The following is a 72089-nucleotide window of genomic DNA, read 5'->3' as shown; positions in this document are numbered from 1 at the left end:
GCTTAGACAGCTCATGGCAAGAGCCTTGGGTGATTGCTGATGCCGTAAATAAGAGTGCCAATTGTTAAATCAACAATGGGAGTCACTGGGTACAGGCTCCCCACGTAGGATGATCTCTGTCCTTAATGTGTTTTACTATGAAACTTAAAAACAACACTCCTAGTCAAACAATACCCTATACCTTGTGTGGTTGTGTGAGGGCAGCCTGTTGAAATCCTTGCTTAGTGTATACTAAGTTGATCTTCTGTATATGAAGGTGATTGAAAATGAAACTCGATGAAGGGCGGGATGGGAGAGGGAGTGGGAGAGGGGAGGGCTGCGGGATGGAAGGAGGTTGGGGGGAGAGTCACAACAATACAAAAGTTGCACTTTATAAATTCACATTTATTAAATTAAAAAAAGATTCAATACAAGTCAAAGATAATTCATCTACTTATTAATAAAATTTCCAGAAAAATTGTTTAAGTATGGAGATTACCGAAAGGAATGAAACTAACTCCAAAAACAAAAAAAATTAGAGAACTTTAGTAGATTTAATGCACTCAATCAATTGATATGTAGTTTAAAGTCTTCCCTCAAAGAACACATCAGGACCAGAAGATTTTCCTGGCAAGCTAGCCTAGCTTTTAAAGAAATATTTCCCATGGGGCTGGTGCTATGGCACAGCGGGTTAAAGCCTTGACCTGAAGTGCAGGCATCCCATATGGGCACCAGTTCTAGTCCTGGCTGCTCTTCTTCCAATCCAGCTATCTGCTGTGGCCTGGGAAAGCAGCAGAAGACGGCTCAAGTCCTTGGGCCCCTGCACCCACATGGGAGATCTGGAAGAAGCTCCTAGGTCCTGGCTTCAGATCAGCGCAGCTCCAGCTGTTGTGGCCATCTGGGGAGTGAATCAGCAGATGGAAGACCTTTCTCTCTATCTCTACCTCTCTCTGTAACTCTGTCTTTAAAATAAATAAAATAAATAAATTTTATGCAAATTTTCTGAGATAAAAATAAATATTGTGAGCAATCCACAAGTTATGTATTGAGGCTCGTGTAACCATGATCCCAAAAGCTGAGACGGATAAAAAGGAAATTTAGAAGCTACTCCCACTCTAAATATAAAAACAAAAAAATCAAACAAAATCTTAGCAAATTGAGAATATTTCTTCATCATCCTACAATCTTTGGTTGGCTGATCCGTAAACTACAAGTCAGCAATACCTAGAAATATACTCGAAATCAGTACTACTTAGCCCAGTGGGCTGATTAGATTTGTGTGTAGGACTCTAGCAAATCAGAGACAACAACAATGGAGTTGTTGAATTAAATATTTAAAGAACTGGAGAAGTACTCATAACATATTGATACCCGTTCTATCAGTTGAGCTCCTTGAAGCTAACTCTGTCACTGGCAGTTTAATAATGATGAACTCTCTCCTTGCCTTTCTGATGGGAAATCACATCTATATTAACCTCAGGATACTTCCCAATTAACTCAAAGAGACGTTAAGCCTTCAAACAGTGCAGGCCACTGTCTTTCTGTACAACACCATTATTGTATGCAATAATATTGTGATTGTCCACCTCTGATATTTGCCTCTCAAACTTCCTTTGTAAAGGCTGAACACAGGAGTCATCATTACAGAAGTTCCTAGTGTGTCAGTTTCCCAGCACCCCTATCCCTGCCTCTCAGCAGTTTGAATCATTTAAAGGTTTAAAGTTACTTAATTTTATTTAAAGGTATTCTTGTTATCCACACCCTGGAACAGCACAGTTTTTCTGCCTTTCGAACAACCACTAGAGCACAACAGTTCTGAAGATTATGATTCTTTGGAAATTGCACTACAGAGCAAAAAGACCCATACAAACTCCTGAGGTCCTGTAGAACATCTTAGACACTGATTAAGAGTAACAAGATTTGGGGCAGGCACCGTGGCTCACTTGGTCAATCCTCCGCCTGCGGTGTTGGCATCCCATATGAACACCAGGTTTCAGTCCCGGTTGCCCCTCTTCCAGGCCAGCTCTCTGCTGTGGCCCAGGACAGTGGAGGATGGCCCAAGTGCTTGGACCCCTGCACCCACAGGGGAGACAAGGAGGAAGCACGTGGCTCCTGGCTTCAGATCGGCGTATCTCCGGCCATAGCAGCCATTTGGGGGGTGAACCAATGGAAGGAAGACCTTTCTGTATGTCTCTCTCTCTCTCACTGTCTATGTAAAAAACAAAAAAGAGTAACAAGATGAAGGCAGCATTTGGAATAAATCTATATCTAGCAGTTAAGATGCCTGAATCCCACACCAGAGTATCTTGGTTCAATTCCTGGGTCTAGGTCCTGCTGATACATTCCCTGGGAGGCAGCTTTGATGGCTCAAGTAATTGGGTTCCTGCCACCCATGTGGAAGACTTGAATTGCATTCCTATCTGCTGGCTTTGGCCCCAGATGAGATCTACCTGTCCTGGGTGGGCATTTGGGGAATCAACCGGCAGATGAAGGCTCTTTGTGTGTCTACCTCTTTCTCTTTGATAATATGCTTTTTAAATAAAAAAATGTTTTAAATAAGGTAACATTCGCATTATTGTTGAGCCAAATATTCTATTAATTTTATAATTGTAAGGATCATTTCAATAAAACAAAATGCCTTGAGTACTGAACTGGCATTTCTCAGGCAGAAAAGTGAAAGCTAAGTCCCTTCTCAGCCTGCTCTGTGTACTAAAAACTCACCCACTTGTTCCCTTCCCAGTTTTGGCTGAAATCAGTAAATGCAGAGCAGTAGAAAAAGCTCCAAAAGGGAAGAAAATGAGATTGGGATGTGGTTTTCCCGGGCCCCTCCCTAGGGGCTCACAATGGGTTATGTATGTTCCTATTGGGGGTCTTCTCTACACAGTAACTGCTGCTACCTCCCCCCCCCTTTAGGTGTAGGAAGGTTACCATTTGTGTAGTTTTCAGGTTCTGCCTTGAGTACACCATCCCTATAAGTTACTTATATGCAGACCATAGTTTTGGGAATATTCTTGATACTAAACTCCACAAATTAAACAACTGAAGATATCCTCTGTTACCCATGGCATTCTGGTGCTCTTTATATGTCTGAAGGATTATTAACCCAAGGCCACACAAACCTAGCCTTGAACAAGGATTATTCATAAAGTTCACAGAAAATGTGTATTATGGAAAAACTAAATATGGATTTCAAAAATGTATGATACCATGATAAAATTATCTGTTAATCCATAAACTTTTAAAGTACTCTCATATTACCTAAAGCAAAAAGATTTGTAATATCTTTCTCTAAAATGAATTAAGCCACCAGGGAAGAATGTATTGAGCCTTTTGTTTCATTAAGACAGTTGTTTTCCAGTGATTTGAGGACCATATGCAAACCCAGAATCCTGATGCACCATCAATGCAGCTCTCCCACCTGGCTTTCTAGTATTGGTTCTTTTGACATAAGTCCAATACGCTGACTTTCTGAAATGCAGCATTGCTATTCCCTTTAAAGACTCTTCTCAAAGACTGTGCACATTTTCTCACCCACATAAACAAAGTATGTAATTGAAAAGTGTAAAAAAGGTCAGTTAAGAGGCCAGTGCTGTGGAATAGTGGGTAAAGCTGCCGCCTGCAGTGCTGGCATCCCATATGAGCACGGGTTTGAATACCGGCTGCTCCACTTCCAATCCAGCTCTCTGCTAGGGCCTGGGAAAGCAGTAGAAGATGGCCCAAGTCCTTGACCCCTGTACCCTTGTGGGAGACTCGGGAAAAGCTCCTGGCTCCTGGCTTCAGATCACTGCAGCTCCAGCCATTGCAGCCATCTGGGGAGTGAACCAGTGGATGGAAGACTTCTCTCTCTCTTTCTCTCTCTCTGCCTCCCCCTCTCTCTGTGAGTAACTCTGACTTTCAAGTAAAATAAAAAATAAATCTTTAAAAAATATTAGTTAATAATTCCTGTCTTATTAAACTTGTACTTAACACTGGGATGTGAGAAAATATATTTCTAAAATGAATATAAAGATTATCATTTCACTTTACATTGCTATGTGCTGCCATTATTATTAGTGCAAATTATTGCATCTTGTTTTATTAAACAAGAAGCTATTAAAATGAACAGATTTTCTCTAAGATAAATGAACATAATTACTCTTTCATCAGTTTTATATTGTTGCTTTCATTTTGTGGTGAATATTGTGGCTTTTCTTGCCAACATTTATCTGAAACCTCTTTGGATTGGGAGTCATGTGATTTGACCTTTCAATTCCAGGGCTAATCAAGGTACTTCCATTCCTTTTGCCACAGTTATTGTTTCAAACAAGACACTTACAGGGCTTGACATTATCATGATCAAAGACATTGATTGGTTCAGATATGGCAAAATCTTGAACAAAATCCTCAACAGCCTCAAATGTGAACACAGAAGCATACAACTGGCACCAAATATCAACACCATGAAAAACCAGAATAAGAATAAAGCCCACACAGCATTATGAAGTTAATTGAAGTATAGAACCAATATTCCATTTAAATAATTCTGGGGGCTGGTGCTGTGGCGCAGCAGGTTAAAACCCTGGCCTGAAGCATCGTCATCCCATATGGGCACCGGTTCTAGTCCCAGCTGCTTCTCTTCTGATCCAGCTCTCTGCTGTGGCCTGGGATAGCAGAAGATGGCCCAAATCCTTGGGCCCCTGCACTCATGTGGGAGACCCAGATGAAGCTCCTGGCTCCTGGCTTTGGATCGGCACAGGTCCGGCCGTTGTGGCCATCTGGGGAGTGAACCAGTAGATGGAAGACCTCTCTCTCTGTCTCTACCTCTCTCTGTAAATCTTTCTAATAAATAAAATAAATATTTAAAAATAAATAAATAGATAAATAAATAATTCTGTAAGCCACACTACCAACTTGTCATGATTCAATAATGTGTTGATCTTGAGCTGGATTTTTTGTGTTTACTTTGGATCTCACTGATTGACTTTCTGACAATTAGATGTCACTGCCACGTTTGTCACTGTGGTCATTTGGCATCCACCATCTCTTCTGTCTTGTGGCTACACCATTGCTTGGATATATAACCTCATAGACCTTCATTCTTTATTCTGGATTTATCTTTTATGCAAATTGAAGAAACACAGTCAAACTTGAAAATTGTAGTTGACTTTATATCAAACGTCTATGATTATGGAAGAAAATCTATGAGTTACTCTATAATTCATCCATGAAATGGTATGCGAGTCCAATAATGGTTAGTTTTATCAACAGATGCAGCTCCTTTCTCCTCACTCTCTCATTCTCTCTATCTCCCTCTCAATATGTGTATGTGTACAGAGTGTATATGTGTGTGTGTGTGTGTATCCTGTGTATATATACATATATTATGTGTGTACTTGTGTGTGGGGAGCACTGAAGGAGGCTGAACTGCTGGAAATTTAACTCCCAGGGAAATGGGAAATGATTGCACCTATTGATCTCTGCAAATGTACAAGGATCTATGTGTTCTTGGAAAGCTTTCTTCCTGCCAGAATGAGGAATGGTGAATAAATATAACTGATTATCCCTTAAAGAGCGGGCATTATTCTTTCTTGGCACTTATTTGTTATGCACTGGGCTCATTAAGGAGGCTGACTCTAAAACATTTGGAATTGGAAAAATCACAAATTCACAGCAAAATGCTGAATTTTGATGCAGTGATACTTCTTTAGGCATGAAGTATTACATCAGAACACTATTTCAATGCATTAACAACACAGGAAAAAAAAAAAAACAAGAACAAAAGAAGTTCACAGGAGAGCATTGCGACTCATGACTCCCCCAAAGCCTGACATCCTAAGTACAAAATAGGAAAAACTTGAATGTGAACATCACCAATTTCAAAGATGGCCCTAGAAAAGAAATTTTATGAGTGGAAATGTCAAGGCCCATCAGTATCCGTCTTGTTCCTTAACCCAACTACCTGCTACACTGACAGAGTATGATTTTCCTAATCAATGTTGCAAGTAACTTCCTTCTACAACTTCTCCTCCAACATACTTTCTCTGTGATACTTGACAACCCTAAACTGTATTATGTTGGTAATATCCTTTCAGGTGAACTTGTCCTAATGGATAGATCCTTTCGGAGTAGAAAAAATGCTGCTTGTGCTTCTCGCAGCACTACTAGGGACTTCCATGGAATCTGGTTATCCTCTCCTGTGCTCACTGGAGGATTAAACTACCCTGACCCCATATGGTTATTGTGCTCATAGGAATATTTACAGCTAACAGAATGTGAGACAGTGAAAAACATATATGCAGTTCTCCAAATTTAACTGAGACAGTGAATAACAATGTGCAATTCTCCAGTTTTAGTTTGTTGTTGTGGCCCATGAGGTCATATAACCAAGTGATGGTGTAGCCACAAGACAATGGGAGGGCCATGCTTCCAGACCTCTGTGTAAAGCCTCATTACCCTGTGCACCATGAATGGAAAGTAAATTACTGTAGTGTTAGAATTTGGAGTTTTAGAAGGGGAGAGGGAGTGGGAAAGGGGAGGGTTGCGGGTGGGAGGGAAGTTATTGGGGGGAAGCCATTGTAATCCATAAGCTATACTTTGGAAATTTATATTCATTAAATAAAAGTTTAAAAAAAGAATTTGGAGTTTTATTGACTCAGATAAGAACAGAGAATCCCCAATACTACATACATATAAAACATGAGAAATTATTAAATTTGCTTTGCTTTATTAACTTTTAATTAAATCAGTCCTAGTCTCTTAGTATCTGCCATTTTGTACTCTTCCCTTAAAGGACAATGTAAATCAGACCAGTGTTTTTGTTTTTGTATTTCCCTCAGTTCAGGTTAACTATTTAACTGTCCCAGGTGGGAGAGTTCTTTGAAAAGCTCTATCGGAGTTTATAAAAATAAAATAATATTCGGGCTGGTGCTGTGGTGTAGTAAGCTAAGCTTCCACCTGTGGTGCCAGAATCCAATATGTGTGCCAGTTGGCATCCTGGCTGCTCCTCTTCTAATCTCTCTGCTTATGGCCTGGGAAAGCAGTGGAAAATAGCCCAGGTGCTTGGGCCCCTGCACCCATGTGGGAAACCCAGAAGAAGCTCCTGGTTCCTGGCTTCAGATTAGCCCAGCTCGGGCCACTGGAGCCGTTTGGGGAGTGAACTAGCAGATGAAAGATCTTTCTATCTCTCCATCTCTCTATCAGTAACTCTACTTCCTAAATAAATAAATAATAAAATTACATCTCACAGGCCTTGAGACATAAATCTGCTGTTTTCTGTATTGTATCCATTCATTCTGTGGGATAGCAGAGCCTTGATTTTTTTTTTATCCAATTTTTAATACTCTGGAACCACAGATAGATTAGAATTTCTAGGTCAGGTAAAACCTTGAATTTCTATAAAACAGGATCATAAAAATCTTAATATACATGGCATAACTGACAAAACTAAAAGAAAGCAGTGTTACTAGTCTAATACTATATCAAAAAATTTAACAAAGCCTGAAGAACAGGCTGTGGGTTTCTCTTTGCCATGTGGGTTAAGAGTAGCATATGAAATTTGAGAGCAGTGGGAGTCACGGCAGAAAAAATTCTGAATGTTTTTTCTCTTCTTTGATCATGTATTGGTTGAAAGGAGAGCAGCTCAAACTGTAACAAAAGGAGGCATAAGGCATCCAGAAAAATTTAAGGAAATGTAATGCAAGCAACAGTTTGTTCCAAGTCATTGTTAGTTGGGGATCTAAAGGAAGGGTAAAGAGACTCAGCATGAATGTAGAAGATAAAGTTCTCCCAAAATATTATTGTACATTGTCGCTCCCCGTCTTCGTGGAGGAACGACACTAAACCCTGCCTAGGCTTCATATCCGAGTCACGGCACCATTATGTCGCTCCCCATCTCCGTGGAGGAACGACACAGGACCCTGCGCTGTTCCTTTGTCTGCTCGGCCCTCCCCGGGTTTGCTGCTGGTTCTTCCCGGGTTGGCTACCGTCCCTTCCACCTCCGTGGAAGGGCGGTTCCCCCTGCCACTTTCCCCACTTCCGCGGGGGAGCGGCACACCGCCGGCCGGCTCTCTCGGGGGCTGCTCAGATGTTCCTTCAGATAGACGTTCCTGGTGCATGTTGTCTCTCTCCTCCTTTATAGTCCTCTTCCACCAATCCCAACTCTGGTACCCACACGCCAAGTACGTTGCTCTCCTCCAATCAGGAGCAGGTCCTACAGTTTATTGGTTGAACTGGAGGCAGCTGTGTAGAAGCTGTTTTCTCCTCTCCCAGCGCCATATTGTGGGAGAGCAGATGCATAGAATAAGTCTTAATTCCAGTAACTTAGTCTAGTCCGAGTTGCTCCCCACAGTACATGACAAGGATAATTGCTTATTTAGACACAGGGGTATTCATGGAAAGTAGGAGGACTGAAATAAATCACTATAGAAATGGCACCCTAGGATGCCACTCAAGTCCTGAAATCTTCATGAGGGTACATCAAAAAGTTGGTGAAAAGAGAATTAAATAAGTTTATTTCACATTAAAAAAATGCATTTTTTATAAGCATTTTCCATGAACTTTTTAAAGACTTCTAGTACCGACCTGAACGATGGCCTCATTTCTTCCTCTTTCAGCCACACTCTTCTGGATTTCGGTTTCTCTCATGTTCATGATGATCAGTTGGAGATAAGGCCCTTTTCCATTCAAGCTCTTAGACTAAAAACATCTCCTTTTAGGGCCTCTGCTGTGTGCCTCTAGCCCAGGAACCTCTAAGTCTCCCTTTAACTTCCCCTTTCTCTTGTCCTTCATGGACAAGATGAATAATTATTTAATCATGAAAGTTGTGCTATGCAAAGTAAGCACTTTAGTTTCATATCATACGCATGAATTTGCTTATTAGTCAACACAGTGAATTAACATGTTAATACCTGCAATACAGTTACATGTATGAATGTGAAAAACAAAAACATAAAAGGTGATTGCCAGGTTGTTAAGAACAAAGACCACATTATATTTATCTGTAGCTGACAGAAGCTCCTAATATATATAATATGCACCTAGCACATCCTTGATATACATGTCCTAATTATAGTCACAGATTGAATGAATGGAAGAAGGGGTGTAGAATTAGTGGCAACATAACAAGTATTGTGTTACAATGGAAATGATACTGCATCTACAAGGCTGAACCGAAATTTCCAATAATCATTCAAGAAATCTTAGAAAAGTTAGTTACCATCTCTGTACTCCCAAGTCATCCTTGATGAAATAATACACTAAGATTATGTACTTTTTGCCACTTCTTTAGTATTAAAATTCTGTGATGGAATAATTACTCACTAAGTTTAATTGCATAATATTTCAAAACATTCTTCCTCTTTGTTTACATCAGTCACCTTAAATATCTTTAAGCAACAGTAGATGTCTTCTTCCAAAACTCTTACACAGGCTGAACAGAAACCTGACCGAGGAAGAGCAAGGAACATTTCTAGCTTTGATCTTTAGTCTCGAGGCATAAAAGAGCCTAAGGATAAGAAGCAAAGAAAGGCAATGTCAGACTGGGCAGCCTTAAGAAAATGGATACTCTGCGGGGAAAAGCCTGGAGTAAACTATTCTGCAGAGAGCTTCTGAACCAGAAGTTGGGGCTTTGATGTGAAGGACGTTGTAGGGAAGAGGAAGATGATTCACCAAATGACAGAGACAAAAATCTGGTGATAAAGTGAGTAGATGTGTCTGGATGACGGGAGAGTGTGTAACTGGAGTAAGACATTCTGAAATGTCATGAGTAGAATGTATTAAAATTTTCATTTTCATATGGAATGGAAGAATTCATTTCATGTTGTGATGTCAGTGTTGGAAGTGATCAGGAGCAGAAGTTAACAACTTTAGGTTGGTGTTCAGAAATTGGAATCTTTTTATAAAAATATTATTTGTTTGAAAGGCAGAGACACAGATAAAGACAGACAATTTCCATCCACTGGCCTACTCCCTAAATGCCCATAATATCCAAGACTAGTTCAAGTTGAAGCCAGGCACCATGAACTCAATCTGGATCTCCCACATGGGTGGCAGGGACTCCATGTACTTGAATCCTCACCCGTTGCCTCCAAGGGTACATATTAGTAGGAAGCTAGAATCAGATAGAGAACCAAGATTCATACCCAGGCACTCTGATTGGGTAGATACAGATATCCACATCAAAATCTTAACCACTGTGCCAAACACATATACCTAAATTTGGGTCTTGACTTTGTCACTGCCATCTGATTTTCTAGAGAATACCCCAGCCCTCATTTTCTTCATCTGTAGCAACTAAGATGCTTCATGGGGAAGTTATGAAGATTAAACGAGGTAGAGCTTACAGAGTTTTTAGCTCAGTGCTTGACCCAAGTAAGTACTCAATCAGTAAGTATTACCACACATGGGAAAGAAATTAAGATATCCCTATTGTTTCAGAGTTTTCTGTCCCTAGATGAGTATGGCTAAGCCAGGTGAAGTTAGAAAGAAACATCAAAACAAGCCCAGGAAATCTATGTGTTTGTTAGCACGGCTGGTAAGGAGCTAAAGCCTTGTGAGGACCAGGGAATACGAAAGACAATAAATTCTCAGGGGTAGAATTTGCTTCCAACTAGTAATTAAAGGCAGTTTAAAAGTAAATGAAATCATCAGATTTGTAACTAGGAACTTTAAAAAAGAAATCTCTCTTTTGTGTTTGGTCATTACTCTGTCAAATATTAAAACATGGTTCAATTCAATCTAGTTTTCAATATCACAGACAAAATCATCAATAGTCTTGGTTTGTTTTTATAGGTTAAACATTTAGAACATTTTATCATATCTCCCAAATCTATTTCTCTTTTTTAGCTTTTGCAGAAAACAGAGTGCAAAAGGCTGCTTTTAAAAGTTCCTCCCTAGGCAATGGAAAACCAAAACTTAAATCTAATAGATAATTTTAATTATCCCCAAAACACTTAGGAATATGCATTGAAAAATGTTTCATTAGGTTATATTCTAATTAAGGCAGTGATTTACATGTTAATAACCAGGTGGGTCCCAGAAATTGTAATATCCTTCTGGGGTATTGTAAATGTTTCAAACTTACATATATTTAAAATTCCAACCTTACCCATACAACTTCAAATCCTTTTAAGATATGATGAGAGACAAGACAAGGCAAATATGTAAGTCTTAACATCTAAATAAACCATCTTTTATACCCTAAAGGAAACTCAACACGGATATGATACCAGGTTTATAGATATTCCTTAATGTGTACTTAGGAGGAAAATTATACCTTCTCAAGATTAATATACGGCCGGCGCCACAGCTCACTAGGCTAATCCTCCGCCTTCCGGCGCCGGCACACCGGGTTCTAGTCCCAGTCGGGGCGCCAGATTCTGTCCAGGTTGCCCCTCTTCCAGGCCAGCTCTCTGCTATGGCCAGGGAGTGCAGTGGAGGATGGCCCAGGTGCTTGGGCCCTGCACCCCATGGGAGACCAGGAGAAGTACCTGGCTCCTGCCATCGGATCAGCATGGTGCGCCGGCCGCAGCGCGCCGGCCGCGGCGGCCATTGGAGGGTGAACCAACGGCAAAGGAAGACCTTTCTCTCTGTCTCTCTCTCACTGTCCACTCTGCCTGTCAAAAAACAAAAAAGATTAATATACGAGCACCTTGAGTGATCTGGTTTCTAAACCACATTTTTATCTCATTTACTAATTGTCCTTTGTTGCCTTATGACTACAAATGCATGTTTCCTAACTGTACATCTCATCAAGTTCCAGATTCAAGAGGGAACAATGAGTCATTCAATATAAGAGTTAAAAAAAGAGGTTCATTTTCATAACATTTGAAACATAGAGAAAAATATTCAGTGTTATTTTCAAGTTTCTAAAGCCCAATTTCACTGGAGAAAATGAGCTGAAATAAAAACCTCCTCATTTTCTTAAATCTGCCTTTCCTTTGGCTTTATCAAATACTACCTTTATGAAAAGTGCAACTAAATTGAAAATAGATATTCCTGTTTATGGTTCAGGTTGATGCAGAAATCTGTTTTCCTAAAAATAGTTTCATGATTACTTTCAAATATTAACCTCAACAAACAGCCTAAATGACAGAATGCAAATCCATTTATTTTGCTTTCAGAATTAATTATTTGCTTCTTGAGTGAAGCAAACAAAAAGTTCAGCCAAGTTGAATTTATTTTGATTAATTACTACATGTAGATAAATTATGTTTCTCAAATTTCCAGCCTTAAGTTCCACCAGTAGAATCAACATATTTACAATGTTATAACAACAACAACAACAACAACAAAAAAAAACCATTAACTTTGGAAGTGGGAAAACAAAAAAGATGAAAATCAGTATAATAAACCTCAAATTTCACAAAATCATAAAAATCTTTATCAATAAATCTTTCACTTAGACAACATTTATTAGAGACCATTATAGGTACAGTATAGCCAATGTACAAAATTATGCTAGGGGCTGGTGTTTTAGAGTAGCGAGCAAAGTCATCACCCGTGATACTGGCATCCCATATGGGCACCAGTTTGAGTCCTGGTTGCTCCATTTTCAACTCAGTTACCTGCTAATGGCCTGGGAAAACCAGCAGAGGATGGCCCAAGTGTTTGGACTCCTGCTACCTACCTGAAGTTCCTGGCTCCTGGCTGTTGTGGCCACCTTGGGAATGAACCAGCGATTGAAAGATCAATCTCTCTCTTTCTCTTTCTCTCTGTAACTCTGACTTTCAAAATAAATAAATGAATTTTGAGAAAATTATGCTGAAAAGTCTGTTGTAGGAATATCATGCAGAAAGCAAGTACAGAAATGGAAAAATAATAGAAGTTGATAGAAAATGAACCAATTCTAAAAATTTTTAATTATATTCAGATGAACAAGGCAAAACTCGACTTTACATTATTTTTTCAGAATTCTCTTCTCTTCTTCTTATTTTATATGGTTGAGTTAATATAAAAATAGAATTCTGCAAAAGAAGAAATACCATCCTTTGGAAAGTATTACTTTTAACAGACTTTTCATAAGGATAAAGAAACTTTTATTATGCTATACTTACAAGACACAAATTTCAAAGAAAAATACCTCTTTTCATATATCCCTCCTTTTCTTCCTCTCTACACAGTGGTCATTCCCCCTCTCCCACTCTCTCTCCTGCTTACTTTTGCTCTCCTACCCTCCCCCATTTTTCTCATTGTACTTTGTGCTTGATTTCAAAATCAATTTATTTATTTATTTAATTTGGCAGGTAGAGTTATATACAGTGAGAGAGAGAGACGGAGAGGAAGGTCTTCCTTCCATTGGTTCACTCCCCTAATGGCCGCAACGGCTGGCGCTGCACCAATCCGAAGCCAGGAGCCAGGTGCCTTCTCTTGGTCTCCCATGAGGGTACAGGGGCCCAAGCACTTGGGCCATCCTCCACTGCCCTCCTGGGCCACAGCAGAGAGCTGGACTGGAAGAGGAGCAACCGGGACTAGAACCCAGTGCCCATATGAGATGCTGGCACCACAGGCAGAGGATTAACCAAGTGAGCCACGGCGCCAGCCCATATTTAGAGTTTTCTAATAAATGGAATAAATATTTGCCATAACCAACTATTTTTTCAAAAGTTTTTAGTGATTAACAACTCTTTATTAAGAGTGATATAAGTTATGTTCATTTTGAAAATAGAAGTTTTCTTAGTAGTTACTTCAGGCAATAATAGGAGCTTCCTTCTTCAATTGCTTTAAATCTGTAAAGACTTTTGTTCATTCACAAATCCAAATTATACTTCTTTGATTAGCATGTCTGACTTAAATATTCTAAATTCACTTGTATAACTAAATTGTCCTTAAGGACTCCTCAACCATAATATGCTTGGTATCCCATCAAATTATCAGCATTTTATTACTAAATAGATGTTTGAGAAACTCAGCAGCTTCTGAAACTAAGTCTTACTAAGCGTTGCTTATACTAGTGAAGGTGTATTGAAACTTAGCACAATTTCTTTCTCAAACAAAACATAATAGTAAACATAATATGACTAAGTTCTACACCACAAATTTACAGAATTTGTCAGGGAAAATCATGTATAAAATGATAGGAAATAAATCTAGGATTTTTGCCACTGAACCTCTTAAAATAACTTTGAAGTTAAGTCAATATGACTTTTAAATTTATATGGCAGTAACCTTAATTTTTCTTCCTTCTCATTCAAAAATTCAAGGGGTTAAAACAGTATTTTGTTTATTTGAAAGGCAGAGAAAAAGAGATAAATATAGACAAAGAACTCTTCACTCTCCAAAAGACTACAACAGCCAGGACTGGGCTAGGCTGAAAGCAGGAGACAGAAACTCCATCCTCCTCTTCCACATGAGTAGTAGGGGCCCAGGTACTTGGGCCATCTTCCATCACCTTCCCAGGTGCATTAGCAAGAAGCTGGGTCAGTAGCAGAGCAACCAGGATCAAAACCAGCACTCTGATTTGGGATTCTGGCATCCTAAGTGGCATTTCAATGCACTGAGCCACAAGGCTGGCCTTCCAATGGTTTTCAGATAACAACTTACCATTATTATATTAAAAGTGGCAATGTTATCATGCATCCATTGCTTTCTGAAAGCTATCCTTTTTAACTATATTCATATTAAATAAATATTTCATATTAGGATTAAGGGAATTCATATTACTGTCTCTATTATTCACCTGACATAAATAATTGCTAGAGGTTCTAAATTAGATATGTTAAAGCTCATATAAAAAATTAAACCCCCAAAACAAGAACTCTACTTCTGGCAATAGTATCATGAAGATGCCAGGTGATTCCCTAAAACAGAAAACAAGCATAAAGTTTAATGAATGTATTCAAAATGATTATATCAAGAATTGAAAATAACAAAAGCAATAGGCAACTTGGGAATATTTATTCATGAAAAGCTTCTACTAAAATTTAAAGTGAATTCATAGCTTTTCCACACTGAATTGTTCCCATGCTCTCCACATCAAGGATTGAACCCTAGAGCTTCTTTGGCCAGAAGCAATAGTTTGGTTCAAGGACCACAGCACAGAAATGATAAATTGAAGAACAGGAGTTCAGAAGTGAGTAAAAGAAAGCCTGAGATAAAACTCCTAAACTATGTATCTATATAGTTACTCAAAAAACCCAGTGAAAAATGAAGCCTTGGAAAAACTTGAAAATTTCCTGTATTTTTCAACTCATTCCTCAATCCACAGTTCAGTAGGCAGAGGGTAAAGGATTTACTGGATTTTCTTGTCAGAGCATAGCTTTATGTCTAAATCATTGGGTGATTGTTCAACTATACAGGTATGTAGTAGACCCAAGGGATCAAAGTTAAAAGGAAAAAAATGGAGACAGAGATATAAGTGAATATGCATCACAGAAGAGACAGATTTCATATTTTGTGACCAGAATATTTAATTATCTACTAAAACAAACAATACAGCAACACTGAGAAAAGCAAAACAGTTAATTCTACAGTGAACTATCTAGTATTTGACTTTCACCAAAAATTACTAGATTTTTAAAGAATCCAGTAAATGTGACTTGCAATCAGAGAAAGGAGTCCTCAGATGTCCATCTGAAAAATCACAAAGTGATATTGTTTATAAACATAGATGAAAAAAATCCTTAACAAAACATTACTAAACAATATCCAACAATATAAAGCAAGCATGATGCACAATGATCAAGAGGAAGGGTTTATCTCAGGATTTAAAGTTTGTTTCAAATTTGTAAGTTTATCAGTATAATTATATTAAAAAGTACTCACATATGAATGATTTTCTTCCTTGACATAAACTTCAGCTCATTTAATTTTTGACCATCTGTGTAATTTACATATGTTTCTTTTATAGGTATGGAACTAGAGATTAAGAGGGATTCAATAACTGATCAAATGTCACCTATCATATAAAGGGGAATAAGGACTTCAGGTCTACTTGATCCTAAATTGTTCTTTCCACTGTGAGCTCTATCCCCCCCCCCCCCACCCACTCCCTGAGAAACCCAGCAAGGAAAAAAATCTTATGGACAGATGATAGAAACTTGAGATTTCCTTTACTAAATTGCTTGTATTCCCTCCAATAATACCATTCCCAACAGCTTTTATCTTCTGAGAATATTTAATCCAAAACACAATGGTCCATGCTGCTGCACCCTTAATAACTACTTTATTTCTTTTGTATGGCACCAACTTCTCACACTCCAGCCTCAGTAATAGCTTTGAAACCTATGAATATGAAATATTACATACACAAAATCTCCCTTATTCCATGTAGTTGAGAAAACCCTGTCACCCTATCTGAAGACCAAGGAAAAATGTCACTGCAAAGGGCTTGATCTCTACTTGGGAAGATGCTTTCTTTCTTCTACAAATAAAAACAGTGAGTTATCTCCAGTGAGTTAGTACACATAATTAAATCCTGTAACATGAAAAAATAAAATGTCCTTCTATATATAAATATCAATATGAGCGTTTGCATTGTATTCATAGGATCTTTCAAAGGATCTAAATAAAAATACCATGGAGCAAAAACATGACCCACATGCATCCAAGTAGCTGTTATATAAATTTCTACTACTTATATATGCATACATATATTAGACTCCTGAGTTCTAAATATAGACTAACAGTGCTACGGCTTGCTTCATTTTTAACTTCTATTGCTGAATTTTCATGGTCCTGAGTTGCATGCAGACACTCTAGAAATTTCCTTCCCTCCTAGACAATAACCTATACTTATATCTAAGAAAAAAAGAGAGGATGCCTGTGTATAGATTTAACAGTGAGAAAGATAATCACATCGGAATAAGATGTAAAAGGAAAATGGTACAAGCAAAAAGTTCTCCAGGATGAGAACTGCAAAATGTGGTTGAAAATATAGCTAGAAGATTAAGAATTATCTGGATTGCTTGTTAAAATAATGAGTTCTCTATCTTCACCCACGGGTGGATTCTAAGAGGGACCTACATTTTATTTTATTTTATTTTATTTTTTTTTTTTTGACAGGCAGAGTGGACAGTGAGAGAGAGAGACAGAGAGAAAGGTCTTCCTTTTGCCGTTGGTTCACCCTCCAATGGCCGCCGCTGCAGCCGGCGCACCGCGCTGATCCTGGCAGGAGCCAGGAGCCAGGTGCTTTTCCTGGTCTCCCATGGGGTGCAGGGCCCAAGCACCTGGGCCATCCTCCACTGCACTCCCTGGCCATAGCAGAGAGCTGGCCTGGAAGAGGGGCGACCGGGACAGAATCCGGCGCCCCAACCGGGACTAGAACCCGGTGTGCCGGCGCCGCAAGGTGGAGGATTAGCCTATTGAGCCACGGCGCCGGCTCGGGACCTACATTTTAAACAAGTCTTTCTGATTATTTGGATACATCCAGTATAAGAATTTTGTTCTATATCGTATCTTAGAGAAAGTTTCAGGGGTCTATAAAGGTTAGATATTTTCCTAGATGATATTAGAGGAATTATAATTGTTAGCAACCAAGAAGTGACTTGCTAAAATAGATGACCCTGTGAAGGGTACTTACTGGGAGATAAGAACTTCTAGGAATAAATTTTGGACAGTTTAGTACTACGTGGGCTATAAATTGACAAAGGAACCACAACCACTACATCTCCAACCAAGGCCTCTAGGGAAAATCTACCCTTACTGCCATAGATTTCCCTCAAATTATAAAAGTATAGCCTGCAGTCTTCTTACTTTAAGAAACCTCTTCCAAATCCAATATACTCACATATATTTGTTTAAAAGCCCTTTTCTTGGGTTTGGTGTCATGGCATAGCAAGTAAAGCTACTGCTTGCATCATTGGCCTTCCATATGGGTGCTGGTTCATGTCTCCCAGGTGCTCCACTTCTCATCCAGTTCCCTGCTAATGGCCTGGGAAAAGCAGTGGAAGATGGCCCACGTGTTTGGGCCCCTGCACCCATGCAGGAGACTTCGATGAAGCTTCTGGTCCTTGGTTGCTGCCATCTGGGGACTGAACCACTAGATGGAAGATCTACTGTCTCCATCTCACTAACTCTGACTTTCAAAATAAATAAAGAAACATTTAAAAAAAAAAACTCAAGAATTACTTCTTATAATAAATCTTCTCTAATCAAAATGTAATGGTTGATTCTTATATCATTTAGGATGTCCTGAGGTTATAGAAATCCAAAGTCAATTAACTCAGACAATACAAGTAATTAACCAAAATAATGGGCAATGTATAAAAAGATATTCATCTAAAACCCTTGATTATGAGCTTTCTATGTCAAAACAGAGAAGGGGAGACAATTATTAGGTTAAATTTGATTATTTTCTTTGTGTTTATAATAAGTTCACAAAGATAGAGAATGTAATATTTACACCAGCCTCTATCATTTTTTCTTTCAGTCATAATAATCTCTGTGGCACTACTATTACTTCTCATCAATGATTCCCTCACTCATTTTTTTCTAGCTTATGTTAGCACATGGTTTGAGATAACAAGAAAGTTCTCTGTAAACCACATAGCCTGAAACCTGTCATGAATGAAGAAAGCAAGATAGTACATGGGGTCAGATCAGCTCATCTCAAGAGTGCAATGGTTTCCCCTTCAGTTAATGGGCATATTGAGTCTAGCAATTATCAGCTCCTCAGAAGTCATATCATATCATCTCAGAAAGCCTCCATCTGGTCCAAACCATGCTGTCATATTTCATGTAAGCCATTCCTTTCTATTTTGCAAGTATTCCAATAAAGGTGTCAGACCCAGTTAGGGAAATCAAGTACAAGCCTATATCATGAATGCAAACATAAAATCAAATCAATGTTAGGTCTTCAATACATTAAACTCCTGTCAAGTCTAATTACTGCTCCCTCAAACATCTTTTCATTGGAGAAAATATTTGTGTTGCTGTAAAGGCAGCAGGGATCCTGCTGTAGACATTCACATTCCCAAGGACAGAGAGTTAAGGATTTTGTCAGTGTTATATGAAACGACACCACCTTCTTTGTAAGCAAGTTGTGGTTTTGTGTTATGTGTAAGAGGGAAAGTAGATCTGTGTGTATATGTGTGTACATGTATGTGTGTATGTGCATTCTGAAGCTCTTAAACTTCTGGTCAGTTTGGGTAACTCACCTTGGTATGAATGATGTGTATTTTGTTTAAATGAATTTATTAATTAAGTATAGGTTCTGTTACAGGTGATGTACAGATGCTGAAAGCTTATAGATCACAAAAGCCAACTGATAAATATTTAGGAATTTTTTAAGTAGAAGATCCAACATGGCTGAATAGAGAAAAGCCGTGCTGATTTTGACCATGTGAAGACAATAGAAGAAAAGTGGAGGAAGTACATTCCCAGGGGAATTTGAAGTGGAAATTATGGAGAAAGAAGATAGATGGCAAGGGTAAGCATGGACAGTACAAACACGCAGCAGAGAGCGGGGACACTATTGGCAACATCTGTAGCTAGGAACTAGGAGGGATGCCATATTGGAGTGAACGGAAAGAAGTCTGCAGAAGCCCATGTCATTGGCGATATTACCTGAGGGAGAACTTTACAGACCACAATGACTTTGAGTCCAGCCTGAAGCACTGGCAGGGGACAGGGTGCTCACCTAACACTCTGAAGGGAGAGAACATTTCTTTCTCCGCATTCCCCCACTAGGGCACATTTTGACTAACTGGGAGAAAGTGCCATCTTAATAACCTGTGCAGAGGCTGTGTCGGCACACAGGCATGCTCAACTGGGGGTTTTATTGGGGGGGTAGATCCATAGTTTGCATTGAATTTAAGGGTTGGCAGGGGACAGGGATCTCGATTAGGATTCTGACTCTCTCCACCCCTTGCGCTCTATCACAGACACCAAGACTCAAACTGACAAAATGGAGCACCAACAGGCAGATGGCTATGGGAATGCCTCTGCTCTCTCCATACACAGGACAAAGAGAGGGTCCCCTGAACCCTGTAACTGGAGGATCCTTGTATGCTGTAACTGTGAGAATTCTGTGCATGATAGGGCATAGGGTGTAGCTGGGTCTCTGGGCAATCATTGTGTCTGGCTTCAGAGGCTCAGAGTTCCCCGAGTGAATGTGGTTGGACATGGCAGTGAGATCCATGCTCACACTGAGGATTACACAGACCTTTTGTGAGGTTCATGCACCCGCATGGGTGTATAACCACTGTGAGCTTACCCCAGTCACTGAGCACAATGGCAGAGAGGAATTAAGGCAGTATTCACACCAGCTGATGTGATCATACCATTACCTCTGCTCACAACAGAGGAGATCTACCATGTCCAACTTGGATATCACCCTGGACTCTTGACCCACCCTTGAGAACTGACAGAAGCTCCCTAGTCCCACCCAGCACCCACCTCTAGATATCCACTGAAGGAGCAGACGCTCCACTGATCCACAAAGGCATACTTCAAAGATAAAAGCTATCAGAGGAGAAAACAATATAACTCTCCAAAAGTAACAGAAAACATGTCAATATTAGAATATGAAGATAAAGAGATTAATGGAATGCCTGAAAAGGAATCCAAAAGCATGATCATAAGATTACTCAAAGGCTAAGAAGTAAATACATGAGATAAAGAAATCTACACACAATGTTCATGGAAAATTTTGCTGGGAGATAGAGATATTGAAGAGAAGTCAAATGGAAATATTAGAAATGAAGAATTTGGGGCCGGTGCTGTGGCGCAGCAGGTTGATGCCTTAGTCTGCAATTCCGGCATCCTATATCCTATATGGGCGCTGGTTTGAGACCCGGCTGCTCCACTTCCAATCCAGCTCTCTGCCATGGCCTGGGAAAGCAGTAGAACATGGCCCAAGTCCTTGAGCCCCTGCACCCACATGGGAGACCTGGCAAAAGCTCCTGGCTCCTGGCTTCAGATCTGTGCAGTTCTAGCCGTTGCAGTCAATTGGGGAGTGAACCATCAGATGGAAGACCTCTCTCTCTCTCTCTCTCTCTCTGTGTGTGTGTGTGCTTGTGTGTGTGTGTAACTCTGACTTTCAAATAAATAAATAATTTTTTTAACTTTTAATTAATGAATATAAATTTCCAAAGTACAGAATATAGATTATAATGGCTTCCCCCCCCATAACGTCCCTCCAACCCGCAACCCTCCCCTTATCCACTCCCTCTCCCCTTCCATTCACATCAAGATTCATTTTCAATTCTCTTTATATACAGAAGATCAGTTTAGCATACATTAAGTAAAGATTTCAACAGTTTGCTCCCACACAGAAACATAAAGTGAAAAATACTGTTTGAGTACTAGTTATAGCATTAAATCTCAATGTACAGCACACTAAGGACAAAGATCCTACATGAGGAGTAAGTGCACGGTGACTCCTGTTGTTGACTTAACAAATTGACACTCTAGTTTATGGCCTCAGTAATCACCCTAGGCTCTTGTCATGAGCTGCCAAGGCTATGGAAGCCCCCTGAGTTCACTGACTCTGATCATATTTAGACAAGGCCATGGTCAAAATGGAAGTTCTCTCCTCCCTTCAGAGAAAGGTACCTCCTTCTTTGATGACCCATTCTTTCCACTGGGATCTCACCCGTGGAGATCTTTCATTTAGGTTTTTTTTTTTCCCCCAGAGTGTCTTGGCTTTCCATGCCTGAAATACTCTCATGGGCATTGCAGCCGGATCCGCATGCCTTAAGGGCTGATTATGAGGCCAGAGTGCTTGTTCTCCTTGATAGGTGACAACTAACTGAGAACCAAAAAGGAAACCTGTTAAAGTGAAATGAACACTAGGAGAAACGGTGACTTGATCAGCCCTCACCCTGACTGTTGATGAGCAACTTAATATGTTATCCCTCTTAGTATTTTTGTTTGTTTGTTCTAATTAATACTTTTGGTTGAATACTGTAATCAATACACAATTCTTCTTAAGTGCTGAAACTTAACTGAAAAGTGATCGCTGTAAAATATAAGAGTGGGAATAAGAGAGGGAAGAGATGTGCAATTCGGGACACGCTCAAGCTGACTTGCCTCAAACGGTGGAGTTAGAAACATACCAGGGGATTCCAATTCAATCCCATCGAGGTGGCATGTACCAATGCCATCTCACTAGTCCCAGTGATCAATTTCTGTTCACAATTGATGGTAATGATAGGACTAAGAACCAAAGGGATCACAAAACAAGAATAGTGTCTGCAAATACTAGCTGATAGAATAAAAAAGGGAGAGAAAGGTCCAACATGGGAAGTGAGATACACAGCAGACCCATAGAATGGAAGATGTCCTAAACAGCACTCTGGCCTCATAAATAAATAAATCTTAAAAAAAGAATTAAATAAATTCAATATGCAAAATAGAAAATTCAGTGGAATGCCCTCACAACAGATCTGGTGAGGCATAAGAAAGACTATCCAAAATAGAAGATAAATCCTGGGAAATATCTCAGTAAGACCAAAAAAAAAAAAAAAAAAAAAAAGACGAAGAAGAAAAAATTAAGAAAACTGAAAATAGTGCTCAAGAGATATGGGATACTATCAGCTGAAAAATATACATGTGTTAGGAGCTTTGGACAATGTGGAAAGAGAGAATGGATTATTTGTAGATTCAGTGAAATAAGAGCAGAAAAAAATACCCTAATTTGGAGAAATACAAGGACATGTAAGCACAGGAAGCACATAGAACTTCTAATAAAAATGAACAGAAAAGATATTAACCATGACATATTACAGTCAAACTTTCAATAGTAAAACATAAAGAAAATTCTAGAATGTGCACAAAAGAAATGTCAGATTATCTTCAGAGGATTCCAATTAGCTGATTTCACATCACAAATCCTAGAGACTACAAGAGAATGGACATAGTCCAAGTCCTAAAAGAAAAAAAAAAAACTGTCAACCTAGAACACTATATCTTGCAAACCTCTGATTTATAAATGAAGGTGAAATAAAAACCTTCTGAAATAAACAGAAATTGAAAGAATATGTCACCACTCTTTTAGCCTTACAAATGACACTTAAGGATATGCTCCACACAGAAGCGTAGAAAGATAACCATCACTATGAATGAATGTGAAGGCAGAAAACATCCTTTAGGAATATTTATGGGAAAATGACAGGACCAAGTCATTATTTATCAATAATAATCTTGGATGTAAATGTCCTAAATTAAAAAAAAAAAACAGACTGGTAGAACGGATTTAAAAAACAAGACATACCTATTTACTGCCTACAAGACACGCACCTCACCAACAAAGATATACACAGACTGAAAATGAAAGGATGGAAGAAGATATTGCATGCTAACAGAAACCAAAAATGAGCAAGTGTACCCATCCTAATATCAGGAAAATAAACTTTAATACAAAAGCTGTTAATTGTTGGCCGGCGCCATGGCTCACTAGGCTATTCCTCCACCTTGTGGCGCCGGCACAGCGGGTTCTAGTACCGGTCGGGGCGCCAGATTCTGTCCCGGTTGCCCCTCTTCCAGGCCAGCTCTCTGCTATGGCCAGGGAGTGCAGTGGAGGATGGCCCAAGTGCTTGGGCCCTGCACCCACATGGGAGACCAGGATAAGTACCTGGCTCCTGCCATCGGATCAGTGCGGTGTGCTGGCCGCAGCGCGCCGGCTGCGGTGGCCATTGAAGGGTGGACCAATGGCAAAAGGAAGACCTTCTCTCTGTCTCTCTCTCTCACTGTCCACTCTGCCTGTCAAAAAAAAAAAGTTGTTAATTGTTAAAAGAGTCAAAGAAAGGCATTATGTAATGATTAAGGGATAAATTCAATAGGAAGATGTGACTATAATAAGTGTGTATGCACTCAATTCCAGGGTGCATGGCTATTGAAAACAAATGCTAACAGATCTAAATGTACACATAGACTCCAAAACAGTAATAATGGGGCTTCAGCATCCTACTTATATCAATAGACAAATCAGCTGGAAAGAAAATCAACACAATAGAACTAATCAACATTATGTACCAAGGGAGCTAGTTGATATCAACAGAAAATTTACTCCCACAGCAACAGAATATACATTCTTTTCATCAGTGAAGGAACTTTCTCTAGGACAGACCATATGCTAGGCAATAAAGGAAGTATAAGCAAATTCAAAAACTTGGAATCGCATCACATATGTTTTCTGATGACAATGGAAGGAAGCTGGAAATTAATTTAATAAACTCTAGAAAATATGCAAACTCATGCAGACTGAACAACATGCTCCTGAATGAACAGTGTGTGACAGAAGAAATCAAAAGAGAAATCAAAAATTCCTAGAAACAAATGAAGATGACAGCATAACATATCAAAAAAAAGCAGTGTTAAGAAGAAGGTGTATAGCAATTAGTGCCTATATTAAGTTAATAAAAACTGCACATCAGTAAGATCATTCATCCAGACCAGGAGAGATTTATCCCTAGTTCAGGGATGAGTCAACAAAGGCAAATCCAGAAACATGATATATCACATTGAGAAATTAAAGAATAAAAACCATATGATTATCTCAATGGATGCAGAAAAAGCATTTGATAATATACAACATCCTTTCATGATTAAAAAAAAACTTTAAGCAAACTGTGTGAAGACTTTAAGCAAACTGTGTGAAGACTCAACATACCTCAACAAAATCAAGGCAATATAGGACAAATCTAAAGCCAGCATCATATTGAATAGGGTGAGGAAGTCAAATTATCCCTGTGCGAAGATGACATGATCATATATGTATGGGAACCAAAAGATTCTACTAAGAGACTATTGAAATTCATAAGAGAGCTTAGTAAAGTTGCAAGATATAAAATCAACACACAAAAATCAATAACCTTTGTATACTCAAAACTTGCCATTGCTTAGAAAGAATCTGAAAGATCAATGCCATTCATTACAGCTACAAAAAGTTTAGATACCTTGTGATAAATTTAACCATGATGTGAAAAATATGTACAACGAAATTTAGAAAACACTGAAGAAATAAATAGAAGAAACAAAAAAATGAAAGAATCTTTCATGTTCATGGTTTGGAAGAATTAATATCATCAAAATGTCCTTACTACCCAAAGCAATTTATAGATGTAATGCAATTCCAATCAAAATACCAATGACATTCTTCTCAGAATTAGAAAAAATGATGCTAAAATTCATATGGAAACTCAAGAGACCCAGAATAGCTAAAGCAATCTTAAACAATGAAAACAAAGTCAGAAATATCACAATACCAGACTTAAAGACATATGACAGGGCAGTTATAATCAAAGCAGCATAGTACTGGCACAAAAATAGATATGTAGACCAATGGAACAAAATAGAACCCCTAGATATTAATCCATACATCTACATCAATTTTTCACAAAGAAGCTAAAATCACTCCCTGCAGAAAGGACAGTCTTTTCAATAAATGGTACTGGAAAAAATGTATCTCTGTATGCAATATAAAACAAGACACCGATCTCATACCTCATATAAAAATCAATTCAAAATGGACCAACAATCTAAATCTATGACCTGATACCAACAAATTACTAGAGGAGAATATTGGGAAAACTCCGTAAGAAACTGCCACAGCAAAGACTTCTTGTTAAGAACTCCAGAAACACAGGCAATCAAAGCTACAATTGACAATAGGATTACATCAAATTGAGAAGCTTCTGCACCACAAAGGAAACACAGCAAAGTGAAGAGGCAACTGACAGAATGGGAGAAAATATTTGCAAACTATGCAACCGGTAAAGGATTAATATCCCAAATCTGTAAAGAGCTCAAGAAACTCAACAGCAACAAAACAAACAATCCAGTTAAAAAATGGGCAAAGGACATAAATGGGCATTTTTCAAAGGATGAAATACAAAAGGCCAATGGACACATGAAAAATGCTCGGGATCACTAGCCATCAGGCAAATGCAAATAAAAAACACAAAGAGGTTTTACCTCACCTTGACTAGAGTGGCTATCATCTAAAAATCAAAAACAAATAAGTAAATAAATAAATATTGGTGAGGATTGAGTTCCTGGCCCCTGACTTCAGCTTGACCCATCCTAGGCTAACGTGGGCATCTGGGGAGAAAACCAGTAGATGAAAGATATTCTCTCTCTCCCTCTCTTTCCCCACCCTGTCCCTCTCTCTCTGCCCCTCTCTCTCCCTCTTCCCCTCCACCTCTCCCTCTCCCCCTCCATGCCATTTTTCCTTACAAATAAATACAATTGAATAAATAAAATTTTTTACATAGTGTCAACTAATGGTCCATATAATAATGTAGTAGAAATGAACAAGTGGTCAGGTTAATCTTCTCCTATACTATCAATTCAAAAATACATACTGGTGGAAACTTTGCCATATTCAACATGTCTTCCATAGATTCCACTTAAATTATCTATATTCTAGTTAGTAATAATGAGAATAAGCAAAGAGCAGTACACATGGGAATTTAAAAAACAGGTCTGCAGAGTAGGCATGCAGCCTAATGATTAAGCTACCTGTATCCCACATCAGAATGCCTGAGTCAATTCCTGGCTTTGGTTATTGAACCCACATTCACATCAGTGCAGACCTTGGAAGGCAGCAGATGATAGTTTAAGTGGTTGAATCTACGCCATCCACATGGGAAATTTGGATTGAGTTCCCAGCTCCTGGTTCCAGCTCCAGCCCAGCCCCAATCCCATTACCGGCATTGGAAGTATGTATTGAAACACTCTATCTGCCTGCCTTGCGAAATAAATAAATAAACAAAAAAAAAAAAAACACCTCTGCTGATGATGTATATACTTTTCTACCACGTGGCATGGTCTAGAACTGTCACATAGCCACGTGATGAATACTTAACAGCTAATCTGACTTAACTGTATTAATTGTACTTAGCTCCTCTAAACTTTCATATTTGTAAGGCTTACTTAGCTTAATATTAACTTTTAAGGAATAATTTGCAATACTTTATGCAATAAACAGGCATTTTTTTAGACTTTGTCACTCTATTTGTCTCTACTTCGATTCTTAATCCAGACACTCCTAGTCTCACTTTCTCACAGTCTCATGAGACTTTTAGAAAAGATATTTTAGTACCTAATTTTAGACAACTAGTTGTATTTAAAACTTGGTTAATATTGTTTTTAGTAATCCATAATACTATTTGCCACTCCACTAAATTTGAATTTTAAATGATTACAAATAAGGTTTCAATTGCTCGATAGTTATATCATTCAATGAACCATGACCCAGATATGTATCCTCTCACATGTGATTCACTGACATTTTACAACAAAGATGGCAACCATAGCTCAATTCTCCCCCAGATTATATTATCCAAGAAACTGTGCAACAGTCCTTTGACCTCCATACTGACCTATTAGATGGCATTAAATAATGTCCCATGAGTTAATTGAATGAGCTCAAGAGAAGAATAGAATGGCTTCTTATTAACAGCAGGCAGGGCATCCAGATGATGCCATACCTAGGAAATGGATATCTACAGCTACACAGAGAATGCTGTGCTTTTTGTTTGTTTGTTTGTTTTTTGTTTTGTTTTGTTTTTTGACAGGCAGAGTGGATAGTGAGAGAGAGAGACAGAGAGAAAGGTTTTCCTTTTGCCGTTGGTTCACCCTCCAATGGCCACCACGGCTGGCACACTGCGGCAGGCGCACCGAGCTGATCCGAAGCCAGGAGCCAGGTGCTTCTCCTGGTCTCCCATGCGGGTGCAGGGCCCAAGCACTTGGGCCTTCCTCCACTGCCTTCCCGGGCCACAGCAGAGAGCTGGCCTGGAAGAGGGGCAACCGGGACAGAATCCGGCTCCCCGTCCAGGACTAGAACCCTGTGTGCCGGCACCGCTAGGTGGAGGATTAGCCTAGTGAGCCACGGCACCGGCCGAGAATGCTGTTTTAAAAAAAATTGTAGTCATTGGCCGGTGCCGTGGCTCACTAGGCTAATCCTCTGCCTTGTGGCGCCGGCACCCCCGGTTCTAGTCCCGGTTGGGGCACCGGATTCTGTCCCGGTTGCTCCTCTTCCAGTCCAGCTCTCTGCTGTGGCCTGGGAAAGCAGTGGAGGATGGCACAAATGCTTGGGCCCTGCACCCCATAGGAGACCAGGAGAAGCACCTGGCTCCTGGCTTCGGATCAGCGCGGTGTGCCAGCCACAGCGTGCTGGCTGCGGTGACCATTGGAGGGTGAACCAATGGAAAAGGAAGACCTTTCTCTCTGTCTCTCTCTCTCTCTCACTGTCCATTCTGCCTGTCAAAAAAAAATTGTAGTCATATATATATATTTGAGGGGCACCCGTTTGCCTGTAAAGTATTAATATATGTATCACATATTAGCCAGATACACTAAAATGAAAACCAGACTGATAGTAAACTGTTTGGTAAAATACTCTGACCTGACCATGATTTGAATCTACTATATATCTCTGCAAGAAACATAGCAATAGTAACGTTGCATTTCTCTCAAAGAGCATCATGTCTCAGACCTTTCACAAATTCACAAATATTAACTTCCTTCAAGCCTAGTTACACAAAACAGATTAATTTAAAATGTTTCTCTACAAAATGTCTGATGTCAGACTGACATAGTTTTATGAGATCCATTAGTAAATTTCACCATTAACCATGTCACTCACTATTTCTAAAGATTAGTTCCACCTTCAGGTGGCTGCTCTGATTGTCAAAACCAGAGTGTTGAAACAAAAATCGCATAATCTAACCATCTAAAAGGAAGATGAAGATAAAGGCTATAGGTCAAGGAGTAATTATCAGGGAGTCAGAGTTGTAATCTAGTGCTCTTTCCAATTTGAGCCCTTATTTGACAAGTCATACACTTGTATGCAATTATCACAGAGTATGTATCAGTTTACTATAAAGTGTGCATTACTCTGTACACTAAGGTAATTCAAGCCAGAAGGATGGTTTGGCAGAAAAGAATCAATATTTGAATAATTATCAAAAAACTGGGACCTGCATTGTGGTACAGTGGGCTAAGCCACTGCTTGTGATACCAGTATGCCATAACCAAGCACCAGTTCAAATTCCAGCTACCCCGCTTGCAATCCAGGTCCATGCTAATGTGCCTAGGAAAACAGTGGAAGATGGCCCGGGTACACTGTAACCCACATGAGAGACCCAGATGGAGTTCTTGGCTCCTGGTTTAAGCCTGGATTAGCTGTTCTGGACATTTGGGGAGTAAACTAGCATACAGAAGATCTCTTTCTGTGTGTTTCCTTCTCTCTACCACTCTGTCTTTCAAATAAATACATAAATGTTCTACATAAGCCATAAGGGCAGCTGTTTTAGCCTGTAAATACTTTTGTAATCATATTTTTAAATCTCCAAAATGAGAAAATAGAATACTGTCCTTATTCTCATTTTCTTTTCCTTTTAGGGGAACAAGAGAAAAAAGGTACACAAAAGGCTTATTTTTCTGAGCCCTAGTTTCCCTTTTGAATTCAACAGGATTAAAGTGGCATTGTTTACCAAAAGTTTCCCTGAGGCTCAACACTGGCATTGCTTCCAAATCTAGCCTTGTAGAGCTGCAAGAATTAGCACAAACAACATCCATATTCATTAACTGTCCGGAGAATGAGAACATGGAGGACTTTAAGGCAATCTCACCACAGAAGCCAGAAAATGGAAAGAAAGGGAGAAAAATGAGTGTGGGATCCAAAAGGTTCTCTTTAATGTGTATCAAGCAGTTTTGTATAATGCAAGTAACTACAGGAATTTGCTATTTAGCAATGATAGGTCATATATAAACTCTATTTCTGCTGATCCCCTATTGGGTTGGCAGCATGTGCCTGGTCCCAGTCAGCTGCCAACATGTGAGGGATGCTAACAAATTTCCCTGTAATGAGCTCACTGGACTGGAGCACTAGTTAAAGGAGAAGGTCAAAGGTTTGTGTTTGTTTAGTTCCCTCTCACATGTCCATGTCTTCCTCAAATGTTAAGAATATTCTCTTGCTTGCTATGGTTTCATGCTAAATTAGCCAACCTGTCAAACACATCAAGGTAAAAAGGTCATAGCAACCACAGAAATACAAAATAGAGTAACATACAGAAAACTCTATCATTTACATCCATTAACACAAGGCCCCATTGTTCAGTCTTTAAGGAAGTGAGGATGGGCCTTATGTGGGGATATTATGCTCTGAAAAAGTGAACATCATATTAAAAATAAAATATTCCCCAAAGGCATAACTCTGATGTTCCGCCTACAAGCACATCATGCCCTTAAGCACATCATTATTCTTCAGCAGTAAATAATGTGAGATGAGCTCGTGGTAACAAAGTGGTAACATTTTCCACAAGTGGTAACATTTTGTTGAACTAAAAGATAGCTCAGCCAGATGAAAAAGGAAGAAACAGAATGGTAAAAATCCGAATGAATACAACACGTCTGGCTAAAATCAGTTGAGTCTTCATGGAACACTCTTTTATTCCCATGCTAAATTATTAAAATCCTATCTCAGAACTTCCACTAACAATCCTCCCCCCCACATCTGCTAATATAAAAAAAAAAAAAACCTTCTACAAAAGATCAGCACAGAATATCTTTCCCACAATACTATTTCTTTCTGTTCTCATATTATGTATGGTTGCTTGTATAACAGTCTCAACAGACACAGAAGAAAACTCAAGTAAAACTCAAAAATGTATTCACATGGATGTGGGAGGTGTTAATGAATTCAACAAGTGATATTAATAACCCAGACATTAGTAGCAGTGACATTGTCACTAGCACCCTAAGGCATGAAATAGCGAGGGTGACAAAGGATGCTGCTGTACCACTGAGAGATACAGCAATGGAGAAGGGGCTATGTCACAAGACCAGTCATCCCCAGAAAAACACAGCCTGGAACAGAAGGAAGAAATTAAAGTCCTACTCCTCTCTCCTCCCACCTTTCAATCACCTACTGGTGACCCTCCCCTTTGGCTTAAACCCTACTAGAAATAAAAAGGCAAAGTGATACAGAGCCTATGACCAACATCCAATTGCGTAAGGCAGACTTAGGCAGGGAGTGGAGAGGTTTGAGAAAGAGAAATTGAATTATCATCTGGTATACCACTACTCAAGCCAGTGACTAGGTTTTCTTATCTTACTACGTTCAGTATATAGTAGAATAAAGTACACAGGAGCATATAGTGCATAATATTTTTCAACAGCTATTTATTAAGCAAATAAACAATTGAGCTTCACAGGATAAAGATTTTGATTTCAATACCAGTTTTCTTCTGCTGTACTCACTGTGACCTGTGGTAATTTGTTCAACCTCTGAACTATTTCTATTTCTTTCTGAAAAGGGGAGCCATTTATGAGATCTTGGGTTTTTGTTTGATATCATCCTACAGCTAAGCCTAAAATGATCCACTTTACCTTCAAGGAAACATTGCAAATTTTTAATGTTGAAGTATCCAATAGCTGTTACATGCAAAGTAAGGCTATCTTCATCTGGTTCTCAACATTCTGTAGTGATACCTGAGATAGAATAGCATTGACTCATTGCCCACTGAACACTATTCTCTAGACAGCAGATAACATCGTTTATAAAATGCCAATGGAATTGTTGACTTATAATCATGTAAAAGAAATATACATGCAGTAGAATGCAGACTTGAAATCTAGAATGTCAACTTTTCCTGGGCTAGCTATATGCTATACTTTCCTCTCACACACTGCTGGGCATTTCCCAGTCCGCTGAGTGACTGAAAGGGTAAACAACAAATACTCTTCAGTGTTCTGTGCTGCTGTGCCCTGGTGTTCCAGAGGTCAGGTGTACTAAATGTATTTTCTCAGCTCACTGTGATATAAACCCACTGTGATTCAAGGAGCATCTGCATAACAGAGAATCAGCCATCATTTCTCTCATCCAAATACATTAAGCTCCATTGTATTGTAAGGTTACTCTATAACTACATGATCTATGAGGTGCACTAAAACACCTTCCCATCTATTTCCTCCTTGTATACAGTGTCATGATTCCTATCATGGACCAACTGGATTTTTTTTTGCAAGTTTGTAAACTGGTTCACCACACACACACACATATGTATTTTAATTGTTACTTTTTTAAGAGCAGAAAAAGACCTTCTACCAGATAGTTCATTCCCCAAATGTCTGCAATGCCCAGAGCTGGGCGAAGGTCAAAGCTGAGAGTCCGGAACTCAATCCAGGTCTCCCACGTGGTAGTAAGAACCCAATCACGTGAGCCACCACTGCTGCCTCACCGCTTGCATTAGCAGCGAGCTGGAGTTGAGCGGTAAAGGTGCGACTTAAAATCAGGTAATCTGATATAGGATGCAGGCACCTTAACTGGCATGCTAATCTCTAGGCCAAATACCTGCCCCACAAACATTCTGTATGTGACAGGATAGGATAGGACAGTACTGAACAGGACAGGACAGAGTAGGGGAGGTCATCATTACTTACATGTGTGCTCGGTTGTGTACATGTGTGTTCTACCATGCCAAATATATTTCTTACTCTACTTTATGGTAAAAGAAAGAAAGACCCTATACTACACGGTTATTCTTTTTAAAAGTATATATAACACCAACGATTGCTCCTGCCATCCTTAAGTCTCAATACATTCTATCTTTATCTCTTTTCTTTCTTAGTATATCCACATTGATACACAGCTCTTCTGATTAATTGCTTTGAAAAGAAGCTTTTCCTTACAATGAAAACAAATCTTCTTTTTTTTAAAGAATTATTTTATTTATTTGAAAAACAGAGTTACAGAGAAAGGTAGAGCCAGAGAGAGAGAGGTCTTCCATTCCACTGGTTCATTCCCCAAATGACCGCAATGGCCAGAGCTGAGCTGATCCAAAGCCAGGAGTCAGGAGTCTCCTCTGGGTCTTCCACATGGGTGCTGGGGGCCCAAGGACTTGGGCCATCTTCTACTGCTTTCCCAGGCCAAAGCAGAGAGCTGGATCAGAAGAGGAGCAGCAGAGACTTGAACCGGCATCCATATGGGGTGCTGGTGCTGCAGGCTGGGGCTTTAATCTGTTGCAACACAGTGCCAGCCCCACAAATCATCTTCTAACAAATAAAATGTCTCCATACTGTACTACTGTCATTATTGTATTGACATAGATGCCCCTTAATGTACGTGGAAGGAGATTTTTTAAGTCTTCAGTTTTGTTGCCTCAATTTTTTAAAACAGGGGCCTGCCTTGTGGCACTTACGAAGTTGTTATCCCATATGAGAGCAATGCTTGGAGATCAAGTTGCTCCACTTCCTACTTCATGCTAATGTTCCTGGTAGGGCAGAGAAGGATAGTCCAAGCACCTGGACTCCTGTGAGAGACCCAAACTGAGTTCCAGATTCTGGGCTTCGAACTAGATGAGCCCTGGCTGTTTTGATCATTTGGGGAGTAAACCAACATACAGAAGATCGCTTTCAAAAAAAAAAATCTCTTTGTCTCTCCCTCTCATTCTGTAACACTTCCCTTCAAATAAATAGATAAATTTTTTTTAAAAAATGACTATGACAAGCTTTATTTCCTACTTCATTTCTATAATTTTCTCTCTACTCCCTCAAGGACACTAGCAGAAGAAAAGATGAACAAGGAAAGAAATGACCTCTCATAGACTAGAGCAGAGCTCTTTTTCATAAAGAGGAAGCTCACATTCCTGCCCAAAGTTCATTTTTTCTACTCAAAAAGTATCATGATCCCAAGATCATGGTTTGTAGATGCTAATCCTATACAGATCTGGATGTAGCAATACTTATTCTTAGTAGACATAAAAGTGGTAGAAGTTATATTTGTGTTTCTGGGGGCCCAAGACAAATAGAAAAGTTACTGAGTTATCTAAAATGAAGTATTACAGTGCCTCAGATATAAATAACTAATAGAAATTGTTCAGTCCATGTCTAGACTAGAGGACGATATACTCTTAAATAGTATCAACCATTGATAGACAGTACACTTGAATCTGATTACATTTCTGTACTGATATCTGGGAGCAGGTTAATTCTAAGCCATTGCCTTTAGTTTAAGGCATATGCATAGATCGGATAATTATCTTGTGAAAGCCACCTGCCTATCATAATTGTTACATTTCTTTAAGCCAATGATGCCTGGGGTTCATAAGCATGAGAGCAATGGGAACACGCATCTCCCATCTCCAGCTGCAAGGTATATAACTGACTCATGGGCCCCGCAGGTGTATAACTGACTTATGGCCCTTCTGATATCAGTTAAAATGTCATGGAGTCCCTACACCCGACAGATTTTTCCCAGTCAGGCACTAACCATAGCGGAGACACCAAGGCTTGTCTGCTCCTGGGAGATAGACGATTTCTATGATGAGCAACTTAGGCTTCAGGATTCCCCAGCAGCCTTGATGGAATTTCTTTAGATTAATGGTTCCACACAACTTCCCTTTATCTGCTGTGTTCATCTCCTTAAAGAGACCTGCACTGTTTCCTTCCCCCAGCTCCTTTCCTGTTGTTCTAAAACCTCACCCCTAATCCATCTCTTGTGTTTTAGCCTCTGCTTCTGGAGGAGCCAGGTTAACCAGCAGAACAGAACTAATTTGTGTGCAGCGCTGTATGTGCAGGAACATGCGTGCTTCCCATGGTCGGATGATTCGTATGTTTCACCTCTTTTGAAATGGATCTGTGGGCCGGCGCCGCAGCTCACTAGGCTAATCCTCCGCCTAGCGGCGCCGGCACACCGGGTTCTAGTCCCGGTCGGGGCGCCGGATTCTGTCCCGGTTGCCCCTCTTCCAGGCCAGCTCTCTGCTGTGGCCAGGGAGGGCAGTGGAGGATGGCCCAAGTGCTTGGGCCCTGCACCCCATGGGAGACCAGGATAAGTACCCGGCTCCTGCCTTCGAATCAGCGCACCAGCCGTGGCGGCCATTGGAGGGTGAACCAATGGCAAAAGGAAGACCTTTCTCTCTGTCTCTCTCTCTCACTGTCCACTCTGTCAAAAAATAAAAAAAAAAATTTTTAAAAAAAATGGATCTGTGAACAAAAATCTTAAAAGAAAAAAAAAGATTCCTTCTTCAGGTCCTGCTCAAATCATTGCTAATCCTAAACCTCAAAGTCATAGAAGATGAATAAAGAATAGTGTGGGATGTACTTCAGTGCTCCCTAGATGTCATGTTGATATTCCAGTTACTTATTCTTATTGACCACATGAAAATATGTGAAATCATATTATTTGTGCTCTTGATATCTGTTCCTGTTCTATTAACATATGATTCCCAAGCCCTTTCATGAGATGCCTTAGCCAATTCATTTATATCTTATATTCCTCTTCTTTTCCAAATCAATTGCTTACAACACATGTCACCTGCTATTTCTGGTATTTATACTCAATATTCTGAATTTATCAAAAGTGTCATTTAGAAAACATTTGCTTTTACTTAAAAAAATGAAAATTATTTTTCAAAACTCATTTGTTCTTTGAAGACAACTGAAAAGGGATTCTTTAGTTTTCTTCTGGAAAAATCAATAATATTTGAAGACAATTTTTTTAAAGTAAAGAAAGCACAAAAGTCTCCAATACTTTAAGCTGTAAAACTGGAGGTGTACTTTTTTTTTGTTTGTTTTTAGTAATACTAGAATCCTACAGGAGTGGAATACACAAAATAGAGAATTATATTCAATTATATGGAATCTTTTATTTTATGCCTAATTCTAACAATCACCAATGATGAGGCAGAGCTGGTTTCAAATTATTACTCTTTCGGCCGGTGCCGCAGCTCACTTGGCCTGCGGCGCCGGCACACCGGGTTCTAGTCCAGGTTGGGCACCGGGTTCTGTCCAAGTTGCCCCTCTTCCAGTCCAGCTCTCTGCTGTGGCCCAGGAGTGCAGTGGAGGATGGCCCTAGTGCTTGGGCCCTGCACCCGCGTGGGAGACCAGGAGAAGCACCTAGCTTCTGGTTTTGGATCAGCACGCAGGCCTCTACGTGCCAGCCTTAATGACCATTTGGGGGGTGAACCAATGGAAAAGGAAGACCTTTCTCTCCATCTCTCTCTCTCTGTCTAACTCTGCCTGTCAAAAAAAAAATATTACTCTTTCTTCATTTCTTACTCCTGCAATGATGTTTGATGATTTATATTTTAAGGCATATACCTAAGCATATAGTCTTTTAACTTTCCTTTTGAGCCAAACAGGTAACATATTCATCTTTTCCCATCTGCTCTACTTAAACACAGTCTGTTCCCTTGTGATTTCTTGTAAACCAAATCAATATTTGGCTCATTAAGATTCTATGATCAAAGTCCTAAGACTCCACGTTGATTTCTTTTATCTATAAACACACCCTCATCATCTTGATTCTCTAGTTGCTAAAAGACCTTTACTACAACTCACCATTATACTTTCCAACAGCCTGGTTGGAGGCTCCCCATCTCCCAGATTTGATCACACTGCTGCCAATTGCATTAACCTGACAGATTCATTCCTTCTTTAAAACAAGTTCTGTCTCATTTGCAAGGGAGAGTGCATTTTAGAGGTTTAGTTTACAACTGTGCTCCTAGACTGGAGATGAAGGTCTAAACTCCAGACAAATGTTCAAAAAGCTATTTCAGTCCCTTAGATCGAGTGAGTATTTAGACACAGCTTCCTGCAGTTGGTCTTCCTCTGAAAGCAGTCTCTGCAAACCCTTAAATCTAAGATACACAATTTTCAAGAAAAAAAAATGATAATGGAACTAATCTTTCAGCTCAAAAAAGTAGCTTAAGCCATAAGAATTAAATTCTCATCTTGGTAGCTGTATAAGCGTCCTTATTTCTCTCAGCCATTCCCATATTGGAATTTGGAGGGGAGCAAACAATTTTTATAGAGCCATAGGAATTAGTTTATCTCTTTAAAGTCATACACAACACAGTAATGAGTTATCACCAGAGAAGGCCCAAAGGATGAAAGTAACAGTAGGCAAAGATGTGCTATGCTTCTTCCAGGCAATGGTGAACTCAGACCTGATGGCAAAGGCAAATCCAGCTTTCACCACTGCTCAAGGTAAAGGACTCCAGCAAGCAGAAGCAGCCCGTGACCAAGCTCCAGAAAGTCTAGTGACTTCGGTTTATTTTCATATTATCAAGGAACACAAATGTTAGCAAGTTTAATCTGCTTGTTATGGAGTATAGCTAAAAGATTAAAAGGAATAAACATATAATGGATAACACCATTTTACACACTATAGTTGCTCACATAATTTTAGTCCCTTTATTTTTCCCCTCCCTTCTTTCTACCTTCTCCAAAATAACTTGGAGATATACACAACTATTCATTATGTAGGGCAGAATACTTTCAATAAAGAAGAGTTGTGATATAAAAAAAAAACTTTTGAGTTTCTGCTATTGAAGTGAAATTTTTTTTTAAATTATAAATTCTTCTTGATCTTAAACATCAAGTTATGAACCATTAATTGCTTTGTTATTCTTTTTGTGCTACTCTGTATGAGGGACAAACAATACAGGTGAAACCATCCTGATTATAGTGCTTTCTGAGAATAAAAGTATTTGAGTGGGCATCAGTCCAAAGAACATCAAGGCAAAACACAAAAACAAGGGAAGTCGCAGAAGAGAGCAAGACAGGAGCTAAAAGGATGTGGAGAAACTGAGAAGCCTAATGTGAAATTCTGACTCAAGTGAACAAGAACAGAGGTGTGCGTGCTTTGAACCAACTGTTTATTAACAGATAGGAAGGAATAACTGTTTAACAGAAAGCTGTATAAATTGATGTCAACAATGAGAAGAATTTATATTTGACACTCAATTTTAGCTTTAGCAAACAAATTTGAGGAGAGAGAAGACTGTATTAGTCTCTCTTTGGTAACAGGCATAAATCACTGGCTCAGTAACTGGTGGTTGAGTGAGTGTACACACCTTGATAAAACATGGTAAAAGAAGTAATTGATCTGAGATTACAGCTTTCCCCAAGTAAGTTAATGGTTGCTAATGTGGGATAAGTAAGGATTTTGAAACAATATAAGTCTAAATTTGAAATGAATCTACTTTTTTATATTTCTAACCTTGGAAAATCTTTTCAAAAACATCTCTAAAATATGAATGGAAAAATAACAGTATCATCACAGGATCAATTAAGTAATATATATAAAGCCTTGATGTCTTACACATATTAATTAACCAAACATTGGACATTTTTACATGCTATAAGTTTTATATATTTTAGCAACCTGAAAGCCTAAATCAGAAAATAAAAATACACAAAATCTAGTAAGAAAGTAGGTTGGGTTACCAAGGAAATTATCTGGAAATAAGCTAAAATAAGACAAATTGAAACATGTTTTTCAGTGGTAATGAAGAGTAAGGGGCAGGATTTGAACAGAATGAGTTTCCCTGTAATTTGACCCAACTCACTTTACATTATGTAGATGCCAACTGAAATGCATTAATTAAATCATCCCAAACAGAGAGGCTGTGGGTTGACTTCCCTGTCTTCAAACTGGTCTTCAGGGACTTGTCTAACCAAATCAACCAAGTCAAAATCTACTTTTGCCTTTTCTCCTCTGGACGCACAGTGATATGGGGTCAACAGTACAGTCAGCAACAGACTGATGGAGGCCTTGGGGAAGTCACATGTCTGTGTTCAGAATCCCCAGCTAATTCTGAAGGTCAAACAGGCCTTGCTGCAGTGAGATATTTATTCCTGAGAACATGCTGCCTGTTCTGAAACTTTCTTGAAGATCTGGAAGGACCATCTCCCTAAAGGACATTTTTGCTGGGGAGACCTCATGGTCTCCTGTGTAGTCTATCAAGAAAAACAAAACAAAACAAAACAACTCCTCTGAAAACAAGCTTAATTTACCTTATTACTGAAAGAAAATTGCTGCAGCAAAATTTCTGTAGGAGACATGCTTTCAGACACCTTACAGTATATAAAACTGAAAAACTGTTAACGATTTTCTGAAGATAGGAAGAGGAATTTTAATAAGGAATTGCACATTTTAAAATGCAAAATTCTCTTCTCCTTTGAGATGTGTCCTTTGACAAAACTGTGCTTCCAGGCCATCGCTGTGGTGCAGTGGGTTAACGCCCTGACCTGAGGCGCTGGCATCCCATTTGGGCATCGGTTTGAGACCCGGCTGCTCCATTTCCTGCCCAGCTCTCTGCTATGGCCCAACTCCGTGGGCCCCTGCACCCATGTGGGAGACCGGGAAGAGGCTCCTGGCTCCTGGCTTCGGATAAGCACAGCTCTGGCCATTGCGGCCATCTGGGGAGTGAGCCATCGGATGGAAGACCTCCCTCTCTGCCTCTCCCTCCCTGCCTCTCCTCTCTCTGTGTAACTCTGACTTTCAAATAAATAAATAAATCTTTAAAAAAAACTGTGCTTCAAAAATAACACTTTCCATTAGGTTTCTATAAACATTATTATTACTATATGTGTGTGTGTGTTCAAAAAGAAATGAGCCACATATGTTGTTTTTAGTTATATTTTATTTCACTTTGGCTCCTCTATAATAAAAACTCAAGTCTGTTTGCATACAGGTGGATTAATTCTTCAGAGTTCATACAACAAATATTAAGCACTTACTCTGTGCAGGAAGCACCTCTAACTCTCTAGAAAACAGCATGATGTTGGAGTGGAGAATGAGTACTTAAAAGACCTGTGACCTTAGATTTGAACTCAGCTTCTGCAGTTACAGTCTTTTAATATTTGATGATTTTACTTGAGCTCCCTAAGCCTCATTCTTCTCATATGTGTAACAACTAAGGGTGCTTTACTGAAAGACTCTCATTGAGAGTCTAATAAAATAATATACAGAGCCTAGACATTCCCCAATATACAACTTGTTCTCAATAAATGTGGGTCCTCCCTAAGCCCTAGCTGTCAAGTGCTGGAAAGCTTCATGGTAAATGTGTTATTATCTCAGGGGCAGGGATAGCTCCCACATGTACAACTCAAATGTGTGCCCCAACATTAATCTTTCTAAAGGCATCCCTGAACTATACAGCCTCGTCAGTTATGCCAAGAAGCACTCAAAGAGACCCAGTATTTGCTGAGCTGTATTATACCTCATTTGGGATACATCCTAAAGGCATGTAAAGAATGTGGGCACTAGCAAGTCTAAATACATTCTTCAATTTATTATCAGTTTGTCTTTAGCATTATCTTAAATGTAAAGCACTTCATAAACAAACAGTTCATTCACATACCCCTTGGTGAATGATTTTTGATTATGATTTTCTTGCATTTAAGCAAAACACTTTATCAAACACTGGAGTCTATCCTTTCAATAAGTGGGATGAGTTTCATCAAATTCTTCTAAGACTATCCTTTCCATTTAAAGGGTGAAACATCTGCTTGGAGGAAAGCTTTTAATGACCTTCTTAACCCCTCTCATTTCCACTATGATTAATAACACTGTAATTTGCTTCCTTCTGGGCCCAGTATCCATAGTTAGCTCTGTGCTCTCACTCCTGTCGTGACTGCCTTCCCCAATGTGAACATTTTTTAACACCTTACTCTTGTTTCTTAGAACCCTTCCTCCTTGTGAAAGAAGCATCCATTTTGCATTCAGAAATTTCAAGAGAACTGTGCTATTTTTAACACCAGTCTGCACATTCATTTGATTATATAATAGTAAGTAAATACTCAGGAAATATTGTTGGCTGGTATTTTACTAGCTTAAGGATGAATATTAATGTAACACATGTTCCCTTATACATCTGTGTAAATACAGCTCTTATTCCTCCAGATCATCTTGAACATGAATTAAATGGGGAAAAACACTACATCTGTGTTTCCATATCTAGAAAATACTACACAAATAAGTCATGGATATTCTATTTTTCTGTCCTATTTTCACCCATCCAGCCTGAATTTTCACTCCTGGTTTTACCCTTTTCTAATGATGGAAATGCCTTCGACAACTCTTTTAGTAATTTTCTCAAATCTAACTACTGTCCTTATCTCTGGGAAAATCAGCTTAGACTTTTTGGATTTCGCTGAGATGTGTGAAATGACAGCATCTTCCACAGCACTGACGACAAGCATCCCATTTCAGAAGGATGTTCTTCTTCAGAAGGGCAGTGATAACAGCTACCATGGGCATTAAAACAATGCAGACATGGATTGCTAGCGCGCAGCAAAGCAGCTAGGTGTGAAATACAGACCCAAGTCAGACTCCCACGATGAATCCCAGACCGCACTTTACAGCTGCATAACCCTGAGGAACTACTTGTAATCTCCAGGCTTCTTTCTCCTCTGTCATTTATAGATATCAACACAATCTACCTCACAAGGATTGTTGGAAAAATAAAACATCTTATTTCGTTGATGTTTCAATTTGAAACACATGAACTTAAAATATTAAATAATTACTGATACAGAAAAGTACTTGGCTTAACTTTGCCTGGGTTATAACAGAAATCAGAACTCCCAAGGAACAAAACCCACAGTGAAAATCCCCTGAGAAATGGGTACATAAAAACCAAAAGACACAAGTGCTTTCCTAACATGTCTTATTAATGAAAAACATTCCCTCTCTATTTCAAGAAAAGCACTTACATCCCTGAAGATTCAAGAAAAAGAAATAAGCAGAAACAAAATAGCACCACTCTCCAGGACTGATCCCTAAGAGGGCTTCTGCTGCTGCAACCATCAAGCTGCAATCAAAAGGTTAAATGAGCAGTATTGTTGGAAGGAATGAGAACCCACTAAAGGGAACTCCCGCTATGGGCCCTTGAAAATTCATCTCTCGGAAAATGAAGTAAAAAAAAAAAAGTGCCAAGGCTTTTTAATTGATGAATAATTTATGGAGGATCAGCAGGAACATGTATCCAGGCAGCTGATTAAATGCAAAGTATTTTGATAACAGAGAGCTACTATGGCAGGCCTCAGAGGGGAAGGAAGGCAGCTCCTGCCATCAATGCCAGTCCATGTATTGATGGATCTTGTCCTCTCTCTTCCTAGCTGCCTATTTTTCCCACTCCACTCCCTGTGATCACTGGCAGAAAAAGTTACCTAGTCTGTGAGTTTCTTTCTCCTGTCAAAATGATAGAGGTTAAATGTGGATAATAAAGGCAATTAAAATAGATCTGTCACAAGGATGCTATCCCAGGGTGCCATCCTGACTTCCTTCTCCAGCGTGAACTGCTGCCGAAGGATGGTAATTGAAATTTGTCAGTGTTGACAGCTGATGACTAATATGGAGATTTTCATTACCAATCCCCCCTGGAATAGGAAAGAGATGAATGCATATTAAACTCCAGATGGAGGCAAACACGGGACAGGGAAACGCAGACATTACCAAAGTTAGCAGTGTAATGACTATTTGGGAGAACTTAAAGACCTCTGAAATTAACTTTTATGAAACCAGAAATCACACGCTCTTTATTCATACCCCATCTGTGTAACTTCCTCATTTTCAACATTGCCATTACCCTCATGGCCCACATGTGTTAATATCACATGAAAGCCCAACCAGCTATCCTTTGGCAGAGTAAGTCTGAAAAAAACAAATTCCACTGCATCTTCAGGTTTGAAAATGTTGCCACTTTTCAGTAAATACATTCAGGAGTCATTTCTGCCATTTCATCTGCTTTATTTTATATTCTGCTGGCAGTTTGCTTATTTATCAGAATCATTACAATTTGATTAATTATAATATCCAATTATAATTCTACCTAAAGAATCAAAGAAGTTACCTTTAGTTCATATTTTTGCTGAATGCATGCACTGGTCAAGAATGCATTCTTACATAAATGGACTGCTGGTGTGTGGGAGCTCCAAAGGTGTGGCCCAAGGTCCCACTTAAATATTACCACATAGAAAACTACTACAAACTCAGTGGTTCTATGACTACTCATTCGAACACAAATATCTATGGGTCAGGAGTTTTGGTGGGGCTTAGCTGGATAAATCTTCATTCTCACACGACATGATAAAGTTCCCTCAAGAGTATTCACCAAAAAGAAGGATTGGTTTTGAGAATCCAACATGGACTCACTCACACTTCTGTGGTATTACCTATATTTTTTATTTCCTATATTCTTGATGTTCTGATATCTGGGGCTTTGCTAACCCAGGAACACTGCCCCTCCTAAGGTGAGCTAATTCCTAGAGATACAAAATCACCCTTCTGTGAGTACCTTTCATGTGCAAACCAACCAATCCAAAGTCAATGCTCTTTGGGGCAACACTGTGGTACAACAAGTCAAGCTGCCATCTGCAGCACCAGCATCCCCATGTGGTTGCTGGTTCAAGTCTCCGCTGCTCCACATTGGATCCAGCTCCCTGCTAACGTGCCTGGGAAAGAGTGGAAGATGACCCAAGTCCCTGGGCTCCTGCAACCCATGTGGGAGACACAGAAGAAGCTCTTGGCTCCTGGTTTCAGCCTGGTCCAGCCCCAGTCATTGTGGCCATTTAGGGAGTAAAACAGCAGGTGAGGATTTCTCCCTCTCTGCCTCTCCTTCTCTCTCTGTAACTCTGACTTTCGAATAAATACATAAATCTTTAAAAACGAAAGTCAACATTCTCAACACTCCCCTTTACCCAACTCTTATACTGTAGGCCAGTATTCTGTTCCGATCACCTATGGCCATGTTCCAGAAAATGTATCAACTCTTACACCTCATAGCCTGATGAAATCATTTCAATTAGCCAATCCTAACCATGTTTGCCCTACTTTACCCATTTCTTCCCATAGAAATCAAAATACAGACCATCGTTTATGAATTATCCCCTCTCCTCTGCCTCTTGACCAACTCCAGTGCTTCCATGTATGTCTCTGCACAGCATGGCGATGCACCCTCCTCTCAGTAACTCTTAGTAATAAACTATCCTTGCAATGACTGGGGCCTTGGAAGGGACAGCTGGCAGACTTTGTCTGGCTGGGACTATCATATAGGGTACCCACACAATTTAAGATGGTCACACTTATTACATGACAACTCAAGGGTCCCAGAAAGTGAGTTCTAAGAGACCTGGTCAGAAGCTGCAAGGTGTCTTATGACCTTGCATTAGAATGTTCAGAATGTCATTTTCTCTGAACTAATAAGTCTCAAGGGAGCCTGGATCCAAGGAAGGTGAATTAGAATCCATCAGCCAATGAGTAGTAAAGAATTTTCAACCATTTTTAATTTATCAGAAGCAAATTAATTTTCATCAGCCCTTTACAGAATCCAAATCAATGATCAACACCAGTGGTAGTTCTGAAGGAATTGTAAAGAAAATTATTTCCTAATTTTGTCATCTCTAGGGAGTTAGGATTTCTGCATGGCACCAGGGCCAGTCATGTCTGATTAGTATATTCTGCGGTGCAGGAAACAAAGAAAATAAAATAAAACTAAACAAGCACTGATCTTCGTTTTAGGGGGTATGTTCTATCACATGCTGAAGGGGACAGTCACACATACATGACACTGTGATAATTATATAGATTAGGAGATAGAAACAGTCTCGAGATATATGCAAATACCCCTAACAAGGCATTCGTTTGGGGTGTGTATTCCATCTATTTCTAAACCACATGTTTTCTAAACGTATATTTGCATTGGGTTATAATGCATATAATTTGCTCTTACTGACCAAAATTACTGTGAATGTGAAAATGATGAAGCTTAAACGTGAGTAACTCAGCTGATCAATCATTAGCATACTAATTGCCTTCTTTTAACCAGGAAGGCTTTCCCTGGAGAACAGCTGGCTAAGAGCTAAGTCTCAAGCCAAGACAATTTTAGTGTTTAGGGGTTAATTCAAGCTCTCATGGAAATGTTGTCACTGCCAAAGTACAGAAGGAGAAGGTAAAACAAGGTATGTTTCATTCCCTTTAGCCTCAACTGTGACAAAAGAAATTTAGATATGCAATGAAACATTTTTTAAAAATATGTTGCCTACTTATTTTCCATCAACGTGTGGCAAAACATGAATGTATCCTGAATCCTGTTACATAAAGAGTAATATACAAGCAACTTTCTTACATTTCACTATAAAAGAGCAATCATCCTGGTAGACTACATTCAAGAGGCTATTACTTTCCTATCACTAGACAATTATACTACTTTACATAATCAGTATTCAGGGATGGTATTTTGCTAATAGGCAAAATCGTACAATGACAATTTAAATGGTTAGAAACATGCACGAGATAATTTGGAGTCACAGCTCTGCCAACAGCTAAACAAGTACGAGGGAATGTTGGCTCTCAAAACGTCAAGAGTGCTGTTGGGGAAATAGCTTGTCCTGTTCCATCAAGGAAACTTGATTCACATCAAGTCAGGAGCTCACTCAAGTCAGCTAATACCATTTCAGGCTGTTACTGGGGAGAATGTGTCTTCACTAGATAACTTCATTGCTCACTAAGAGTGGGAGCATAGAACATCAGATAGATTTCAGACATTAAGGGTGCAAGATTAGACTACAAAAATGCAACTGGCACTGGGGGCCAACATTGTGGAGTAATGGGTAAAGCTGCCAACTGCAATGCTGGCCTCCCATATGAATGCCAGTTTGTGTCCTGGTTACCCAAAGTCCAATCCAATTCCCTGCTAATGGCCTGGGAAAGGTAGTGGAAGATAGCTCAAGCATTAGGACCCCTGACACCCATGTTTGAGATCTGGAAGAAGCTCCTGGCTCCTGGCTTTGGCTTGGCCAGCCCTGATTATGGCATCCATCTAGGGAGTGGACTGACATATATAAGATCTCTCTCTCCCTCCCTCTCACTCTCTCCTCCTCCTTCTCTCCCTCTCCCTATAACTCTGACTTTCAAATAAATAAATCTTTTTTTAAAAAAATCTAAATAAATAAGACTGGCACTGAGGCTAGATTCTGCTGTTCATTAGCTGTGAGCTTGGGTAATATATGTTTGGAACTCAGTTCCTGGACATGCAGATGCAGAGTCTGACAGGTCAGAGAGCAACTCAGAGCCATTTGTTCAGTTAGGCCCCGTTTACTCACAGAAACAGTGAGAATACACAGCATATAGGCACTCTCCCATATGGCAGTGAGGCCAAAAGAAGTATCTGCCTTCACATCTGTGGCACTAATCAGACACACACAGAGACATCTACACACACCCACTAGAAACATCTGCCAACATTCAATCCACAAACAACTGCATCCAGCTATGCCCCTTGTTGCTTACATGGGCTTATAGATAAGGCGGCCCAGCCACGCAGTTGCACAGCAGTTATCATGACATCAGTTGCCATAGAAGCACGGGGATGGGGGCATAAAGGTGTGGGTATTTAATAAACTGCTTTCTTAGCAATCTTATACAACAAAAACAAAGCTGGAGGCATCACAATATCAGATTTCAGGACATACTACAGGGCAGTTGTAATCAAAACAGCATGGTACTGGTACAGAAACAGATGGATAGACCAATGGAACAGAATTGAAACTCCAGAAATCAACCCAAACATCTACAGCCAACTTATATTTGATCAAGGATCTAAAACTAACTCCTGGAGCAAGGACAGTCTATTCAATAAATGGTGCTGGGAAAATTGGATTTCCACGTGCAGAATCATGAAGCAAGACCCCTACCTTACACCTTACACAAAAATCCACTCAACATGGATTAAAGACCTAAATCTACGACCTGACACCATCAAGTTACTAGAGAACATTGGAGAAACCCTTCAAGATATTGGCACAGGCAAAGAGTTTCTGGAAAAGACCCAGGAGGCACAGGCAGTCAAAGCCAAAATTAACTATTGGGATTGCATCAAATTGAGAAGTTTCTGTACTGCAAAAGAAACAGTCAGGAGAGTGAAGAGACAACCGACAGAATGGGAAAAAATATTTGCAAACTATGCAACAGATAAAGGATTAATAACCAGAATCTACAAAGAGATCAAGAAACTCCACAAAAACAAAACCAACAACCCAATTAAGAGATGGGCCAAGGACCTCAATAGACATTTTTCAAAAGAGGAAATCCAAATGGCCAACAGGCACATGAAAAAATGTTCAGCATCACTAACCATCAGGGAAATGCAAATCAAAACCACAATGAGATTTCACCTCACCCCGGTTAGAATGGCTCACATGCAGAAATCTACCAACAACAGATGCTGGCGAGGATGTGGGGAAAAAGGGACACTAACCCACTGTTGGTGGGAATGCAAACTGGTCAAGCCACTATGGAAGTCAGTCTGGAGATTCCTCAGAAACCTGAAGATAACCCTACCATTCGACCCAGCCATCCCACTCCTTGGAATTTACCCAAAGGAATTTAAATTGGCAAACAAAAAAGCGGTCTGCACCCTAATGTTTATTGCAGCACAATTCACAATAGCTAAGACCTGGAACCAACCTAAATGCCCATCAACGGTAGACTGGATAAAGAAATTATGGGATATGTACTCTTTAGAATACTATACCGCAGTAAGAAGCAACGAAATCCAGTCATTTGCAACAAAATGGAGGAATCTGGAACACATCATGCTGAGTGAAATAAGCCAGTCCCAAAGGGACAAATACCATATGTTCTCCCTGATCGGTGACAACTGACTGAACACCAAAAAGGAAACCTGTTGAAGTGAAAGGGACACTATGGGAAACGGTGACTTGATCAGCATAGCCCTGACTGTTAATGAACAACTTAATACATTATCCCTCTTAGTAGTTTTTTTGTCTGTTCTACTTAATATGACTGGTTTAATTGTGTAATTAATACACAGTTATTCTTAAGTGTTGAAATTTAACTGAAATGTGATCCCTGTTAAACATAAGAGTAGGAATAAAAGAGGGAAGAGATATATAATTTGAGACATGCTCAAGCTGACTTGCCCCAAATGGTAGAGTTAGAAACATACCAGGGGACTCCAATTTAATCCCATCAAGGTGGCATGTACCAATGCCATCTCACTATTCCAAGTGATCAATTTCAGTTCACAATTGATCATAATGAAAGGACTAAGAGTCAAAGGAAGCACATAAACAAGTCTAGTACCTGCTAACACTAACCGATAGAATAAATAAAGGGGAGAGTGATCCAACATGGGAAGTGAGATACTCAGCAGACTCATAGAATGGCAGATGTCCTAAATAGCACTCTGGCCTCAGAATCAGCCCTAAAGGCATTCGGATCTGGCTGAAAAGCCCATGAGAGTATTTCAGGCATGGAAAGCCAAGACACTCTGGCAAAAGATCTCTGTGAGTGAGATCTCAGTGGAAAGAACAGGTCTTCAAAGAAGGAGGTACCTTTCTCTGAAGGGAGGAGAGAACCTCCACTTTGACTATGACCTTGTCTAAACAAGATAAGAGTCGGAGAACTCAGAGGGCTTCCATAGCCTTGGAAACTCATGACTGGAGCATAGGGAGATTACTGATGCCATAGACAGGAGTGTCAATTGGTAAAGTCAACAACAGGAGTCACTGTGCACTTACTCCTCATGTAGGATCTCTGTCCTTAATGTGCTGTGCATTGAGATTTAATGCTATAACGAGTACTCAAATAATATATTTCACTTTGTGTTTCTATGGGGGTGCAAACTGTTGAAATCTTTACTTAATGCATACTAAACTGATCCTCTGTAAAAAAAAAAAAAAAAAAAAAAAAAAAAAAAAAAAAAGAAAGAAATTATCAACTCCCAACTTGACTCTCACTGGGATTAAACATGACAATAGGTCTGATCTGATTTCATCATCATTTAAAAAAAAAATCATCTATTATTTTTCACTTTATGTTTCTGTGTGGGAGCAAACTGTTGAAATCCTTACTTAATGTATACTAAGCTGATCTTCTGTATATTAAGATAATCGAAAATGAATCTTGATGTGAATGGAAGGGGAGAGGGAGTGGGAAAGGGGAGGGTTGTGGGTGGGAGGGACGGTATGGGGGGGAAGCCATTGTAATCCATAAATCGTACTTTGGAAATTTATATTCATTAAATAAAAGTTTAAAAAAAAAGAAAAAAAATAAACTGCTTTCTTGCATTTACTTAGCAGATAAGTAACTCGATCTCACTTAAATTGATTCTTCATTTGTTTTAAAAGTAAAACTCAGCTTCTAGAGTTGTAAAGATTCGTATGTAATTGGCAAGTAGTAAGTACTCATTAAAAATTATATTTGCTGTTTAAATAAGGAATTAACATTATTTTGGAGATGATGCATCCCCGAGGAATGGGTTTGAAGGGGTCAATAAATCTTTAGCAAATGTGACAAATACTTGGAAGAAATATGCATACTTTTAAAATGGACCTATAACAACATAAGAAAAAGAGTAAGAATTGCTACCTTATGTATTTTTCAGTAGAGAAGAGGGATGTTTATGAATTTCAAAATATATTCTTAAAGTTTTGCTAAGTGCCAGGCACTGTTTTAATTCCTGAGAATACAACAATGAGTCTAAGTGCCTCCCTGAGAGAGGTGGGCATGGAGGGAGGGATAATGGACATCAGTGACTAATTCATAAATAAATGTGAAATGTGGCACATTTTATTAAAATTAAGAGCAGGTGCTGCCTAGCATACAGTGGGGAGAAGCCAATCCAGGTTATTTTTCAGACAATTGTTCTCAGGCTGACTAGTTCAGAGGATTTGGCCCCTGGTTCTGGAAGAGGGATCAGTCTTCTCACATTGGACTGGGAATAGATTAAGATCTGAGGCTATAGCCTTGGGTCACCTGGCTGTGGGCACGGAGTGCATCCGGTCCTTCTGCTAAGGTGTCCTCCCACTGCCCACTTCCTTCCAAGCAACTCAGTGCCTTACTGATTTGACTGAGGTCCAGATGCACAACACATCTGGACTTGTTCCATGTCTATAAAAAATTATTACAAAAATTCAACATAATGGAAACACAACCTGATTTTTTTTTTCTTTCTAACAGCCCCTTCCATCAAATCAAGTCCTCGTTTCCTTCTTTGGAGTCATTTCCTAAATAAAATTTTGTTTCTGTACAGTATTTTCTGTATTTATCTTTTTCAGTGACCATAAATATACCTGTCGACAAACATAAATTTACATAAATGCATTAACAGCCTAGAGCATATTTAGAGTCTTAGATTTTGTTTTGCTTTCCTTCACTTTGTCTCTCCTGCCCAGCCATATCACTGCCCCATTACACGTATTATTAATGACTCAGTATTATGAATGTATCCATATGAAACTATTGTCACCCATGCTTAGAGTCATATATGTAATATATGTTGATATAGCCATTTATACTATTGTCAAATGTGATTATATACGAATATGATATATCACAAGGACAGAGAAATACTGCTTACAGAAATGGAAGCAAACTCTTTTCCTTATCTTTCTCTTCTTACTTAACAATATATCATGGATATTCCATTTAATTATTAATGCTTTTACCTAGCATTCCATGATATGGACATCTATGATGACTGCAGTCATTTTTCCAATGTGAGGTGCTCACTTTTTCTAGGATACTATTCCATAAACAACATTGCAATAAATACGCTGTCCCTATAATCTTGTGTATTAGCTATTCCCAAGAGGATATCTACTCAATTAAAAGTCATAATATGTCTTTTTAAGTTTAATAATCAAAGGCAGGTTTTTTTTTCCAAAATAAAAAAGCAACCATATTTGGGGAAATATGTATGTATATATATTTCATTATGTATAATTATATATAATAGATGGAAAATATGTTTTTCTGTCTCTCTGATAATATCTGCCTTTCATATAAGAGAAATAAATAGTTTTTACTTTTAAGAAAGAAATGGTATGTGAGCTTTCCAAGAGGTATCCTAATCACAGTGCTAAGTACCTGCCCTTTCTACCTTCTGTCTTAAAGAGAAAGATAAATTTTCCCATCTATTCTTATCAGGGACATAGTAAAAAAACAGTTAAAATTTATTTATTAAATATCTCATATGTTTAAAGCTAATGTGTGTAATACGTTTTATATACAATGCATGCTTATCCAGTCTTTTGTGATGCCCAGCTTCTAGCTGACATCTCCATCTGGCGAGAAGCAACCTATGATCAGCCAGGAGAGGCATTGCTAGTAAGTCACTGGAGAGTTCTCTTTAGCTGCTATTTGGCTTCAGAATCCATCAATGGGACACTCCAGCAACCACTTTTCCATAGCTGGCACCTGTTGAGAAATCTCTTGGCTACAGTGGGTAGACACCCTTTCTGACTTTCCTGTGCATTTGAAATGTGATGATATTTCCTCAGATAAACGCTATGGGCACTAGATTCCTATCTCAGGCTAAATCCACAGGGAACCTCTGTTTTTAATCATGTTTTTATTGGAAAAACAAACTTGTGTGGTACCTCATTCACAGGGTTACATTTTTTAATTAACTTTTTCAGATCATAACAGTCAGAAATCAAAGGAAGGAAGAAACCACATTCTGTTTTCCCTTTGGTATGTATGTTTTTCTCTTCTACTTTCTAGCACTTTCTCTCTTTCTTCCTTTCTGAACAAAATAATAAATATTCATTGTTTAAAAATAATATGTAGCATTTAAAATTTTCTGCATAACACTGAGATGTTCTGAGTCTAAGAAAAGGCAAAATGTTTTTTGAAGTACTTGATAGTCATGAATTAATGATGTTGTTTATACCATCACCACAGGAAATCCAATAGATCCTGGGTGAAAGACAAAACTCTCCTACAGGAAGTCAGATGACTGACATCCCAGAGAGTACAGAAAATTAAAAACCTTGGAGAAATAATTGGCAATCTCTTTTAAAACCTAAATGTTGATTCTCTTGCTAGTAAATCACAAGAAAGTCCAAAGACTGAAATATTGGAGACAAAACAAAAGCCAAAATGACTTCTGGAAACTCACCTAATAGTGGAGATGTACCTTAGACCAGTCCTCCCTTACACTTCGAATGGTGCTTTGTAGTCCAACAGTCCTGGACTCAAACTCTGCCTGTGTGTGTGTGATTAACTGCTAACTTTAAACAGGTTACTTTGCCCCTCCTACCCTCTTGTCCTCCTTCTGAGTAGGAGGGGAAATGGTACATTGTCCATGTGAAGCACCCAGCGCCGTGCCTGGTGACCTAGCAAGAGCTCATCAGATGTTAGCTTCCCTCCTCCACAGGGGTGCCTTGCCGTGAGCCAGAGAAGATCAAGGAGACTGTGTCTGGAACACAAGCGTTAGAATTCTTTTACTGGATAACAATTTGCTAAGAGAGATGACTGGGAGGTGCCAATTTTAATATTTGTAGCTGATTTCTATGCACTTCGGTCAGTTTAATAGCCAAAAGCAAAGTTATGGGCTGATTCTCGGTGATTCAAATTAACTCAGTTAGAAAAGTGAGTTTAGAACCTTCCCATTTCTCACCACTGAATTGTTAGGGTTGATGCTTTCCCAGTGAACATTCAACTGCAGCTAAATTGCTTCCCTTCTCTGGGTTCCCACTGTAGGGGACACACATTGTTCACATCGTTGAGAGCACTTGCTCATAGTTTGTCCCCAGCAGCAGTAGCCCCTCATGTTTCTTAATGGTAAGCTTTCAGACCATCTTCCTTACAATGGATGTCCAGACAGGGGAAACAAAACACCCCTTGTTCCTACCACTTAAGCCAAGTTGCTTCAATCTCATCCGATGTACACTATCAGTTTCTATGTAAGACGATTTGAAAAGGATTTTATAAATTTTAACAAAAGGTAAAGCAGGGCTTCAAATGAGCAAACCCTCTGTCCCTGCCAATCTCTCTGATCTCATTCCAGGCCTTTGTCTTCTTAACTCATTTTTCTAATATTTTATTTTCAGTTATTTGAGAGGTAGAGTTACAGAGAGAGAGAGAGAGAGAGAGAGAGACAGAAAGCCTTCCATCTGTTTGTTCACTTCCCAGATGGCAGCAACGACTGGAGCTGGCTGAACCAAACCAGGAGCCAGGAGCTTCTTCTGAATCTCCCACATGAGTGCAGGGGCCCAAGACCTTGGGCTGTCTTACACTGCAGGGAGCTGGATGGGAAGAGGAGACGCTGGAGCCAGTGCCAGAGGCGGAGGCTTAGTTTACAACGCCACAGCTCAGCCCCCCACCCCCCTCATTCACTTTCCTGCAGTTGCATGGACATGCTTTCCTTGTCTCAAATTTACCAAGCTCTTCCCCACCTCAGGGACTTTGCACATACAATTTCCTCTGCTTGCAAAATTCCTTCCCAGTACTTATCAACTGACCAACAAAACTGATTATTTAGGGGAGGGAGCAGTTTTGTATCACTCTTGGAATCACTTCAAAGAACATAGCCTCAGCTGTGTTCCCTCGGTTCCTCTAATAATTTTTATAAGAACCTGATGTCCTGTGTTAAACTCCATATCTACAGTAGGGCTAGCTTGGGGTAGCAGTTAAGATGCCACCTGAGACACCTGCACCCCATATTAAACAGCCTGGGTTAAATTCTTGGCTCTGCTCCCAATTCTGGCTCATGTTGGCTCTGCTTGAGTCTCTATCACTCATAAGAAAAACTCAGACTAAGTTCTCAGCCCCCTGCTTTGGCTTGGAACAACCTCAACCCTTGTGGGCTTTGGGAAGTAAACCAGTAGATGAGAGATTTCTATTTTTTTTTTTTTTTTATTTCACAGATAGAGTTAGACAGTGAGGGAGAGAGACAGAGAGAAAGATCTTCATTCCGTTGGTTCACCCCCAAAATGGCCGCTACGGCAGGCATGCTGCACCAATCCGAAGCCAGGAGTCAGGGGCTTCTTCCGGGTCTCCCATGCAGGTGCAGGGGCCCAAGCACTTGGGCCATCCTCCACTGCACTCCCGGGCCACAGCAGAGAGCTGAACTGGAAGAGGAGCAACCAAGACTAGAACCCTGTGCCCATATGGGATGCCAGTGCCGCAGGCAGAGGATTAACCAAGTGAGCCCCGGCAGCGGCCCCGAAAGATTTCTTTCTCTCAGCATTTCACATAAATAACTAAAAAATAATAAAATTTATAAAAACCTACAGTGGATCCTGTTTCCTGCATTGAATCCTGAAAAATACAGCAAGGAATCAACTGACCACAAATTTTCTTCCCAGTCTATTTGGCTTTGAAATTGCCTTTTTTACTCTATCATGATACATATTATTTTTCTTCTTAATAAAAGCAAATTACATCATCTCTTTAATTTCATGGCAATGTATGGAAAAATCTATTTGAAAGATGGGTTACAATATGGAAGTCTGTAACAAAGAGTCTGTCTCCACTCTTCACATTCATAGCTGGCAGTTTAATTCTCCCCTCTCCCTTCCCCTTCTGCTGCATATCGGGTCAAAGTGTTGATAAAGCCTCAGTCTCCCTCTTTTGTGTCTGTTAGGATACTGAAACCCCTCGCAGGAGCCCTCACCCTGGCTCTACCCAGAAAATCATCCTAGAAACCCCAAGCCAGCTTCCTTTGTTCTCCAAAGGCATTTTAGACAGATAGGGGCCCTGACATCCTCTCCCCAGAAATCCTCACTCTAGGAGTAATAAACCTTCGCACATTCTCTTGCTGTGCAGGTGGCATCATCCCGACAAACTGCTTTTGCAGAGTACAACACTCTTCATAGACAGATGATGTCATAGTCCTAGAAACAACTTTAGCTGCAAAAGAAGGAAACGCAAGAAAAGGTAGGTGAGTACCCAATCTCCGTGGAGATAAACCTGACTCACAGATAAAATTTCTTCAGACCAGGCAGTTTTATTTGAAAAACATTTGCTTAGGAATATATGTGAAACATTTAAGCATTAAAATCTTTTATGTGAAATCCAGTTCTAGCTTCAACCAAAATGCAATTATTTCGCATATTCAAACATTTTCAAAAATAGCCATTGTGTTAAAGAGTAGCTTTCATGCACAATGAATGTGAGGTTGTTAAATATTTTAACTACTGAGTGACTAAGAATTTAATATTTCAGAATTAAAACTCATTGATTATTGAACTTTTGCAATCTGGTCATTATAAATAATTAATGTTAATTTCATGGAATCTTTTTTTTTTTTTTTTTTGAAACTAAGAGTTGCAGAGAGAGAGAGAAAAAGAGGCGGACAGAGAGATCGTCTATCCTCTGATTCAATCCCCAGAGGGACACATGGCCCAATGCTGGGCCAAACCAAAGCCAGGAACCACAAATCAGGAGCCAAGAGCCAGGAGCTCCCTTCTGGTGTTCTCTGGTGTTCCACGTGGTGGCAGGGGCCCAAGCATCTGCCATCTTCTGCTGCCCTTCCCAGGCCAATAGCAAGGAGCTAGATCAGAAGTAGAGCAGCCAGGACAGAAACGGGCACCCAAATGGGATACCAGTGTTGCAAGCAGCGGCTTTACCAGCTATGCCACAACATCAGCCCAAGAAGTTGGTAAATTAAATAACCTATGCAGGTTATCAGTGTTACAGATAACACAGCATATAAGGGTAGCTTTGAAAGAAGATACTTCCTCTCCATTCAAGCTATTTATCTTTCAACAAAATGAAAATTTAAAAAAATCACAAAACTTTAGACTCAGACCATTTGAAATCTTAATCTATAATGCCTTAATTACAAAAAAGGAAATGATTCTTAGAAGTTATGAATTCAACAGCCTAAGTGAAAACACCAGTGTCGTGGGGGCACTGGATCTTCTAACCATCAACCAAGTGCTCCTGCCCCTTAAATATTTCACTAGGAATTCTGATGGGAAGCCAACAGCGCTGGAAAACGTACTCTCATGAGTTTGTTAACAGGTTCACTGCTAGTCTAGGTGTCTCCTTTGTTTCAGGGAAAAAGATACCCTCTCTGGGACTTTTGAAACTTTTTTATCAACCTAAAATTATTCTAAAACCAAATTTATTTTTTAAATGTATGTGGGGTTTAATCATCTATATCTGAATGATGCCTTCCAGCTATAAGGAAATCCATTATTTTTTGTACTTGTAAAATAGAAGAAATTGGAAATCTGACCTCACTAGATCATTGAAAAGATTAAATAATATATATATATGCACAGCATTTAGAATAAATCCTTATGTTTCATAGAAGAAAAATAAGCATTTGCCATTAATATTAGCAGAAACTGAAAAGAAGTCTTCCAACTCTTCCTTTCTCTCTACTCTGCCCATTGTTGGGAGGTTCTGAGAGTATTGCCGTATTGTCACACCACTCTGGCTTTTCCATTCATAAGCTGTTAAAAACAATACTTAAAGATGATTTTCAGGCTTGATGTATGTTTGGTAATTGTTAGTCATTGAGTCAGATTAGGTTTTGTTTCCCTAAAATTCACACTAGTTGTTTACAGTCTGATGTCTTGTTGTTAATAGTTGGTTAAGGGTAAAGACCTATTCTGATGGCATGTGGGAGGTGGGGCCGGTGGTGGGAGGTCTTGGGTCAATGGGGGCTTGCTCTTGGAGGGTGGTTCTTATAACAGGTTTATATTCAATTCCCACCTGGGTTCACTCACTCCTTCCTGTCCCACTAAATGATCATCCTCTGTATCTATCATGAACAGCTTCGACCAGATGTTATACAATGGGGTTGCTTAACCCTGTGACCCCAGATTCTAAGCCGAAATAAACATTTTCTCTCCCAAAGAAACTCCTCTAATTAGTTTAAAGTAACCAAAATCAGACTAATACAATTTGCAACTCTTTGTTGCTGAATAATACGAATTATATATTAGGAAAGATTAAGGAAAAACCCTCAAATAGAAGCAATGTTAAAATGTTTTAAAGATTATAGTGGTTTTATTTAAGTATAGCTTTAAAGACTAGAGAGCTGAGACCTTAATACTTTAGTTGCAATTTAATAAACATATGTTATAAATGACTATTCCAGAGGGAAATAGAAGATGAGAGGAAGTTCAAGGTCAGCATTTATCCCAAAGGGTGTTAAATCATGCTGTAGATTACATCAACGCAGAAGCATTTCAATATTTACCTGTGTTATTAGTGAGAAATATAAGGAGACGTTTATCACAGCTTTAAACTTTTAAACACTGTCAAGTTTTTTTTTTAAATTAAAGTTAATTTAATAGGAGGATAAAGTTGAAAACCTTTTAAAAATCTTTGTTACTGACCTTTATCATGCAAATTATGAAGTAAGATTTGCATATAGTGTTATGCATGTCTGAAAACAAATCAAATCTTTTTTATCCTGCTGAGTCTTCTGTTTTTCCTGATTGGAGTAAGGCCTAAGCCTTACCTTTTATTGTTTCATAGTATGCATTTTAATTATGCATTAATTTTTTTTATGAGAAAAGCTAGGCTATATAGGACTTGCTGCAAATCTTAGAGTCCTTAGGGAGAAGTGAATCTGAGAGGAATATTGATCTTTGACCTCCCTTGTATAAACAGAAGTACAGGAGGTCCAGGCCAGTATAGGGGTGGGGTCTTCACATGGAAAGCTTCTGGGGTAAGTCTCATTGTTCTACTTGGAAAAACGTTGGGGGATCTAACAGTTAGAGGTGGTCTTGAAACAAGTTCTTGTAAGTTCTTAGACACTGGGAGTGTAACTAATTCCTCTCTCTCTCTCTCTCCTCCCTTCTCCTCTGTGCAGGCTCACTCTTCACTCCGATCTCCCCTTCTCACTCCCCAGCATCAATTTTAGTTTAGTATGGTGTTGTCTGTGCCTTTAAATTGAGCCTTGGCTCTGTGCTGTGAAAGGCAGCATGCAGGGTAGGGATGTAAGGCACTGGCTATAGAGCTAAACATTCTGGGTTTAGCTCTGCCATTTGCCAGATGTGGATCTTGGTAATTCATTTAACTTCTCGGGGCCTCAGTTTCTATATATGTAAAATGGTGATTAAAAAAAAAATAGCACTTTCCTTGTGAGAATATTGTGAAGATCTCGAGTTAATGTACCCAACACATTTTAGACACTTGCTAACACATAGTAATTGCTATGTAATATTTATTTTTTTACTATTCTCACGCACCTAAGCCTGAATTGCTTGAGAGTAACCCTAAGATTCAGACAGTAGGTGGACATTTGGCATAGTGGTTAAGACAGGAGTCACAGTTCCATTCCCAACTCTTGCTTTCTGCTAAGGCAGAATTCAGGTTGTGGTAGATAATGGCTCAAATATTTGGGTTCCCGCCACCCATGTTGGAGACACAGACTGGCAGCCCAGTCCCAACTTTGGCCTGGTGCAGAACTGGATGTTATAGGGATTTGGTAAGTAAACACCAGATAGGAGATTTCTCTCCCACCCTCCCTCCTTTCCTCTCTCTCTCCCTCTTTCTCTCTCTCTCTGCCTTTCAAATAAATAAAGTTTCAAAATGAAAAGAAGTAGGCGGAATATCTAATACATGGGGCATGAACTTTTTAATAACAGTTGCTCCCAGGACCTCAGTGATCAAGAATAATTTCCTGCCTTGGACAGAGCACAAAAATGACTCTCTTTAAAACAGGGAATGAATGTGGAAGGGGCCATAAGGCAGCTAGAGAAGCAGGAGGCTGGTCCTTCCACAGGTTTTAAATTCATGAGACATTATCAGGGAGCTCAGGACTTACAAGTTAGATGGGTGATTATTTGCTATATCAACAGCATAATAAACCACCCCCAAAAGTCTGGATCTTAATCCCCAAATTTGTTACATTACATGGCAAAAGGAACTCTGCAGATGTAGTTAGAGATCTTGAGATGAGGATATTTTCCTGGGGGTATTTCAAAATGTAATCACAAGGGCCCTTTGAAGGGAACGAGTAAGGCAGAAAGATTGAAGGTGCTTTGCTGCTGCCTTTGAAGATGGAGGAGGGAGGCCACAAGCCAAGGAATGTGGACAGCCTCTAGAAACTGCCAATTTGCTGGATCATTGACCCATCAGGCAACACATTGGACTTTTAAGCTACTGAACTAATATAATCAATTTGTATTGTAATTAGGAATTAATACACTCATCCATTTGTCAGTATGCCTTGTGATCTTTTGTTGTTGTTGCAAAGCTTTATCATTGTATGTGGCTACTCTGAAGAGGCTAAGGAACCAAGATTCTAGATTTGGGGTAGATCTGAAATCAACTTTTTCCTAACCTGTGCTCTACATATCTCCTGTTACTTCACTGTCCTAACATTTCGAGAAAAAAATTGACATCATTTACAAGATTTGCTTGAAACTTACTTATATTAATGTTATCTGTTGGGTAAATTCTTTTAAGTGACAATAATTAACATTTTTAAAGCTTCCTATGCAACAAGCACTATTCTTTTTTCACAACACAAATTTTCATTTGTTCCTTTTAATTACAATTGCACTTTTTTTTAAGACTCACTTTATTTGAAAGAGTTACAGAGAGAGGTAGAGACAGAGAGAGAGGCCTTCTACCCACTGGTTCACTCCCCAGATGGCCACAACGGCCAGAGCTGCACCAATCTGAAGCCAGGAGCCAGGAGCTTCTTCAAGGTCTCCCAGGTGGGTGCAGGGGCCTAAGGAATTGGGCCATTTTCTACTGCTATCCTAGGCCTTAGCAGAGAGCTGGATTGGAAGAGAAGCAGCCAGGACTAGAACCGGCACACATATGGAATGCCAGCGCTTTAGGCCAGGGCTTTAACCCACTACTCCACAGCACCAGCCCCTACAATTCCACTTTTTAATATCCTTACGCTCCTAGGCAGCTAAATTTGTAAGTCATTTTTTAAAAAATAACATTTAAAATCTCTGCCTCTTGTTAATAGGAGATATATTGAAATCAAGGGAGCTCTCTTGACTCCACAGTCATGCAAAGCCAAGGCTACTCCAGTAGATCAATTGTCTTTATGTATTACCAGGAATCTCTGATGGGAGATTCAGACCATTTTGTGGGGTATCTAAAATGTCAACTTTTTGCCGTATTTGTGTTAATCTAGAATCAAGAGTTTGGAGAACAAGATTAATCTGTTAGCTCATTTCTCATCCCATTATAGCAAGATATTTGGTACCAAGCTTGCATTTTCATTGTTCTACTTCCCTTTGCTCATATTGCTCTCTCCTTGCCCAATCCCTTGATCTGTGAGCTACACAGCAGAGCAGTGATCAATGGCCACAACCTTCTGCTCCAGTGAAGCATCCCCTAACTCATGCTTCATCAAGAGTTGAAACGTGTGGTTCTGTCAAGTACAAAGAACACAGAGTAAAGGTATAAATAACAGGAGAGACAACATTAACCCTGGAAAATGCAGAGACCTCCATATCTGAAGAGGAAATCCAACATATCTGCCTTATAACATTGAGACTGTTAGCAACAACGTGATGATTTTATGCAGTTCAATCCAACAGCCATTAATTGAGACCTTACTCTGGGCAAAGAATAATGATAATTAAATCACACATGGTATTAAGGAGACTGTGACATTGTGTTGATAATAGATACTAAAGAATTAACCAAATTAGAAGGGGAAAACCTTAAAAAAATTGCCATGGGGATATGAGTAATACTAATTACAGTAATTTATGGGAACTGCTTATCAGTAATTCCTAATTATTATGCAGCACAACATGATTATGCACATTATTAAATGTGCATATGAGGGACTTTGGTGTATGTTGCATTAGATTAGATTAAAACAATGAAATATAAACATGCATGCTCAGTCTTCATAATGGGTTACTCATAGAATAATTTGTCATCTGCTCACAATTTTTAAAAAATTATTGAAGAATGTTTAGCCCATGAATATGACAGTCTGGATCTTTTCTACCAAGGCAACTATAAATTGATTAATGTACTTGATTTTTCTGAAAAATCCTTTATCATTGCCATCAAGAATTGTGTGTATTTTTCTCTCAGTTTTTTTATAAATAAGAAAATTTGTAAAATTTCCATATTTGATTATTCTATTCTGGAATAAATGCAACTCTCAGAGGAATATTATCTTGACAGTCAACAGATGGGATGAGATGGACAGAATGAATCAGAACAGCTCCATGCAGAAAACCAATTGAGCCAGCCAATTGTAAATTAGTTGTCAATCAGTTATCAAGATGACCATGTCCAATTACTTAGAGATCATTTAAAACAACAAAATAAGATGGTGTCAGTGTTTATGTGGCTAACCCATGCACAATGTAGCATTTATTTTCCACTCCAAAAATACATTAGGAACTTCTCTTACAAAAGGATTTCAAAATAAAGAACAGCCCCAATTCTACAAGACCAAATGCTGATTCAGTTCACTCATTATTTCAACCAAAAATATTAAACATCCATCATGTGTCAAGCACTATGCCACACACTGAAAATGCAGGAATTCATACCTTGTACTAGGTGTTTCTGTGAGGTCTTCAGAGATGTGATAACAAACTCACTGATACTCCTTTCATGCAGATGACCCTTGCAGGATAAAGAAGAAATCAACATGAATAGTTAACTTTTGAAGGCTATAAAAGAAATTGAGTCTGGACAGATTAAAAACCATGCAGGGGTAGGAATTTGATGCAATGATTAAAATACTGCTTAGGACACCCACGTCTCATGTCAGAGTGCCCCGGTTCAAGTCCCAGTTCCTCCCTCGATCCCATATTACACTAAGGCACACCTTGTGAAGTGACAGGTGCTGATGGGTCAAGTAGTTGGAATGCTACCATCCATGTGAGAGTCCCAGATTAAGTTCCAAGCTTGTCTTTAGCCTGTTTGGGGCATTTAGGGAATAAACCACAAAATGGAAGATCTCTCCTTGTCTGCATCTCTCTTTCAAATAAATAATAATAATGAAATAAACATTAAAAAAAGGTATATATCTGCTCCATATTCCCATACTATGTCTATGACTTCATCTCCATGACCAAATTCTGGGAACTGAGGTGCACCAGCCAATGCTACTGCCAGCTCTCTTTTCTATTCCATGAATCCAACAGCATTAGCAGCAACACATAAAGTCCCTGGAAAATAAGTTATGGAGATATAAAAGAATGTAACTTTTGTCTGAATTTTGGGAGCCAGATATTCTAGAAAACTGTAACTCTTCCTACCTTTTCTCTCCCTCTGCATTATCAAATCCATCTCTAATAGATAGGCAATACTAGCCATCAACCCCTGCTTCAATCAATGTGCTAATGAAAATGAGCCCCTGTATGTCTAATATCCATCCTATTGTTATTTCTCATTGGGATCCAGTTATTAGAAACTCTAGTCCTATCCTCCTTCTCATTTCCAGGACTTTCCTTCATCTGGGGCTGCCATTTTGACTTTTGGGACCTAAGTGTCAGCCTCCCTTTCAAATACTGCTCCAACCTGATCATAAATCAAAACTGATTTTCACATGTTGGGAAAGGGGGGGCTCTTTCTTGCAACCCACTTCCAAGAAAGCCATTTATGTCACTCAGACACCCAAGGTACCAAAATATGTCAGCTTAATCCTCATCACTACTGCTGCTGCTAGAAATGGACTGGATGACCACAGTGTCCTCAGGGGTATGAGAGGACATATATATCTCCTTGTGTGTGTGTGTGTGTATGCCAGATTGTATATATTTATTACTTCTATCATTTTTATGAGAATCTGTGGGGTGTGATGGTACGTTCTCCAACATTTGGCTGACCACTGATCCATTTCTGAATGTCTTTTCTCATTTGAAGTCAATACCTTCAATCTCTATGGATTCACTAGGTTTGACCGTGCAGTTCGTGCCCCTTCTGTAGGAGTCAAAACTCCAGCTACAGTACTATAATCTAGAGTCTGAACTCTAGTCCAAGGCAGTATTAAGATTCTGAATCACATGAAGGCAATGAGTGGTTAGTTGTCAAATTGCTATTAAGCCACATTCTAATTATTCTTGCTATCATTTTCTGAACTCCTCTGACTTACCCAATCATCATTTCTCTTCCATCACTTCCTCTATGACTACTGGTGGTAATTTCATATTTGTGTCAATGATCACAAAAATGCCAGCCTCACAGATTCTTACTTTCCAGAACTCTAGCAACCTTATGTTCATTTCATTAAATTGGTCATATCTTCTAGCTAATAATAACTTGACATTTCTCAATCTCTAAGACATGAAATATGCCAGGCCTTTTATCTTTTCACTTCCTCGACTCACTCATTGAGTTGTATGTATTCTTCCTCTTTATCACTAGATCTTGAGTCTTCCCTAACCTCTACAATGCATGTGATTCCTTTCCAAATTATCTTGCTTTCCTACCTGTTACTGTCAGCCACTTCATTCATTGTTGACACTCAATGGAAGCTCATATTTTTTATTTTTTGTTGCACCAAATTTTCAAACCCTAAATAGACTACACTGGCCACATGTGTATTCTACACAGCATTCATGTGCCCAGAAAGTCAAGTGTTAGTGGGGAGAGTTTCACAGTCAGTCCTGTTGAGTCTACTTTGTTACATTCTCCAAAAGACTTTTGGTTTTCCTTCTTAGCAACTTGTTTTCACTGTATTTTAGCAAGACTGCAACTTAAAACTTGTATCTCTACTTCTTCAATCACAGAAAGGGATAATACTGTGTTTAAGTGTAATATAATATTAATACATGATAAAGTAATATAAATTACCTAAGCTAATGTCTTGCCCATCTTGGGGTATTAATAGATTTTTGTTCTTTTATTCTGATGCAGGAATGAACCCCAGAAAAGTATAAAATGCTTTCCAACTGGTGGATGCTTCCAATAAAAAGAATACTGATTCACCAAGCATCATTGAAAGATTCAGAATATCGTGGTAATAATTACCAAGTAGGCAGGCAAGTAGGCAAGTATACTGAGACTTCAGAAGAATTTTGAGTATCTACAAGAGTATTAAAAAGATTGCTAAAATGGCAAGGATGTAACTTATTCATTCTCTGTATTCACTGTGCATATCTATATCCTTTCCCCTTAAACAAGGATTTATTTTTATTTTTTTTTAAATTTTTGACAGGCAGAGTGGACAGTGAGAGAGAGAGAGACAGAGAGAAAGGTCTTCCTTTTTGCTGTTGGTTCACCCTCCAATGGCCGCCGCGGCCGGCGCGCTGTGGCCAGCACATCGCGCTGATCCGAAGCCAGGAGCCAGGTGCTTCTCCTGGTCTCCCATGAGGGTGCAGGGCCCAAGCACTTGGGCCATCCTCCACTGCACTCCCAGGCCACAGCAGAGAGCTGGCCTGGAAGAGGGGCAACCCGGACAGAATCCGGCGCCCCAGCTGGGACTAGAACCTGGTGTGCCGGTGCCGCAAGGCAGAGGATTAGCCTAGTGAGCCGTGGCGCCAGCCTAAACAAGGATTCATAAACATTGCACTTATTGGAAGCTTTTTATCAATCATCACTACACTGTCATAGCAAATCTGCATCTGCTATCTTCTCCCATCCCTACCTTAAAATAACTCTCCACTTCAATCTATGTTTTTCCTTCTCCCAACTCCAACAGAAACAAAAATAATACCTTTGTCAGTAACACTAAAACTTTTGGGATCAGTGCTGTGGCATACACAGTTAAGCTGCAACCTGCAGTGCCAGCATCCTATATGGTCCCCAGTTCAAGCCCTGGCTGCTCCACTCCCAATCCAGCTCCCTGCTAATGTGCCTGGGAAAGCACTGGAAGATAGCCCAAGTCCTTGAGGCCCCTGCCACCCAAGTGGGAGACCAAGAAGAAGCTCCTGTCTCCTGGCTTCGGTCTCGCCCTGTACTAGCCACTGTAGCCATTTAGGGAGTGAAACAGCAGATCTTCCTCTCTCTCTCTCTCTCTCCTTCCCTCCCTCCCTCCCTTTTCCTCCCTCCTCTTCTCTGTCTCTGTCCTTCAAACAAATAAACAAATCTTTTAAAAAAATACTAATACTTTTATTTATTTTCATCCCAATGCCCTTTCCAGACACTACTATCTGTGATCTTTTCTTCCTCTCTCTTTGATCCTTTCTGTGAGTCCATAGGGTTTATTTTAATCACTGTTTGATGTTTTAAATGTTCTGTGCTTCATGTAATTCCAAACAGTGAGTTCCAGTGGCTTCCGCCTCTGTGAAGACATGTTTTATCCACAAGTTGACAGAAATAACTTCATCTCTTGAAATAATCATAACACCCCCTCTCACATTTTTATGTGGCTTTTAAATCACAGATAACTACACAAAAGATACAATATAAAACCTCTGCAATAGATGAAGTTCTTTTAAAAATAGATCTATTGTGATTGATCTCAATAATTGCAAATAGTAAGCATTCAAGCTAATTATTGTCAGAACCAACTTCCAATCATATCTCACTGAAAATGCAAACAGATGGTAATTTTATTGTAGACTTTATGTCCCTGGTGTTTATTTCAGGTTCTTCCTTCCACACATGAAAGAATTCAAACTAGAAGCATAAAGATGTGCAAGGAATAGGATTTAATCAAAGCAAAGGAAATGCAATGTCCAGTTTGGGAGAGAAAAGGAAATGAGCAAACAGCCAAAACACAAAAAGACCCCAGACAAAGGAAAAAGAAAAAACCTCAAGAAAGGAAAATACCTCAACAAAGAAAAACTCCCTGTGCAAAGTTCAGGCTTTCTCTTTTTACTATTGAGAGTCATAGTGGGTGATGCCTGGGATGTGACTTAATTGAAGATTAAAAGGTGGGATTTAACGTGGGGTTTGAGTGCCCTTTTCTGGAATTATCAGAAGCCTCAGAGTGTCAAGTACACAATGGAAGCGGGAGTGTCGCCTATGTCATTATAATGACATGATGATGACCCTAAAGCCATATTGGATATTTCTATCTAGTGCTTATTCTATTTTTGCAATATTGAAGAACCGTGGTTTTGACTACAAAGGAAAGAGTGCAGGGGCTTGGTGCTGCACCAAAGGCAGTTTCCACCTTTGCACAGGACGGAAGCCTTAGACGAGAGCAGAGAAAGGGGGTTTTCCTGCAAGTATGCAGGGGCTGACTGGAGCCGTCCTATGGCAAGGAGGCAGATCACACTGAGGCCTCAAACCCCAGATTCCCTGGAGCTGTCAGTCAGAGGCTCACAATGGCATACATGTTGGCTGAGGTGTCCAACAATGGTGCAGCCGGGACTGTCAGAACTCAGCTCCTTCCTGCCACTAACACTGCCTATACTTTCTCACAACCATTTGGGTTAGATAATGAGAGGTTCTCCAAATGTCTCCCATTTTTCCCTACTGAATTGATTCACTGTTTTGAGTTCTGAGGTAAAAAAAATAAATTAAAAAAAATTTTAAAAGAAAAACCATGACATTTACTTCTATTTTCTTATTTTAAATATAAACAGGTTAAGAGGTAAATTGTCAAATAAGAAGCCAGACTGGGGCAGCTTTGAAAAAATGCTTAATTTATCACATGATTATTGAATAAAATCAAATTTGGATCAAAAGGATATTTTCCAAGGCTATGATATATATCATTTAACAATTATATCTGAGACTTTCAAATTTAGAACTATACTAGATAAATCCAATTAACCACAATAGACATAACTATCCTCAAATAGTTAGACAGTAAAATTTCAAATCTACACATGGAGACACATTATGAAATTTGTACATCTCCCAGACACAAAATGAAATTAAAGAATGATCTCAATCCTTTGTAACTGACTGCTTTTCTGCATCTACTCTTCAGGCTTAAAAGCTAAAAGTTCATGTTTTCTTAATATTCTCTCAACTTTTAATATATATCTAGGGGAAAGCAAAGCTGATAAGAATCAAATATATATTTTCTTATTTTTATTTTTTCTAAGGAAACAAACATGACAGAGTTTAATAGCTTAGTGAATAAGGGAAATAAATGCCAGCCCAGAAAATATTGGATCCTCAGTAATGTCTGTGATAAGCTCTCATGCCTGTGATTCTCACAGGCCAGTGAAGAATTTTTTAGAGTTTACTGACTAGCAAGGGGATCTAAATGATAATGATGTGCTACCAGTCGCTTTGAGATATAAAAGTGTAAGAAAAACACAAATGACCTGAACTAGGTCAACTGAAATTTTATAAGAAAAAATTTGAAACAAATTGAGTAAAAGCTGTATTTAGAAATTAGAGTGCTAAAACAAAACCATTCATTCTGCTCAGGCTGTTACTCATTTTCAATCTGAGAACTAAGGTTATTGTAGGTCCACTTATTCTTATGCTTGTAATTTCAGAGTTTATTCCAAAAAAGAGAACATTTCCCAAGTCAAATAATGTTTGAATGCAAATATGAAGGATCCTCCAAAAAGTTCATGGAAAATTCACATTATGAAAAATCATAGCATGGATCTTGAATTTTTTGGCACCACAATAAACTGTAATTCCATTTTCCATGAATTTTTTGGAGTACTCTCATATCTGTACATCCCGAGCCACTAGAGCCCAGCTAAAATCTTAAAATAGATTATAAGCAAAGTGTAAGTGTTGGAATCTGGAAGCAATTGCGGGTTTTGTTACACATTTGAGCTCCCGGGGCCAGCACCGTGGCGTAGCTGGTAAAGCCACTGCTTGTAGTGTCAGCATCCCATATGGGTGCCGGTGCAAGTCCCGGCTGCTCCTCTTCCAATCCAGCTCTCTGCTATGGCCTGGGAAGGCAATAGAAGATGAGCCAAGTCCTTGGGCCCCTGCACTGGCATGGGTGACCTGGAAGAAGCTCCTGGCTCCTGGCTTCTGGATTGGCACAGCTCTGGCCATTGCAACCAATTGGAGAGTGAATCAACAGATGGAAGACCGCCCCCCGCTTCTGTCTCTCTCTGACTCTCCTTCTCTATGTAACTCTTTCAAATAAAATAAATAATTCTTTAAAAAAAAAAATTCGAACTCCCATTGCCAAACTCTGCAGCAGTTCCTGTAACAGGAGCAGGCAGTGAGGGCTTCCCGTTGTGGCAGAGGCTTTATAAAGCCCGTGGATGATGGCACAAGGAAGAATCCGAACATAACCCTATCCGCTACCTGCAGCAGAGCATCAGCAAAGCACAGGAAGAGCTCCGAATCAGAGCTCCTCCAAACAGAGAAAATTCCACAGAGATGAAATCGACTTAAAGATGCAGTGTATGGCCCAGATCCCGTGCCTCTTCCAAGAGAATATTGACCCATGAAAGCTTAAAGGTTAATAAATGAAAACAAGTGAACAGACTAAATATTCACGATGGACCAGCACCTTCTCCACTCCTCACATTTCCTTGCAAGCAGTGAGCACTCTTTTACCACCACTCTCCTTGCCTTTGTTGGCTCTGCCTCCTCCCCAGGTAAAGTGACTTAATTGATCAGGGAGTTGATGAAATGGGCCTGCTCAAGTCCATGTTCTCTTTCTGTACTGAGAATGAACTATAGAAAGGACGTTTCCCTCTCCTTCAAATAGAAAACAAACTGCATTTTATTATAAAGCAATAAACCTAGAAAACAGTATCTTAGAGGATAAAATTAGGTATGTGGCATATGTTCATGTTGAAAAAACCACATATAGCTATGCAGTCATGATTTGTGCACTTTCCTTTTATGTATGTTTTATTTCAAATAAAAGTTCGAAGTATAAAATATTGTTCTGTCTCAAAGTATAAATCAGAATCCAAAAGTTAAGATGTGACATCAAAAAATGTGACATTGGGCCGGCGCCATGGCTCACTAGGCTAATCCTCCGTCTTGCAGCACCGGCACACCGGGTTCTAGTCCCAGTCGGGGCGCCGGATTCTGTCCCGGTTGCCCCTCTTCCAGGCCAGCTCTCTGCTGTGTCCAGGGAATGCAGTGGAGGATGGCCCAAGTACTTGGGCCCTGCACCCCATGGGAGACCAGGATAGGTACCTGGCTCCTGCCATCAGATCAGCGCTGTGCGCTGGCCGTGGCGGCCATTGGAGGGTGAACCAACGGCAAAGGACGACCTTTCTCTCTGTCTCTCTCTCTCTCACTGTCCACTCTGCCTGTCAACAACAACAACAACAACAACAACAACAAAAAGTGACATTGGTTATAATTAGAGGTAAATCCATAACTGAAATTCTTATATGTTTAGAGAAGAATAAACTGAGAACTTAATCAAAGAGGCTATAAGAAGAATACTAAATAAAAGTCTAGCTGAAAAGGAAAGGATTAATAAATCCTTACATAGAAATAAATGAATTAAGAAACTATATGCAGTACAACCAATGTATTTGGTTGGTAAAAGTTGGTTCCTTGAAAAAAAGCCAATAACCAGAAAAGTCACAACTGATCTTACTATTAGATAGATAGATAGATAGATAGGAGAGAGAGAGGGAGATAGGGAGAGAAAGAGAAACAGCAGCAAAAAAAAAAAAATAGGTAAGGAGACTTCTAAATCACACATAAAATAGATGTATCTTTACTGGGGAATTATTTTCCTAATCACTGTTAGAGAATGCAGCAATATGGAAGCAATCAAAATTTCCAGTAGAAAGTAATTCACCACATAATGTAAACATGCTTATTTAAAAGAATATGATACAGCTATTGACCAGATATATCTAGATGTCGTCTTATTTCTCCACAGGTCTTTTATAAGAGTGTTAACCTATCTTTACGTGGTGGTATTAACTGGGAAATGCTACTCCTTGTTGGGATGGCTGAGATAAAATAACAGGTGCTCGTCTTTCACTTTCAACAGGCTCATTTAAACACTTGCAGATGTCAGACACAGTACCAGGTGCTAGTAAGTTAAAGAAAAAAGAAAAAACCCAGCTTTTATTTTGATTTTCTACTTGGTTAAAAATACATTAACAAATTTACCACATAATTTAGCTGCACCACATGTAAAGGATAGTTGCCGTGTACTATGGGGCACACAACAAGTTACGGTTGTTGTGTATATATCTTATATACTAGGATACAGTAGATGCTCAGTCTAAGTAAGCCTTGGCTTTTCTTCCTTTCTCTCTGACTCCAGCCCACTCCTCTTCCCAGGAAACAACTTGTGCTCCAAGGAATCCAGAAACAAATCATATTACAGTTTTCTAAATCACAGAAAATAACAAAGCCAGGTGTTTAGTCCCTTTGGGTGCTTCTATACCAGAATACCTGAGACCTGGTAATGTATGTTAAACAGAAACCTATTTCTTACTCTAGATGCTGAGAAGTCCAAGATCAAGGAGCTGGTGGGTTGGCTGTCTGGTGAGAGTCCAGTCACTACTTACAACTCAGTGCCTGAGAGCTACCTTCTCTGGAGGGAAGAAGGGCCAAGAAGCAAAGGAACCGAACGACCTCCTGCTGCCTTTTTATAAGGCCACCTAATTCTGCTTTTGAGGGAGGAGCCTCATGGCCTCATCACCTCTTAAAGGTCCCTTCCTGTTAATGTCATCACATTGACAACACCAAGTAGGCACGGAAGAGTCACATGCAAACCATGTCTTCAGGGATTTTTCACTGCTATAACAGAACACCTGGGACTGAGCAATTACAAAGAAAACAAGTTTATCTTATCTGGGAAGTTCAAAATCAGCCACCACCATCTGCCCGGCTTCTGGTAAGGGCAGACCACATGCTGCTGCATGAATGACGGAAATGCAGACGGGCACGTGGGCACATGCAAAGAGAAAGGGGGTGGGGCAAACCTCTGATCACACAATTTATTATATAATATATATATTTCATGTTCTGAATGACATGTCCAAGACACTCATTCATGGTGGCTATGACTCTTATTCTCTGAAAATGTTAATTTCTGTCCCGTAATTGCTTTAAATACAGGAATTGATATATTTTAATCCAAGTCAAAATTAAAGATGCTAGAAACTTGTACTCCCGATTGGCCTTCATCTTTTGTTATCAGTATCACAGTCAAGTTATTAAAACATTTTATCCTCCTCAACCATAAAATGAAAGTCCCCAACAAGATAATCTTTGGATCCCTTCCTTCTGCAAAATTAAATGTAAAAGAAATTCACAATTCTGTCAGCACCAGGCATCCTTAACTGTACCTCATAAATAATAATAATAGTGTTTCACAGAGTGTATGGCACAGAGTAAGGATTGTTTGCAAAATGCAATTGAAACAGATCGCACTTTATGCCTTGCCATTTACCCAAGTAGTAAATAGCAAATAGGCGGTTGTGCCTACTTAGATTTGCTGATCTGTCAGACACTGGAAATAAGGCTGGTGCATTAGCCCTTTATAAACCAGGGCACGCAGTCATTCTCACGGAGAGGCATTACGCTTTTATTGAAAACGACAAACCACTGCAGCTGGGGTGAGCCACGGGGTGTGGAGCAGGGCTCATTTCATTACCATTTAACATATGCATGCATGTTTTTAGAGTGAATGAGCAGGTTTTCTCAGCCTCCTTCAGCCATGTGTTGGAGTCAGCTTTGCCATTTATTTCAATTATTTTAAAGACTACTGTTTTCTCATCATATTTTATCTATCCATGTCAGGCTCTACCTCACCTTCATTCAGCAGCTCTACTTCTGTGACTTCCTTCCTGCTGACTCTCTACCTCACTGTCTCCAACATGAGCTGATTCTATGGCTCCCTGAGCAACCTTTCTCAGCCCTCAGCTGGCTATTGCTTCACCATCACCACCTGCTAATGCTCAAGACAGTGTCCTTCATTCTTGGAAATAGAAAACGAACAGTAATATAGCCATGATTTTAACCGTGAAATCTCTAAACACTTTAAATAATAAGTCTGATTTGGTACGGAGCTCTCATAATTTATGGGCACTTGTTTAGATAACTGAACTGTTTGCTGTCACTTTAATCTGTACCTTTGAAACACTGCTTATAATTTAAAGGACAAGACTGGTTAATTTTGTCCAATAAATCACCTGAACAAGGTAGAACATAATGCACTGTTCAACTAAATTTGCATATACCCTATATAGAATGGAGCATGTAATTTGTAGGTTAATGGAGAACTGATAAAGGATTCTGATTGGTAGTGTTTGTATCTGAGTGAAAGTGACAAGGCACTTTTTCTTCATACATGTATATACTTACAGAATGGTATAAGTGTGAAATTCCACCAGCATCGCATTTACACATTGGCGGTAACTTTACGATCTTGTGTCATTTCATGAGAACACATTGCTTCATTTGATGTCTCGTCATGAAATGAGAAGTGTATATTAGAAAAGATGATGGGGCCAGAGTTGTGGCACAGCAGGTTAACGCCCTGGCCTGAAGTGCTGGCATCCCATATGGACGCTGGTTCGAGTCCTGGCTGCTCCTCTTCCGATCCTGGTCTCTGCTATGGCCTGAGAAAGCAGTAGAAGATGGCCCAAGTCCTTGGGCCCCTGCACCCACATGGGAGACCCGGAAGAAGCTCCTGGCTCCTGGCTTCAGATCAGCACAGCTCCAACCGTTGCAGCCAGTTGGGGAGTGAGCAATCTGGTGGAAGACACCTCTCTCTCTCTCTCTCTCTGCCTCTCCTCTGTGTAACTCTGACTTTCAAATAAATAAGTAAAATCTTTTTTTTAAAAAAGGGAAGATATGCCATTTGACAAGGAATAAATCAAAAACGAATACTGTAAACAGAGTAGATAATCCTGTGAGCCCAACTTGAGATTATTCAAACTAACATCTAAATATAATCCACTGCAATTCAACACGTGAAAGGGCTGGACTT

At 39.4% G+C, this 72089-nt stretch overlaps 1 long non-coding RNA gene across 4 annotated transcripts; it reads right to left on the bottom strand.

Moving 5' to 3' along the window:
* Positions 1-15457: 15457 nt before the first annotated feature.
* On the bottom strand, positions 15458-69777 carry LOC149120130 (uncharacterized). 4 transcript variants are annotated; one of them, XR_016226455.1, is made up of 4 exons: positions 69588-69777; positions 61170-61260; positions 60889-60964; positions 53811-54289 (listed from the first exon to the last, which is right to left on the bottom strand). It is a non-coding gene; the product is annotated as an uncharacterized LOC149120130 (long non-coding RNA). The 4 variants fall into 4 exon arrangements; XR_016226457.1 differs by lacking the exons at positions 53811-54289; positions 61170-61260 and adding an exon at positions 15458-15525; XR_016226456.1 differs by lacking the exon at positions 61170-61260 and having other exon boundaries at positions 53809-54283.
* Between the last annotated feature and the right edge of the window lie 2312 nt (positions 69778-72089).

The sequence above is a fragment of the Oryctolagus cuniculus genome, chromosome 20, assembly GCF_051225735.1.
Source record: "Oryctolagus cuniculus isolate XC-2025 breed Fujian yellow rabbit chromosome 20, ASM5122573v1, whole genome shotgun sequence".
Lineage (NCBI taxonomy): Eukaryota > Metazoa > Chordata > Mammalia > Lagomorpha > Leporidae > Oryctolagus > Oryctolagus cuniculus.
This window is presented reverse-complemented; position numbering and strand designations above follow the sequence as displayed.